A 71,130-nucleotide genomic window follows, 5' to 3' on the forward strand; every position below is an offset into this window, starting at 1 on the left:
CGTTTTTTTTGTCCATTTATTTTGGACCGACAGATCACAATGTTCCACTTCCTTCCTATTCACGTGCACCACTTGAAAGCCATCTTCACCCTCCAACAAACTATTATTTTTCATCTGAAAATCCTTTGCACCCGTGGGCCTAGTCTCCATAAATATTGGATTTTGCCAAACTATTCCATATTGTGCACTTTGACATTCTTCCCCATAACATACGTTAGTAGCCCCACCCAATCCCTTAATTTCATTGAAACTTTTTTCCACACCTGATTCAAAACACTCCCCTCCATTCAAATCTTTTAAATCACCATTGGACCCCTCCAGAAACGCATGTCCCTGAATCTTTTCCAACTTTTCTTCCGTTTCTCTTAAAATTTGAAAAACCTTTAATGTCATTAACTCCTGCACCCCGTAACCAGCATCTTTCAAGTGTTGTAACGCTTCCACCACCGAAAATGGCGCCTCCGCTGCTGCCACCGCATGTTTGCCCGCCGGAACTTCCTCAACCATCTTTATCAGGCCCTGATCTTCCATCCCCATCTCTGATATCTGATCCTCAGAATCTGATGAATCTGCCTTCTTGAGGTTCTTTACTTCCTGTCTCAAGCCCGACCAATCTTGGTATATTGACATCTCTTTCTCTACCATCACTTCACAACATTCTCCATCAATCTTTGGTATATAGAGAATAGTCTTACTAAATGCCATTTAAGAAAAGTAAAGGTAAGTCATTATTTTATTAGGACCTCTAGCATCTCTAGATAACTGATCATTCCTAGTCAAAATAGGAAGTCTAAAATTAGTCTAAGAAAGATTATTCATACATATTGAATAAAAACAATGAAGAAAAGGTAGAATCTAGATAAAAATCTTAGAACCTTATTTTTCCCCTTCTAGCAGATCATTAACAAGGATGGTAAATTTGAAGGTAATAATATACTATATTTGTTCTAAGTCATCCATGTAAATAAGCACAACAACAGCCACCACCAAAGCCAGAATAATAAATAAAAAGGAGTTAAGTTGTATTATGCTAGAGTTCCTCTGATACAAAACAACAAACACACATGATACAAGGAAGCCAACTATTCAAAAGAGCATGCATTTGGACACATAATTAGGGAAACATTTATGAACTTCTGCCAGAAACACGACAAAAGAGGATTCAAGGTTCAAGTTATAAAACAAGCTTTATAATCTAAGCAAAACCCATAAATATAACATTAGAAGAAGCACACAAACCAGAAATTGCAGCGAGGATAGCTTCTGCGGAAGGGTATGTGTTGGCATTTTGATAGCTTGCAATTGCAAAGAAAATAAAATTGGAACTATGGTATGTGTTGTTTTTTTTGTGATAAGCAATTGATCATTAAATTGAATGGAAGTAATACATAAAAAGATAGTAACAAAGTGAAGAAAAAAAAACAGAAAAGCAAACAGAAGAACAACAGTTCTCTGCGCTATCAGCAAACCAGATTAAAAAAAGAGCCATCCTTGACAAGAACAACACACTTACTATACTACCCATTACTAGCCACACAAAAATCCTAAGGTTAATCCAGAAACATAGTCCCCATACCACTCACTGTCCAGTACACGCAACCTTCCCATGGTCTTCAATCAAGTGTCTTGTAAACACAATATGGTATGTGTTGTATGTTTTCAGTTTTTGCCATGTATTTAAGTGCCCGCTCTTGTAATACTGACTTGAGCAAGGCCAATGCAATCAATTTCACTCAATGGGTACTAGTGGATTAAGTGGTCCTATTTATCTTATATTGTACAAATGGTTTAGCCACATATTGCCATACAAGGATGAAATCAAAACAAAGAAAGGGTAGGTACACACAGCAGCAAAATTAGTAGTCAAAATCAATAAATAGAGAAAAGGCTAGCAGCCTCAACATTCAGGGAGGAAACAAAAAGCACTTAAACATCAATGTGTAAGCCAAGACAAGATGACAAATGAAAACAAGTAACAAGGAGACAAAAGACATGCAAAAAAACAAGGAGACAAACCAAAGTGTGTAATTCAAGAGGCAAACCAATGAAACATAGACAGCAACTTATCTTATCGATAATATAATACTGAAACTTACCCAATTGTGCAACAGAACAGAACAGAACAGAACAGAACCTCAGTAATATAATACTACATACATGTACCAACCAAGTTCATCAAATCCTTATAGTTAACCGATAACTAGAAACATGGACACATTACTACATTAGGGTTAGACAAAATACTGTACTGTGCTAACCGCTCCTTCCAAAATACAGCAGCAGTTTGAATGGTTAATCTTGTCTCCGCTTTCACTAATCACAAAAGTTATAGTAATCCATGAGCCATCTAGATTAATCATATCGCCGATTCGGATTGACCAACCCTAGATACAAGAAAAATACAAATGTAGTGAGTAAGTAAGCAAGCCATTAAAATTCTTCAACAATGGATATGTAAGAACTAAAAACCATACACACCGTGCCCCCCCCACAAAAGTAGCCACTAGTGCAGCCGCAGTTGTTGCGTAGAATGAAAAAGTTGCTGATGTTGTCTTCAATAGAAGCTAGGTCAAGACCCATCTTCTTGGCTAACTTCTCATACTTCATCTCCTCCAACCTGATACCCCACATCAGCCCCTCCATCAACTCATTCCTTATCTTCCCAAAGTCTTCATCATTGTCTTTCCTTATCTGGGACAAGTTTTGTAGAATCTCATTGAAGGAAGCTAGTCTGGAGCTGGTCAGCACTTTTGACAACTCAACAATCTCCACTGTCAACTCCTTCTTCCTCGTGAACTTCATGATTATGGTATCTGGACTGGGCGAGCCCCTAGAGGGGCAACGCCCAGCATGTATCCCGCCCTGAGGCGGGGCCCTGGACTTCAGATGGGCCTTGATCTTGGAGGCCCAATTGGCCCAATAGGTAGTACCCAAGCTCTATAAATAGGAGGTAGTTATCAATTGTAAAGGACTTTTGGCTCATTTGATAAAATAACACATGAAATTCAGCATTCTCTCTCTTACTCTCTCTCCCAAGCACAATCTCTCTACCCTTAGGTACTATACCTTCCCTCAATGTTCATTCCCAGAACATTTGGCGCCGTCTGTGGGGAATGTAAATTTTCTACTCCCATTCACGTGGATTGATTGTGCATGAAGTTACTTCTGATTGTGATTAGGCAACTCTCTGGTTTTCCGATTTTGATTCTGTGACTAGTGTTGGTTTTCCGATCGAGTTTGCATCGTTTCTGGTTTAGATGGAGACTCGACGCAGGAGGCAACATCATTCACCAATGCGACAGCGGATTTCGCCGCCTCGGCGGCCTCATCGTGTGGACCTGGATTCTCCGGTGCGAACGGCAGGAGTACAGTCGCCCTCTCATCCTCCATCACCACCACCTCCTCCATCGCCTTCACAGGTGGGATCTCGGGAGCACTCACCAGGGAATTCACCTGCTCCGGAACAACAACCGGCGGTGACGCAGGAGCAATGGCGCCATTTGATGCGCAGCATTGGCAACATCCAGCAGCGGAATGAGCATCTACAGGCTCAGTTAGATTTCTACCGTCGCGAGCAGCGAGATGATGGAAGCAGAGAAGCAGATTCCGTGGCTGAGTTCCGTCCGTTCTCGGAAGATGTCGAGAGTGTGGCGATTCCGGAGAACATGAAAACGTTAGTTCTGGATTCTTACAGCGGAGATTCCGATCCGAAAGATCATTTACTGTATTTTAATACGAAAATGGTGATAATTGCGGCGTCAGATGCGGTGAAGTGCAGGATGTTTCCATCGACGTTCAAATCGACGGCAATGGCGTGGTTCACAACTTTGCCGCGTGGATCGATTTCAAATTTCAGAGACTTCTCATCCAAGTTTCTAGTGCAATTCTCGGCAAATAAGAATCAGCCGGTGACGATCAATGACCTATACAATATTCGCCAGCAGGAAGGGGAGTCACTGAAAGAGTACATGGCAAGGTATAGCGCGGCGTCGGTAAAGGTAGAGGACGAGGAGCCTCGAGCTTGTGCTTTAGCATTTAAAAACGGTTTGCTGCCGGGAGGGTTGAACAGCAAATTGACACGTAAGCCGGCGCGCTCGATGGGAGAGATGCGTGCTCGTGCCAGCACTTATATTCTCGACGAGGAGGACGACGCTTTCAAAAGAAAGCGCGCGAAGTTGGAAAAGGGCGACACGTCGCCCAAGCGCGTGAAAAAAGATAGGAGCGGCGAAGATAAGGGGGATGGCAAACAGCAGAGGCCAGGTGAGGGGAAGTCGGTATTCAAACCGACCAAGGAACAGTTGTATCCACGGCGCGATGATTATGAACAACGTCGGCCTTGGCAATCTAAGTCTCATCGCCAGCAGGAGGAAACTGATATGGTGATGAACACAGATGTATTGGATATGCTCCGAGGGGCAAGCGACGCAAATCTAGTGGATGAGCCGGAGGCCCCAAAGTATCAGCCACGGGACGCCAATCCCAAGAAGTGGTGCGAGTTCCACCGGTCCGCCGGGCATGAAACGGATGACTGTTGGACTTTGCAGCGGGAGATTGATAAGTTGATTCGGGCGGGATATCAAGGAAATCGTCAAGGCCAGTGGCGCAATGGTGGCGATCAAAACAAAGCGCACAAGCGGGAGGAGGAGCGAGCGGACACTAAGGGCAAGAAAAAGCAAGAATCAGCGGCTATCGCCACAAAAGGGGCTGATGACACGTTCGCTCAACACTCAGGACCGCCCGTCGGGACCATCAACACCATCGCCGGGGGATTTGGCGGCGGTGGCGACACTCGTGCAGCGCGTAAGCGCCATGTTCGTGCCGTTAATTCCGTTCATGAGGTCGCTTTTGGATTCGAACACCCTGACATAACAATCTCGATGGCGGACTTTGAGGGGATAAAGCCTCATAAGGACGACCCGATTGTGGTGCAGTTAAGGATGAACAGTTTTAACGTTAGAAGGGTACTCCTGGATCAGGGTAGTTCGGCTGATATTATCTATGGTGATGCATTTGACAAGTTGGGACTAACTAACAATGGTCTAACTCCATACGCGGGAACCTTGGTAGGTTTCGCGGGGGAGCAAGTAATGGTGCGGGGACACATTGATCTAGACACAATATTTGGGGAAGACGAGTGTGCTAGGGTTTTGAAGGTAAGGTATCTGGTTCTCCAGGTGGTAGCATCCTACAATGTCATCATTGGGCGAAATACATTGAATCGCCTTTGTGCTGTAATTTCGACAGCCCACTTAGCGGTCAAGTATCCGCTAAGCAGTGGAAAGGTGGGAAAGCTGAAGGTGGACCAGAAGATGGCGAGGGAGTGTTACAATAATTGCCTTAACTTGTACGGCAAGAAGAGTGCGTTGGTTGGTCATAGATGTTATGAAATCGAAGCTTCGGATGAAAATCTCGATTAGGCGGTGAGCAAATTCTGGCGAGCACGTTTGCTTTGGCGAGCTAGTGTTGTTGGCGATGGAGTTCGACGGCGAGAGAATGTCGTTGGCGTTGGAATCTAGCAAGCGCGTTTTACTCCGGCGCCTGGTGGGCACGTTTTGTTTTGGCCATGGAAGTTTGGCGAGTAAAGCGTTGCTATGGTTAAGATCGCTGGCCAACAAATTTTTCCATTTTTCCAATTCCTTCAAACTTTTCCTTCATCTTTCATTTGATTCCCTTCTCAGTTGTTGTATTTCCTAATTTTCTTATTTTGAAGTTGGTATTAGAAGTTATATTGTCTTCACTGGTTTTGATTCAGACAGAGAGGAGCAAATCGGATCAAAGAGAAAGAGTGGGTGAATTGAGGCACACCATTAAAGTTTTGTGAAACTTGGAAGACTCTTCCATAAGCGGTTTGTTATTGGGTGGGACAAGCTCCTGATGGCGCGATTTAGTTACAAAGTGAAACAAGTTTCACGATGAACTAAATTAGCCCCGGAAAAGCCCACGTAACAACCGGATTCATTGGCGATGTGTGGGGTACAAATTGCCCATTCTACTAAGCACCGCTTTGGTAATCCAACTGGCCATTGGAACCCAAAGCACTTTGAGTCCCGAAATGGGACGATCACACCAAGGGTGGCGACCTACCGCTAGGGTGGTGACCTCATGCCAAAGGGTGGCGACCAAGCGCTATGGGTGGCGACCTGTAAGACTCAGTTTAGACACACAAAAGTCGCCAAAAGGGTGGCGACCTCACGCTAAGGGTGGCGACCTACCGCAAGAGGGTCGCGACCTACCGCAAGAGGATGGCGACCTACCGCTAAAGGGTCGCGACCTACCGCCAAAAATGAGGGTAGCGACCTACCGCAAAATGGTGGCGACCTACCGCAAGAGGGTCGCGACCTACCGCAAGAGGGTTGCGACCTACCGCAAAAAATGAGGGTAGCGACCTACCGCAAAATAGTGGCGAGCAAGTCAAACTAATTTCTTATAAGGCTAAAGCAAGATGGTGATGACGATGCGGCGGCGACTAAAAAATGTATGGCGGAAGCATTCCAACATGATTTACAAAATATCCAACGGCGATATAAAAAGCTATGGCGAAGGGTTGCTTAAACATAGACGAATGGCGGAAAAGTACACTACAAGGTGACAGTAAAAGCTAAAGTAATGTTAAAATTACATTATTCATTGTTTTCTTTCTCCTGTTCTTCTTCTTCCTCTTCTTCTTCAGTCGCTGTCCAGAGGTTTTGGTCAATCAGGGGAGGATCGTCTGGACCAACCAGTCCTGCGGCGGTTATCTCTTTCATTACTCCCATGGCGCTAAAGTCAAAGTTCATGTACAAATGTTGGGCCTGATCTTTGGCGAGGTAGAAACCGCGCTCGCGGTTGTCAAGGGCGATGTCAGCGGCTTGTTCCCTCGCCTCAATGGCTTTGGCCTTCTCCGTCGCCAGCTCGTCCTCTAGACTTTTGATCTTTGCTAGTTGGGAAGCAATCTCAGCATCTTTCGTGGCGAGGGCCTCGGCGTGGGTTTCGGTCGCTTTCTTGATCTCCTCGGACGTAGCCTGCATCACCGCCTCCATGTCAGATTTCGCCAAGGCCAAGGACTCCGCAGACTTTTTCTCTTGCTCCGCCAACGCTTTTTTCACTAACTCCAGCTCAGCGCACAGAACGGCAAGCTCTGACTCCTTAGCAATCAGCGCCTCGCCTCGGGCGATCAAGTCCTTCTCAGCTTGCTCTTTCTCCTTCTTGCAAGCTTGAAGGCTTGCATCAAGCTCATCTGCTTCTTCCTTCATCAGCGCCAGCTGATCCTCCAGCTCGCCGATTTTAATCCCCGCCGTGCCAATCATCTTGTCGGCATAGACTTTGTCTTTTCCTGCCTGCGTCGCTAGTTTGTCGAAACGCTTTTCCCAAGCAGCGGCGGCTTCTTGATGCTTAGCACTTTCGGCCTTCAACCGCTCAGCTTCAACGTTGGCGGCATTGAACTTCTCAAACGTGTGAGCAAAGATGCACCCAGCGCGTAGGAGGCAAGCAAGAGTCTCCTCCTTGGTATCATTCAGGCCCCGACTCAAAACTTCTTTTTCTATGACGTCACGGTTGAGACCAGCAAGTAAGAATTCTGAGGGTTCAATGGCGTTGGGGAGCATATTATAATAGCTTGAAGAACCGACCTCGGGAGCAGGGGCTTGTTCAATTTGAGCCGCTTCAGAGGTAGTGGCAGCGCCAGGACAGGATTTTTCCCCTTGATGAGGCGGGGAAGGCATGGAGCCCGCATCACGTGTTGGGGGCGGGCTAGGAGGCGCCTCTTGGCGAGGGGGAGACTTTGGGGTTTCATTTTCTTTTTCCTTCTCTCCAATAGGAATGTCGGAAGACGCAGCAGCTTTTGTGGCGTTAACGCCGGCGGAGGCGGCTGTGGCGCCAACAGAGGACTCAGCGGCAACAGCAGCGGTCGCACCGGCGGAGGCAGGAGTAGAAGCTGGTACGGCGGTTGGCTCGGTAGCTGCGGCGACGGAGGCTTCAGCGACATTTTTGCCTTTAGGCGCAGCAGCAGTGGTGGGCTGAGCGCCAGGGTTGGATGTGCCGGCGCCGGAGGAGGTTTTGGCCAATCTTCTCCTCTTGGGAGCTTTGGTGCTCTCGGCTTGGTTCTCAGCACCGCCCCGTTTTTTCGCGTCGCCCTCAGTGTTGAATTTTGGGGGAAAAGCGAGCCATTCTCCTCTCGCGGGCCTTCAGGAGCTCGGCGTTCGTGAAATTCATATCTTCTGTAACAATAAAAAAAAATGATCAGTGACAACATAGGAGTCGAGAAAGGAAATGTCAATAATAAAAGTGAGCTATGGGCAACCTAAGTATTTGGGAGTTCTTGAGAGGTCAGCGCCCTCAAGGACTGTTGTGCAGTCAAGGATGGGAAGTGGGGCAAGGAGATCAAGAAAGGCTTTATCGTTGGCGGACAAGGATTCCTCTGAAGGATCGGTGATCCCGTTGGGCTTCTCCGTCCAATAAAGAGGAAAGAGGGCGGTCCCGTCTCTGAGGGTGAATGCCTATGGGTAGGCGGGATGAACCGCCACACGGAAGTACTTTCGTGCGAAGGAGGACTTCGCGTTACTTTTGTGAGGATGCAAACACTTCCGGCCGGCTCGGGCCTTCAAGGAAATCCATCCTTTGTTTTTGATGGACTTGGAGTCGACGTCGTAAAGGTAGAAGAAACTGGTGGGGGATGGGGCGATGCCGACAGCGGCGCTTAGGATTTCAAAACATCGAATGAAAGCCCAGGCGTTAGGGTGGAGTTGACAGGGAGCCGCGTTGATGTCGCGGAGGACGGTTTGGACAAAGGGCGAGAAAGGAAGCCTGATTCCAAGCTCGCTAAACATGTATTCGTACGCAAAGAAGAAATGGGATCTCTTTACGTCGCCGTCTGGCTTGTGAAGCCAGGGGCGATCCCCGGGACTGCAAACCCAGATCCTGAGTTTGGCGTTAAACTCATCGTCATTGGACAAGCCACCTAGGGAGTTCACGAATTGCACAATGGGATCGCTGTCTTGGAAGATGGAAGGTTGATCTATAGCCTCGTGTTTGGGGGCTACTTGGACTGGAAGGGGCAGAGTGGCGTAGGTTTTTAGTCGGTGAGCTGGGATCTCCGGAACCTCTAAACGGAGGCCGCCGGCAGCGGTGGAGTCAGGGTCGCTTTCGGAGGAGGAAGAAGAGTGATTAGGGGAGGTAGGGTTTGAAGCCATTTTTAGAAGACAGTGAAGTGAAAGAAAGGAAAAGATCAGTATGTGTGCGATGTAAAGATAAGGACAGGGGGACTCACCGGAGTAGGATGTGAAGAGTGGGTAGCGGAAAGGGTGATAAGCGACGGCTCCGGAGCGGAAGTGGGCAGAAGGAGTTTGGTAAGCGATTAGGGAAGTGAGAGGGGTCTCGGAAAGGGATGACAGTGGGGAAGAAGGGTTTTTATAGGAGAAGGGGAGAAGCTGGAAGGGTGACGCGTGTTGGACGCGTGTGGAAGGTTGGAAGTCATGATGGTTTTGGGGAGGTGGGTCGCGTGCAAAGGGGAGTTACTGCGCACGATGGGACGGTTATGAAAGGTGAAGTGACGGTTCCGGAGAAAGAGGGAAATTGATGTAACCAACACATCACGTGGGGCAGCCACGTGAGGCAGATTGAAATTTGAAAGGGTTTTAAAATAAGGGAAAGCGCGGAAAGCCTCGCCACTATAAGGATCAAACGCCATCGCCTGACGATTGACACCAACAACGAAGTTCAGTCGCTCGCCGGGGTCACCGCCAGTCAATGCTTGAATGATCGGCACATGACCCATGCCTGCCACCTTTCCCGCCGGCGAGCGATCATACACCTGCTCCAACTTATCACCAATACAAAGTAGTCGTTCTCGCCGCTTGCGGACTTGTGGACTTGCAAGCTCTGTTTGCTCGTCAAGTCAGTGGATTGGGTAACTGAAAATGCTAGTTTCCTTTTGCTCACGCCATGTTGGCGACAATCTCAGCATCTTTTGTGGGTAGATTCCGGTGTACGATAAGACATGTAACAGCATTTAAAAGACACCCTTAGCTCTCGTACCTCGAGCTCGGTGTCTTGTGGACTAGTGGACTGGGCGAGCCCCTAGAGGGGCAACGCCCAGCATGTATCCCGCCCTGAGGCGGGGCCCTGGCCTTCAGATGGGCCTTGATCTCGGAGGCCCAATTGCATTTAAAAGACACCCTTAGCTCTCGTACCTCGAGCTCGGTGTCTTGTGGACTAGTGGACTGGGCGAGCCCCTAGAGGGGCAACGCCCAGCATGTATCCCGCCCTGAGGCGGGGCCCTGGACTTCAGATGGGCCTTGATCTTGGAGGCCCAATTGGCCCAATAGGTAGTACCCAAGCTCTATAAATAGGAGGTAGTTATCAATTGTAAAGGACTTTTGGCTCATTTGATAAAATAACACATGAAATTCAGCATTCTCTCTCTTACTCTCTCTCCCAAGCACAATCTCTCTACCCTTAGGTACTATACCTTCCCTCAATGTTCATTCCCAGAACAGTATCAATGTGGTGAGTCGGCGGCTTCTTGGTGTTCAGGCGGCGCCTGTGTTCCTCCGCCACCATGATACAACCGATGATCTCATCGCCTATAGCATTCCTGGCTTCGAGCAGCTCCAATAAGCGGTTGCGATCAGTGTCCTGCTTCTGCTTCAAACTCAGAGCAGAAGCCTTTATCTGCTCAAGCTTGGAGGCTGGGTTTTGTTCTGGTTCTTCGGATATAGTGTTGAAGGATGCTGGGTTGGAGTTGAAGGAAGGAACAGAGCCGGTGGCAGTTGCATGAAGCTGTTTGACAGCCTCCATGACTTCTCTGAGAAGGGAAGGGGAGGGATGGTTGGAGTTGGGATCGTCGCCGGCGCCGGAGGCGGAGTTGGGGGTGGCAGAGAGGTGGAATGCCATGGCTGAAGAAGAGCAAGAGACAATGGCGCATACGCATTCAGGTAGGGCAATGATACCCTTGTTTTGTAGTGCTACCCTACGGCTAGAGAGTGACAGATCGAGGAAATTGGGCTGGGCTGGGCTTGTCAATAATAGCAACCAGGCCCATTTTTGTTTTTGTTTGCAAGAGCTAGGCACTTTCACTCTCCAATACACGTGTTTCTTCTTTTTACTATGGAGGTAGTGTTGTGAACTTGTGAGTGTATCACAAAATTACAAAGTGTTAAAGAGAATGGCAATGTCTACAAGCAAGGATGCCAAAGACCTTTTCAATGCTCTTTGGTCTGCTTATTCTGCAAGCCCCATAAATCTCAAGGTTCTTCCTCTTGATCCCTCTATTTCTTCATTAGTCTTTACTCTTACGGTTTTACCTAACACCACCTTATGTCCTCCTTCAGATCATTGACCTCTATGTCGGGTTCGCCATTTCCACTGCCATCATTCAGGTACTTCCCGACAATGAGTCAATTGTTGCCACATTTGTCTTTTTAACACTTGTTTAATGATATCTACATGTGAGATTAGCAAATATTGTACCTATGTTATATATATATATATATATATATATATATATATATCAACCTTTGGTGATTGTTGCAGTTCTCAATATGAGAGTGAGATTAGTCTGTACCAATCCTTTTATTTGGATTTGTTTGATGAGGGGTACAGTTGTCAATTTGTTCATTTTGATACTGTATCATTGCTTAGACAATGCCCAAACTTTCTTTCTCCCATATTTTTCTTACATATCCAAACAAGCCAGTTTCCCATTTTTACTCCTAATTAACTCTGTTCTCTATTTATTTTCTCCCTAATTCAATTAGTCCAAACAATGCATATAAGAGATTGCAATAAACATAAACTAGGTGATGCCAAAACCTTAGCTATCCAAGCAAAAAAAAGTATTGTGATAGAGTGGATTGAGAATTAGGAACTCCATAAATTTATAATCTTGCTTTACTGGATATTCTTCAAGTTACTAGTTTGATGAATTCTTACTTTTAATGCTTTGATTAGAACTGTACAAGTGAAATTAGTTTCTTCATGAAGATTCAAGGTTGGTTAGTAGCTAGGTTTATGTTAAATTTACTTGCTCTTGTTTAAACTTCAATTTTTCTTTTTTTTTTCTTTATGACCAGGTAGTTTACATGGCTTTGGTGGGATCATTTCCATTTAATTCCTTCCTTTCAGGAGTACTTTCTTGCATAGGGAGTGCAGTTCTGGCTAGTAAGTGGCAAAGGTCTATACAATTTGCAGGCTAGCTAGTTACACACACACACACACATATATTTCATTCAATACACTACAAGTACTAGGTGCATATGAGTTTAGTTCTGGTTTTTCTTATCATTGTTATCATCCTTTACCTTGAACCAGTTTGTCTCCGGATCCAACTGAATAAAGACAATAAGGAATTCAAGGTAAAAAATCTTTTCTTGTGTAATTTAATCTTTGAGCTGATGCATGCGGGCCAAATTGAAACCTGCAATTACTCATGCAAGTTGCAACTGATATATTTTTAGGTTCATTTACTTTTATATTTCATAATGTATTTCAAAAACCTAGTGAACTTATGGAGTTTCAAATTCTGATGCCTGCATTTTGACTTGACAAAACAAAGCATGAAGAAAACGAGGGGATGTGTTGTCTGCGTATTGTTTTCTTCACGTGATATATTCATACAGTTATTTGGTCTTCCATCATACTGCAGGATCAACCACCTGAGCGTGCTTTTGCAGATTTTGTTCTGAGCAATTTGGTGCTCCATTTGGTGATCATGAACTTCATCGGTTGAATTGGCTTCTGTGTGGCAATGATTTACTTGCTCCATTTGCATGATACCACTTATGAAGATGAAACAATAATACAAGTCACATGTAGGTGTAGGTGTACTGTGGCTGTGGCTCATGAATCAGAATTCATGATGTATTTCTTTTTTTTTGACCAAAAGATTCAGGAACTCAAGCAGCTTATAACTTAAGAAATGCATAAATATCCTTTATCAATCCATCTCTATTCTTTCCTAGTCCAGTAGTCCTCACTTTACATTGCCACCATGGCTTCTTTCAATAACTCCCCCATTGGCTTACTCACCTAGCTCTCCCTAAGCCAATCCTATTTGTTATGGATTCTATATTGTAGTTTGATGAATAAGGTATCACTCAAGGAATGTATGAATGTCAACCTAACCCATATACAGGTAGTTCGCTTCTAATCTATCAATTTTGTACAATATATAAACATGACTACATAATTAAACTTTTCATGATTACTTTTTTTGGAGGTAAAGGACTTAAGTGCGTTTTGTTAAATACTGACTAAATTGGCTCAAGAAACCCTTGTTGAAATGGATTCGACACTGCTGGTGCTGGACTGGAATGACAAAATTGAAATGAACTTTCAAGTGATGGATAAAGTTTTTTGTTGATGATTATAAGATTGAAGGCCCAGCACTTACATAAAAAAATACTAAGGGATAACAAACACTTAAAAGAGTGATACAATCATTGACAAAACAAAAAACAGAGTGATACTATCTGACCCAAAAAGAAAGAGTGATACTACAAGGTTTCACCAGATAAAAACTACAGAACATAGCCTGCACACTCAAAATACATAAAACAAACAGCAATAAAGAAATGTTGCATGAATTAACTCGAGCGTTAAAGTGTTTTGTAGGTATATTTTTACTCCTCGCACCACTAAACTCCACTGTGGACATTGGTACCGTCACTAGAGCGTGAAAACACACTTCATTTTCTCTTTTATCATATTTTAACTTAATTTTCTTTTGATCTCTTTATGCATTTTCTGTCACATCATATATATCATAATATTCTTACACGGCCATCATATAAGAGTAAAATGAGAATTTGTGTTATTTAATGAGGTGTCTTGCCTTTTATAATGGGGCAAAATTCTAAACCTAAATCCTTGTGCAAAAGGATAAAGTGTGTCATTAGCATTGAGTCCCGACGTCCTGAAAATCCTTTAAATTGAGGTTGAGTCACCATAAAAAAGGTGAGTCAAGTGCACATAATACTATTTCCCTTAATTTTCTTGCTAGTAATAGGATAAGAACTTTCAATAAAACATTGATATAGAAATATTAGTCTTTAAGAAAGAAGAGCAGCACAAAGGTATAAGAAAAGCTAAAGTTTTAGTCTTATCTAATACGAAAGCGATTTAACATTTTTTTTTTTTTGATATAAGACATTGAAGACATTGATTGAAGTAGAAAAAATTATTCCGATAATATCCATATGAAATAATTACTGTATATAATTATTTTCTTCGTTAAATAAAATAATTATATACCGCATAGATGAATTTAAGTCGCAATAAATGCAACTTGCGTCAAATACTAGTTAGTGTTTTTTTTTTTTTTTTTTGAAAGTACTAGTTAGTGTTATCCAATTCAACAATTCTGTATCAGTAAATAATACTTATACTTATCGATTTAAAAAAAAAAAGGAAAAGGAAAGAATTTTTATCCGTTCATTCCTGTGCGCCGTTGAACACACGCCACGTGTCTGAGCGGCGGTTACCCTTCAACGATTGGGTCACACAGTGGCATGTGGGCCATAGCGAGAAGAAAGCACGTGCGCGCGCACACTCTCTCTCTCTTTCTTTCTCTCTCTTACGTTCTGTGATCCTGAAATTGATGAAGTAGAAGAAGATGACCGGTTCTCACGCGTACTGTGTGGCACACGCCAACCCTGCTTCTTCTCTCCGCCTCCAAAATAAGACTATGTCTATGTCTATCCTCTCCACACCGCACACCACATTCTTCACACCACCACCTCCTAGGGTTCCTTTCTCCAAACCTCCTCCTTCTTCCTCCATTTCTCTCCGATCCGTAACCGCTCCTTCACGTTCTTCTTCTTCCTCTTGCTCTTGCTCCTGCTCCCTCACCGCCTTCAAGGTTAAATCCAAGGACTCCGTCGTCTCCGCCAGCATGGCCGCCCCTGTCTCCTCCCGCACTTTCCTCAATGCTCAAAACGAACAAGGTACTTCACTCCTTCAACATTTCAGTTACTCTTTTCTAATTCCGAATTTCTCGCGTTCAGGAATTTTCTTGATTTATCAAGTTTTTAGATGCTTACTTCATGTTACTGTTAATTTTAATCCAAGAATTTGCTTGATTTTATTTTGTTTAATTTTTTAATCCGATTCTTGAAATTTGATTTTTGCGTTATCGTGTTTTGATTGTTTATTTGCAGAGCTTCTTTCTGGAATTAGGAAAGAGGTGGAAGCAGGTTCTCTGCCTCCTAGTGTTGCTGCAGGGATGGAAGAAGTGTTCGATAACTATAAAAATGCGGTATGTTATGTGTATATTCACTCGTGTAACTTATCTTGTAGTGCATCCTCCACATGCCTTGTTGATGGAAACGTTTCATTTTATTCATAGTTTAAAATAAGCCAAATCGATGTAATTCGCATAACTTACTATATAAGATTAAGAAGTAAACCATTATTTAATGTTTTCTCTTAACTAAACTATTTCGGAATTCACTATGGAGCTAAACCTCAAAATTAGTGTGCCTTAAGTATGAAATTGTAGTTTTGTTCTGTTGTTGTTTGTCTGCTTCATGCTTTAATGCATGTTTTCATTATAATATTAGTGATTTGGTACTATTTCTATTGCTTTGTTGTTAAAGAATTAGTATTTTTGATTGCAAAATTTTGACAAATTCCAAGATCAAAATATGCTTCTATGCCGTGCCGTGGATGTTTAAATACTTAGATTCTTTTAATGAGAAGTAATGCAGTCATTCACTTTATTGTTCCAGTTCATCTTTTCATTGTTATGGCATCTAAAAGGTTTAAATGATGACTTATATTCCTTTTGCCTGCAATCACGTTTCAGGTTTACAAAAGTGGAGATCCCAAGGCAGACGAGACTATATTGTCAAACATGTCTGTTTTCTTAGACCGCGTATTTTTGGATGTGACAGTAAGTTAGAATTCTGGGGCATGCTTCGATAAGTCTTTCCTTACACACAGAATCTTCTATTTGGAATTTTTGTAGCGTCTTAGTTGCATCTATGCAGTTCTAAGTTCACTTGTTCAATTTAAAGTTGTCAAACGTCATGCTCAAAATATCATTTTGATTTTTAACAGGATCCTTTTGAGTTTCAATCACATCACAAAGCAAAGAGAGAGCCATTTGACTACTACATGTTTGGTCAGAATTATATCCGTCCTTTAGTTGATTTCCAGTGAGTTCACAAGCCACAGCTTCTCCTCTTTCTTCACATTGGCATTGATCGGTTACTTATTTGACATCTGTTGTTGATCGTCTGTGCATATTTAGTCAAGTTTCATGCATGAAGGAACCTTATAGCCTCAGTGCCTTGACCTTGGCATTTATGTTTTCAGTAAATTCATTACTATGATAAACTAAGATGCACGGAGCTTATGAATGAAGGATTTGGATTGGGAAATATAAAAGATACATGCATGGGTGGTCTATAACCCAAATGATTTTGCTTGTTGGGGGGGGGGGGGGCAGTTAACATGCAATATGCATGTAGACACCTTGAGTATGGAAGTCTCTAGATGTTTGACATATGCTGTTGAAGCCAATGGTTTTATTGGGAATGAACATGAATGCAATATGAGGATTCTTATGTTTCTGTCCTTGGTGTACAAAACTACAAATAAGACATATCATGTACAAGTCCTGGGGTTTCTAATTTCCAGAGTTTAGGAAGCCATCTGATCTCTTTGACTCTTGCTTGGGGATTAGTGAAATCCCATCTTGCATAGGGATGTAGTAAGATAACTAAACATTTAGGGTTAAGGAGAAAATTCCGTAAAAATAAAGCAATAAGTGAGTAATTGTATACATGTAAATGGAAGTTAATATTCTCATCAATAAAGTTTCCTGGTGAGGATTATAAACTAAGCCATCTCTATGGTTTATGAAGTATTGGAGACACAGTTCCAGATGCCATCTTTCTAAGATTCAATGTATTTAAATACCTAGAACATTGAGAAAAATGAGGGTTTTATCTAATAGTTAACTAGACTCCTTTTTTGTTGTATCTTAAAAAGAAAGACCTCTTGCTTTTGAATGAATGAAATAATTTATAGATTTGGAACCATGTTGATTACTTCAGCATTTGGCTGATCTCCTGCACTTCCAGAAGTATAATCCTGATATCTAGCAATCTGTGTACCCCATTTACATTCATGGCATTTAACTTCAGAGCCCATTTGTAATCAGCTTGTATAAAAAAATACCAATTCCATTCGGCTGTACCTCATAGCTGTTCTTAAATGTAAAATTTTTGTTGCAGAAATTCTTACGTCGGCAATATATCCGTTTTCATTGAAATGGAAGAGAAACTTAAGCAGGTGCTAATTTCTAACATGCTTACTTTTATACTGTAGGGCTATTTGTTTGCTTGCTGTAAATTATTGTTACTATTTGTAAATAATTTGTTTCCCAACAAGTAAGGGGAAGGGAATAATCGCAACTCTAATATTCTTATCACGTCCAACATAACCAATTATGATTGATATCTCTTTGCTCGAGGTATAACACATCAGGAGCTTTTGTCTGTGACATGTAGAAGTCAATCTTCTTACACTTGAGGACAATGTGCATAGTAACCTTTTTACTATTTGACATACTATCATGCAGATTCAGATTGCGGCATATGAACTTTTCAATAAATCATTATTATATCTAGATCATTCTAGCTGACTCAAATCATGTGACTGTTTTGATTGTTCTAAATTTTCTGTTGCTCTTCAGATCAGTCCCATTATTATAGTATGAATTGGTCTTATTTACGAGCCTGCGTTACTATTTTACCACGAAAACTTAGCATTATAATTTTCTCACAGTCCCAAATGTGCCTGAAATTTGTCTTCTTTGATACTGAGTCAATGTGTGTGATGCTGTGTATATATCTAATTTCCTTCCGTAAGTACTACATGTACATCAGAGACAGAACTCTGGAAAAAATATCTACTGCTTTTCATGAAATGTCAAACTTGACTCTGAATTGTAGGTTTTTATGTGTATATTTGCCCAATGTGAACAATTTCATAAATGTGGGAGAAATTTTTGAAAGGTCAAAAAATTACTGCAGGGACACAATATCATCTTGATGTCAAACCACCAAACTGAAGCAGATCCAGCTATTATTGCACTGCTGATTGAATCACGACTCCCATATATTGCTGAAAACATGGTAAAATTTGCATATTGTCTTCTGATTTTGAAGTAGAGTATGTAGTAGATGAACTGGGATGTGATTGAATACTTCTTTTTGTTCTTTCAGACCTATATAGCAGGAGATAGAGTAATAACTGATGCTCTGTGCAAGCCCTTCAGTATTGGCAGGTTCATTTTATACTTTCAATTTATCATATTTGAAATTTGGGCCTATTTTTTTAGAAGTGAAGTTGACTTTGGAAACCACTTACATTTGTTTTATTTTTGTAGGAATCTCATTTGTGTTTACTCTAAAAAACACATGCTTGATGATCCAGAACTTGTAGAGATGAAAAGAAAGGCAAATACACGCAGTCTGAAGGAAATGGCTTTGCTTTTAAGGTATATCTACTAGTTTATAGCTAAATTAATATCTTCTTTATTGATTCTTAGTTCCAGTTCTGATCATCAATTCATCATGCATCAATTTGAGTGTTTTAGGATACGTAAACAGAGAATATAGAATTCAGACCTTAAAAGGGAAGAGCAAGCAATAGTAGTGGATTAGATAATATCATTTGTATGTAATAGTTATTATTGATTGGTCAAATGTCTACTATCTCGGCGTTCCACTGTTACAAGACTACTTTTTGTTATAGGAGTGGATCACAGATAATTTGGATTGCCCCAAGTGGCGGTAGGGATCGACCTGACCCCGTCAGCGGAGAATGGGCGCCTGTAAGTTTACTTTCTTGTTAAGAAAATTATAAAAGCACACTATAGTTCCAAATTAATCAAACTTTCCATTTCTTAGATCTATCGTAATCGGAAATATGTCTTTTAATGTTGACTGGGTAGCAGAAAAGTGATCTGTATTGGAACTGAGAACGAGAATCCTTTATAAGGGTACATGTTACTGAATGTTATTTCCTTTATATGCTCATAGAGAGGTATGAGGTTGCATGTTTAGAATCAGACAGGTCACAGGAGGGAACCCTATATAATACTCTATTTAAGCAGAATCAGTTGTTTTGAAAGGTTGCTTAGCAAATTTCTTTGATGCTGAAAACAGTTGAAATGTTAACTGAGATCTATGTTTGTGACAATCTTCCAAGCCAAGCATTATTCAATTAGGTAGAGTGGACTTCATGGATCAATCATCACCAATGATCTTTGTAAAAGAAAGAGAGACAAATATTGAGTTCTTCTCTTTTGCTCTGCTGCACCATTTCATGGATCAATCTTTGATGTTTCTATTACCTTGTGATTTGCTTGTCATGAAAAAAGATTTCTGACAATGGTATCCTATGCTTAATGGTTATTTGCTTTCTCTCCTGGTCAAGGACTATGTCAGATCAATGATGATCTCTCTGCCTAATATCTAAATCCAATGTTTTAGTTATGAATCTGTTCTAGTGTGCATCAGAGGAAATTATTGTTCAATACTTTTATTTATTTTGCTAGTAGTTGTATAAAATGATGAACATTGGAACTTTGTAAGAAAGTAACATGTTGTAAATTAACCTATGTGTATAACTTCAGTAGCATATCACAACCAAATCTATGATCTTTCCATACTGATATGAGGCATTCAGGCACCCTTTGATGGTTCTTCAGTAGATAATATGCGAAGGCTTGTTGAACATTCTGGTCCACCAGGTCATATATATCCTTTGGCAATATTGTGCCATGATATAATGCCCCCTCCACTAAAGGTATGATGTTCTTGTCTTGGAGATCCCTTCCTAATAATTTTTACCTTTTATTAAGAAAATGCAATTTGCAGGTTGAAAAAGAAATTGGAGAGAAAAGAGTTATAACCTTTAATGGGGCTGGCTTATCAGTGGCTCCAGAGATGAGCTTTTCTCAAACCACTTCTGCGTGTGAAAATCCTGAAAATGTAAGCTGAATTTGATCACTTGAACTTCCTCTTGCTCTGATTACTAAATTTCTTATTTTTCCATTGACTCTACTTCGACTCTCTTCTGAGAAGTCAGCTATTGTCTTTTTGTTATCCTTGAACTAAGATGTGATGGCTTAAGAACGTGATAAAACATGCCACTGTTCATAAGCCACAACTAAGTACAGATATGGTGCCATTTTGTTTTGTTTTTGATGATGCTGTACGCATAGGTTCCTGGTAAATCTTTGGGCTTATAACTATGAGGAGGGGCCTCTGCACCATTTCAGTGTCTTTTGAATGATAAAATTTAATGCCCCACAAAAAGAATATTAGGGTGAATCTATGAACTACCCTCTAGTTAATCTGAGTATTAGTATTTGCAAATATTTGCAGCTTACAGAAATAATTTGTTGTTTCTTGTCATGTGATAAGTACCAACTCTGAAGCTAAATGATCTATGTAAGCAAAGCCAGTATTGTGTATCCTTGGGTTCTCTGCTCAAATTTACTAATGGTGACTTGCAACAGTCTAAACTTGAAAAATAGCAGAATGTTTTGATACACGATTTCTGTTATGTAGAATATTCTTTACTTCTTCAATTTAAATATTGCAATATGGATTTTTTATGGATTAGGCTAAGGAGGTATATACAAAGGCCTTGTACGAATCTGTGGCTGATCAATATAATGTGCTGAAGTCTGCCGTACATGGCAAAAATGGATTAGAAGCATCAACTCCCGTAGTATCTTTGTCGCAGCCATGGAACTAGTTCCAATCTGAATGTTGTTCATTACACTTTGCTCTGATGATCAGGTACAATTCTAACTATAGATCTAGAAAACTGCAATCCTACTACCATACATTTTATGTTAGAATTGGAAACCTTTCTTATCGTTGGGATCAGATGTCCTTTTAGATGCTGCTGTGCTGTTGATGATTATTAGCGCTGCTTGTTTTCGTTGAGCTATAATTCATTATTTTTTTTTATTATATTCTTGATTTTCAGCTCTGAATACGGATAGTTGTTTAGAATTTTTAATTTGGTCTTGGTGAAAAAATTAGGTTCTATTTGTTGTCATATAGAATTCAACCAACTGATCTTACTGTATACAGGTGCAAATTATGATAAATATTGTGAATAACCTGAGTACATAATTGACTTTTGTATTAGAATGGTCGTTGAATTTCTACCTCTTCATTGTTATACTTTATTCCTGAATTAAACATTTTTTTTGACTTGTATGTATGAAAGATGTAAAGAACTGAAATGATATGGTAAGGTAACTTGTTTGCCACACATATCAACTGATACTGGAGATCTGAAACTTTGGATTGGTCTTGTTGTCTTAGGATGAACAATAGATATAGGAACCATACTGACAACATGTTTGCTTTAGCTTAGGTGACCCTTAGAGCCGTGCAATGGCATGCAAAAGCTACTACTTATGGCTTTTAAAATACTCGATTCTTATGACAGATGCGATTCTTATGCTGGTCAAACAATTTCAACTGATTTGCTTCAAAGGGACTTCCTAAGTGCTTACTATAACACCCAATCGCTTTGATAGAAGACTGCAGTCAAATATATATATTTTGCAGTATTCTTTCTGCGCTTGCTGTTATCAGAGTTGATATCATCAGAAATCTGTTTCAGAAGTTACAAATTCAGCTGCTTACTGTACAGGTCCTTTAGTTCCTTATCATATCTTGTCTGTTGACTAATAAGATACTAAATATAATTTTTTACCTACAATTTTGTGTATCAGGCTCACTTTAGCTAGATGAATAGATCAAAGCTTATTACCATTTGTAATTTTTTGAAGTCAAATTTATTTCGTTATAGATTACTAGCTGTTAATGTTAGAACCTAGTTCAGTATCAATTATTCAGATGTCTGACTGCCAGTGCATAAACTGTTCCAGATGCAAAGGAAGCTTTGCCAAACTTTGCCTGTTTCATTCTCTTCCTGTTTAATTTGAAAACTAATCTGTAAAATAATTTTTAAGACTGGAAAGAGTAAACTAATTTTGGAACGGTTGAACTTTTTTTTTTGCCTTTATGTTTTGTTCTTGTTCAACTTAATCTTTGATTCCGCTGATGATAGCTAGATTATGGAACTATGGGCGTCTGAAAGGCAAACACGTCTTCACATTTTGATAACTTACATGGCATCCTTGTGTTAGGTCGTTCACTCTTTGATTCTACTGTTTTCAATTCATAGTGTAAAAGACAGAGCAAAATACCAATCATTCAAAATAAATGGCCAAGTTATAGCAAAATATTAATGCCGCGGAGATGCTCTGAGTTGACAATAACATGCAGGTAATTGCTATCCTGTACTATAGTCACTGTCCTAAAAGTAAAATTTATGGAGGCCTATTACTCACTATCCGGTTTAGCCTCCATATTTAACATAAGTGTTGAACTCGTGCACAAGAAGAATAAGATGGGAAAATAAAAAGCAAGAAGAATAATAATAAAGAAGAAAAAAAATTCCCTGTCCATATATCAAATGTTAACTTGCCATTCCTTTATATAATTATCGAGGCTGACAACGATTCAATACCAAATCAATAAAATGTGTCGATAAAAAAATTTCACAGTGCATATAAATTAAATTCGTGATGAATTATAAAATAAAATCAATGTAAAAAATAGGCAAATAATACCTTTCTTTTATAACAACTAACTTGCATTTGGAGTAAATCCCACGGAGTTAAATGTGTTATAAAGAAACTTCACAGTGCATATAAATTAAATTCTTGATGAATTATAAAATAAAATCAGTAAAAAAATAGGCAAATAATACCTTTCTTTTATAGCAAATAACTTGCATTTGGAGTAAATCCCACGTAGTTTTTTCATCTCCTACGCAACAAAATGCAGTGCAATAAGATTATCGATCAGATTTCTTTTGACCACTAATTGGGTAACCTCCATACTCACTCCACTCAATGCTTTTAAGTCCATTCTCTTCCGACATATCTAATAGGGAAATCTGTGTATAAGAGGACCCGCAAGATCACTTTTCACATGGTCAAATTAGATAACACACTATTATTAGTGATTGTCTACCAACTTTGTGTCTCATTGGTACGTGTCTTCTTTTGTTGTTATATGGACTATCATTAGCAATTCAAATAGCAACACGTGAATCATATTGGACTCAAGTGTGAGGTGCTGGTCTTCCCTATAATGATGTATGAACCATTAAGTATTTGGTGCTTGCTACCATACCACAAGATTTAGTTTGGGTATGATACATGAGCTGAAGTGGACCAATCAAACAAATCTAAAGTGTAATTAATTAAGCATTTTCTCCTTTTATTTTTTTCTGTGAAATAAATGTTAATAAAAATTACATTCTTTACTTAGTAGTCCTTGGTTAATAAATCAATTGAGAATGACCCTCCTCCTCCTTCATCAAGTTCTTCATCTTCATCATCAAAAAAATTTCCAGAAAATCAAACTCTGCACAATGACAAGCTTTGTTTGGCGAAACCCAGTAAAAACAAAACGATAAAAAACATCCAAAATCGAGATCAGAGCACCACCGCTATCAAGTTTGAAGCTTTGTAACAACCATCGAATTAGAGAATCAAAAACCCCAAAACCCAGAAGGAAGAGGAGGAGGCACCGTCTTAGATCTCTCGGTCGATTTCGAATCTCGATCTACGAAGGATGTGGGTTGAGCGATGGTGGGGATTCAACCCAGATCAGACCAAACCCCAGATCGAGGAGGAGGAACCATCTTAGATCTCTCCATCGTTTTCCAATTTCAATCTGTGAAGGAAGTGGGTCAAGCTCTCTATCTACAAAGGACGTGGGTCGAGCTTTTGGGGTCGAGGTCGATGGGCGGTGGTGAGGATTCAACGTCTGAGTGCGATCTGGAAATTTCACAAAAAAAAAAAAAATTGAAGAAGAAATCATCTGGGTGTCACCGTTTTGGTTCATGCTGCACAAAATGGAAGCGGGGTTTGTGCGTCGTGTAAGTGGCCAACTACGTTTTTGCTTGATATGTGGAAGATGTTATATTATGAAGGGAATGGATACATTAAAGCCTTGGGGTTGTGCAATTCGATCCTTGATGAGTAGGAGATCCTTGAAGCTGAATCAATCCTCTTGAGAGAATGGAGATTTGATATGGTAGGGAGGGCTTGTGGATCTTTTCTCCAAATCTGGATTGTGGAAGATGAAGTGGGGTTTTGATTTTGGTGAGGGAGATGCTAATAAAGAAGATGAAGATGAATTTCTGGGTTAAGATGAAGCTTAATCTCTTTTTCTGAATGTGAAAATTCTAAAACGCACAAAAAAGAAGTTTCATGAAATTGGGTTACCACTTAATGAAATTACAAAATTTTTAAGACCATAACATAATTAATACAAATCTTTTTTTTTGTTTTTCGTTATTTTTTAAAAAGAAAAATAAAGAAGTCAAAGTTTACGGTCAAAACAATTCTTATTGGTCCACATCACTCATGTATGATACAATTGTGGTATGGTAGTATTTACCTTAAGTCTTTTAGTCATTTTGTTTTTCAACCTGCGAGTTAAAGAGGTATAAATTCCAATTTCATTATTGATTGAGTTATGCACGTTTTGCTTTGATGATTTTAATGAAACAGACCCGTCTCCTAAAGTAAACATGTACAATTGTACATCTGGTCTTTATTTTAAAGATCCACTAACTATCGACAACTTTACTACCTTTAGGCAAGTTTACTAGTGTGGTTACTCATTATGGACTATCGCTTTTGACTGCATCTTCCCAACAATTAAAATATATTGACTTGTTTTGTTCTTCATAACTCTTAGGATCCTCATCTAACGTGTAGCCATATATTATTACTTCTTCTATGATTTCATCAAGATCTCCTGTTTCAGCTAAAATGAAGTCCAATATATCCAAAGAACTAGTGTTATTTCGATGAATAAAACACAATTAACTTTCCATATTTATAAATTATAATAACTCTATTTCTTTCTTCCTGCTACTTCTTCACACTACTTGATGTGAGACTTGGATGAGTCATTACTTTCTCTACATTTTTCTTCCTCACACTACTTGATCCAAGACTTAGATGAATATCCACTTTGGCACAACATGTCCTCCCTTCTTTCAAAGTCTCACATTCCTTCACTTTGTCATTAGCTACATCCTTCATCCTTTGGGTTTCGTGAATCCTTCATGAATTTTGACCACGCTTCAAATGATTGGCGTGATGCACTACATTATTTCTCTTCCTCCCTTGATTGGAACCTCGGCTTCTTTTCCTCTCGTGATTAAAACTTTGGCTACAGTATCACTTGACGAAAACCAAAAGATGAAAATTTCATACTTGCGGAAGCACACCCAGAAAAAGCAGAAAAATTATACAGTAGATAAATAAATAAACATCTCATCTACTAACTTAAAATGCAAGGTTCAATTGCACTGTTCATGTGCACCTTTTTTTTTTGGGTGCACATTCCTGATTGTTGGGCCTATTTCTTATTTGGGCTCCTATGGTTCAAAGATAGTTTACTGATTAGGTAGGTTTAGCAGATTTCAACCCTACACCCTCTTCAGACCAAAAAAAATACCATACACCCTCTCTCCCGTCAACATTCCTTAATCCTGAGGAGCTCTTATCTATGCGCTGTGCTATCCTCCCTAAGCCTTTTGAGCTAGATTTTCTGCCATTGTATGATGCTACTAAGCTATTGAGCATATCTATCATCTATTTTCCCTTCTTCAGATCCATAAAGCATGGTGTTTTTGACATCTATAAGACTGCAATGGATATCACCTCATAGGTATTTTTCCTATACCCTATTTCGTCCCGTACTTCCTTTACAGCTGCCTTAATTTGATTTGTAAATTTATCTTTTGGAATTTGAAATGGAACTCGGATTCTGAGATTGTTGCTAACCGTATTCTTCTGATATTCCCACTTTGTGTTCCAGTCCCTTGTCCTGCCCCCAAACCCTTATTTTGGTCCATTTACACGGCCAGTTGTTGCCTATGATCTACTCCATCGGCTACCATATATCAGCTATACTTTTTTTCCAGTTCATTTACAGTTGTCAATTTGTTGTTGTTGTACAACTTGCAGTTCTTGGCTATAAATACAACTAAGTTGTTCTTCTGATGCCCATACGTTTTTCAGTTCATTTTCTTGCTTTGAGTTTGTTGCCTTGATCTGAATGGGAGATATGAGTGGTCGTGTCAACCCCATTAAAATACTCTGTCTAAGAAAGAAATTCCTGAGAATTAGGACTAGGGTTATCCGGATGTGGGAAATTTGCCCTGTGAATGAACCATTGAGTCTATATGCTATTCTCATTGTTCTAATTGATGCTAAGGTTTAGTCCTAATCATATATGTTAATCATATTAGTATATAATTTAGTAATTTATCTTTCTTTGCCTCTTTGTTATGAAACTGTGTTTGTGTGCATTTGTGTTTATTTGGGATTATTGATGATTGAAACCAATTGGAGTCCTGGTATATTGTTCTTTCTCAAACTGTACCGGTAGGAGTTAATTCATTTACCTCCAACCTTGCCCTCATGGTACTATTTAACCTATGTCCTCAATTTGGTTGGTTGTAAATTAGAAACCTCAATTTGGTTGGTTGTACATTAACACCATCATTACTGCTGATTTGTTCAGGGACTCGAAAAAGGGCTAAAAATAGTCCTAATAATTCCAGATTTACACATTTCACTCAACAAGTTCTCAATTTCTTCCTTTTGATAATGTGGATTATTAGTTAGGATCATTCAATATGATTGCATGAGCATGCTCTTTAGTTGGTGCCTCTTGACCATATACATTAATTTGATTAGTATATAATTTTTATTTTATTATCAGTCCTCAGTTGGTATTGTGTGACCTTTAGTCATTGGTCATGTTGGTTGTTGTTAATGATAGAGACAAAAAATTGAGGCAAGTGCTCGGAAGGAAATGATCTCTAAATTCAGGTCCAAGCTGCACGAAGGACATGTCTATAGGATATCTAATTTTACATTTGTGTCCAACAGTGACAACTTCATGGCTTCTGACCATGAATTCAAGCTACTTTCAATGAAAGAACACAGACAATACTTGAGGAATCCCCTGCCATAGAATGTCTTTTCGTTCAAAAATTCTGAGGAAATATTAGCAACTGGTGGTGAATCTGACTACCTAATTGGTATGTGCTTGTCCTACACCTCAATACTCCATTTAAATCGCATTTTTAACTATCCCATTTCCCAATTGTGAATTCTGATCATTTTCTATTTCTAATGATTCAATTGCTTATAGACATGATTGGATTAGTCACCAATGTTTCAAGTGAGAAGCAATATCCTAAAGCTGGCAAAGTAACCAGGATGATTGAGCTTGAGATTACGGATGTTAAACATGTTTCTATATACAATGTTCAATGTTTATTTGCTATCATTGTTGGTGGCTGACTATATGAATTCTTCTCATCCTACTGTAGGGGAGAAATTAATTGTGCTTTCTTTGGCAACTATGTTGACATTGCTGTGGTAGAGGTTCAAACTCCGAGGAAGGTAGTGAATTGAGACCTCCGCGAGTTAGTTTCGATCTAGCTTAATTTCTAATTATTTTTTTTTTTTGTTTAGATGATCAGCCGTGGGAACTTCTCTAAAGTCCAGATTGGAAGCCATGAGTCTATTGGTGATTATTCTGCAAACTTGTCTAAAATAGGACCCAATGCTGTTTTGCTTGATGAAATTTCACCATGAGATGGATCTGGTGTCTCTTCTTCAGTCCCGAGTGTTGGAAGTGAGGGTACTTTTCCCAAGCCTGCTGAGAAGATGAGGCTTAGGTCTGTCAAATTGGAGAAGGAGTAGTAGTTGCAACTGAATAAGTTAGAATAAGTTTTAACAGTCAGCGGCATGCTCAAACGAAGTCTTTTGGTTGTATTTGCAGTAGGTGATGGCTGGCTTAGTTGTTTCATTTCTCTATCTGTATTATGTGTTCCTATAGTAGCAGTTGGTGTTTTTTTGTAAGGTGGGATGTTGCACTCTCAAAGTAGTAGCCACTGATGCTTATGTTGAATATAAAATTTGTCTCTATTCCTTTGCAAATCATCTATTATTTTCAACTGCTATATTATGATTATGATTTTACTATAATGCATCATGTGGTCAGATATTTCAACGTATATTTATTATTTGTTTCCACCCCACCCTTCCTCCTACTCAATTTCTATGTTTTGAAATTAGCATGTTCTCATTCCTGAAGTGTCTCATGGTTCTACAACCAGGTGCAGTGGCTGTTTTAATTCTTGCCCTTTGTCTTTGCTGCACATCAGGTGTTTACCAATCATTGATTAGAACTGTATGTATAAACATATTTACATCATGTAATTTTGGCTCATGCACATGTGCACCTATTATTTAGTTTTTTTTTTACACTGTATGGTTTTTTTTTGAACGTTACATTGTATTGTTAAGGGAAGTAATACTATACCCAATGATCATTATTTTATTTTTTTAATTCTAGAACCACCAAGTGTACAAGCACTAAGATAAATGTTTATTTGAGTTCAAAAAAAGAAGATAAATGTTTATTTTAAATAGAGGTGTAATCTGACCGGATTGATTCAAATTTAGTGTGTTTAAATGACTGAAATAATTAAAAATGATTGGTTTGGATTCACTGCGAGAGTAAGAAATAGGTGTGTTAAATTAATCTTGATAGTAAGTGATAGTGTAACTACATTCTAAACCCTTAGATGAAAAAAAATAATGCTTAACATTTTTATTATTAGATAGGGATGCAACGCTTCTCTTATATTCTGCCCCATTGTATCAGATATTAAAGTGTGTTCTTTTCTTATACACAAATCTCACTAACCAATTAGACTCTGATCAATATCCTATTAATATTGCATAAGCTATGTGTCCTCAGTATTCTTGTGGAGTTTGGATCACTATTGATATTGCATAAGCTATGTGTCCTCAGTGTCCTCAATATCCTATTAATATTGCATAAGCTATGTGTCCTCAGTATTCTTATAGGAATATTTACATGTTATGGATGTTTTTTTAGGATCTGTGTAAATTTGTAATGGGAGGAACAATACTTGGCAAAATTTGATGAAGACAAAATATTGGAGGTAATCAAATTTAGAGCATGGGATTGTCTCAGATGCAGATCAAAGGGATTTCGTTATTCATTTTATGAGAGAATTTAAATCTCTTGACTTGTATTGAAGGAACTTTGCATCACTTACTGTATGTTGCTGTCCATTATGTGCTGAAGGTTCAAGAAAGGATTAGAGAGGGATCTGTCTTTGGCAGATTAAGGAATGTTGTTAGGATTTTCTCTTCTTAGCTCTTCTCTTGACTTTTTCTATTTTTGCCCTCTTTGAGGTGTAGCTTAAGTGGGCAGAAGTACTTATTGGAGGCTGTTTAGTGTTTTTCCTTAGTTCATTAGCTCTAATTATCTATACAATCTGGTTTCCAAACTCTGCTACTACATTCTCTTTAACCTATTTTATATACTGATATTTATTATATAATGTTAATTAACTTTTTAGTAGTAACAATATGGAAATAATATGAAAATTTAGTAATAATATGGAAACTTAGTAGTAATCCATTTGTACATTCCGTGAACGACCTTAAATACGATTCAAAAATCACAGCCTCCACGGGTATAATCCTAGTAAAGTTAATGCAATTTAGCACGATTTGCCTGATCGACAATCTCAACAAATTATTGTATTACTCAACTACATCTTTTTTACACGAATAAAATTGCAAACTCTTATTGTGCAATTTAATACTCCCTCTGTTCATATTTACAAGAATCAAATGGGAGGTACACTTTGAACCTTTTTATAAGAACCAACTTTGAGTTTGTGGTGCATTAATTAATTTTGGACAAGAATGACCTCATTAAAAAAAAAACGTGGATGTGTTTATTTGATGAAGCCGACCCATTCACGAACAGTGTGCTAGTCAGAGAGAGCTGAGCAGAGCACCTCTAAAATGAAATTCGGAAGAACCAACCAATAGCTTTTCCTTTTCTCTCAGCCGCCATACGATTCATTCATTCCACCCACCACCACCGTTCACATCCTCAATCGAACTCACACTCTCACTCGTAAACGGGTGAGTCCTTCTTCTTCTTCTTCTTCTTCTTCATCTAATCTCGCTTTTTCCTCCATCTTCGATCTTACATATTTTATGCCCTAGACGGTGCCGATGATTGATACAGTGTGTGGATCTATATCGAGAATCAATTTTTTATTTTCCGTTATTTTTTGTTGCCGACGATGCTCTGTGTGTGATTAATTGCGAATACTTGAATTATTATATGATTATCCACTGTTGGAATTCAAATTAATTGTCTAGGTTTTGTTGTGTTGGAATTTTAGGAAGAGTTGAATTTTTTACTGTTTCTTCTTTGTGGCTGTTGGTTTGTATAGGTGGTAGCGATGTCGACTCCGGCTAGGAAGAGGCTGATGAGAGATTTTAAGAGGCTGCAACAAGACCCACCTGCAGGAATCAGTGGTGCCCCTCAGGATAACAACATAATGCTCTGGAATGCTGTCATATTTGGGTAAATTGGATGAAGATGCATTGTTCTGTTTGTATTCGATCGCTTTATTTTATTTTAATAATTTCACTTTGTTTAAGTATGGATGGATAAGCAATTTCTGCTTTCTTGTCTGCTTTGTATTGCAGTCCTGATGATACTCCATGGGATGGAGGTGAGTCAGTCCTTTTACTACTACGGCTTCTATTTGAAAACAGTTTTGATTCAGTGTCAATTTGGTTACTCAATATCTTGTGTATTACTTGTATCTGTGATATTACATGAACGTGCTTTAATGGATGATTGTAGAATTATGTTGCAAAGAACATCATACTCATTGTCCTTCCATCCTCTAAAAGATTTTGGGATGCTCTTCATATCTGTCTAGATTAGTTAAAATATAGTGATTTTTATTGAACTTGCATATAGATACTGGTTGGTGCTTTGGTGCTATTTTATGATTTTCTTTCTCTTCTGTTTTTGTTTTCCAATTTTAATTCTAACTATTGATTGTTATATGGTCTTACTTATATTGATGCTCTAACTGTTATGCCTGTTAGAGACTGCATGTACCCTCTTTTGAAAAATATATGTTCTCTCAGACTATCCAGCTAAACTTTATTGTACTTTATTTTCGCAAAAAAATTAGGTGCTCACGGTCAAGTAGTTTTTATGTACATATTTGGATGTCATTTTCTTTTCTGTATTTAATTATATGTATTTTCATAACTTCATGTCTACATATTGAGTTATTCAGGTACGTTTAAGTTGACTCTCCAATTTACTGAGGACTATCCTAACAAGCCACCCACTGTGAGATTTGTCTCTAGAATGTTTCACCCAAACAGTAAGTTTTACGCGGAAAACATTGACCTTCTTATACATTAGTTAGCTATCTTGCTATTAATGTCTTTTTCTGCTCTGGGCAGTTTATGCGGATGGAAGTATCTGTTTGGACATATTGCAAAATCAGTGGAGTCCTATATATGATGTAGCTGCTATTCTCACTTCTATCCAGGTATCTTCTTGTAATCAATAACATCATAAGGTTATTAAACCATGAATTGCTAATTTTTTACCTGTGAGTCATAATCCTTAACAAATAGTAAGATTTAGAGACACAATGAAGCGTAGATTGATATATTATGTATCATACAGATGATGCATATTGCTCAATGTAATAATTTTTAACTACTGAGTTGACTGAATAACTTGGCCAGAAGTCTCACAAAACAATATCACAAGTCAGAACAAATGCAGAGCAATCCTAGCCAAATAACATGCACATAGAGTGAGCGCTGTGAAACCTTTTTAGCAGAATGGAAACTGAGCTATTCAAAAGCCAATTAGGGTGCATGGAGTGAGTTAGAGTGCATGACTGTGATACTCCTGTGTCAGAATCATGAAAACAGAGCATTGGAATTGTCAGATAGGATATGTTTAGTAACATTATCTAGATCCTAAACAGAGTTTATTTGACTTTTCAATTTCTTTTGAGAATTAGTGAAAGAATCAAGAAAGAAAAATTAAAGTAGGCCTTGTTTGCTTTAGAACATGTTTCTTGTTTTGACTTTTAATTATAAATGCACTTGTGTTTTACTTCCTATTTTCAAATGTTTGTATACAAAACAGTGAAAACAACGTGCTATTGTTTCCACTGTTTCCCATAGAACCAATTCTAATCTTTGAAAACAGAAAATAAAGTAAAAAACTAGATCCTCCTGTTTTGAAGACTCCTTTCTCAAATAATTATTTTGCTTATAAAGACCACACTAAGTCAAATACATGAGAGAATTTTGTTTTAGTATTCCAGATACATATATATATATATATATGAACTCATTAGGCACTGGGAATTGAAGCTGGTATGAATTGTGCTAATAGGCTACAAGCCTATGATGCACATATATATATATATATATATATATATCAGTTGTTTGCCCGTCTATTGTTATTATGGTTCTAGCATATTAAATATCTATAATATGTTATGCACCATGCTTCAATGTTGCCCTGTATTGGGATCATGGTGTCAGTGGGCCTTATTGCAAGAGTATGGTCCTGTGCTGGGAACTTGGTGCCAATCTTCCCTTTTTCCAAGAGTATGGCATGGGCCATTTACTTAAGAATGGGATGACATTGAGCATCATTTTTTGCCACTCTGATATAACCTGAAATATCTTAGCTACTAGGGTGGTTGGGGTGTAGAGAATTTTACTATGCATGGCTGAAATGTCATATTTATGTAGAGTATTTTCATGGCATTTTTTAAAAATTGATCTATCCCTGCTCTGTAGTTGTTATTGTTAGTATGCTCTAAAAAGTAATTATTTCTTCTTGGCAGTCATTGCTTTGTGACCCCAACCCAAATTCTCCTGCAAACTCGGAAGCAGCTCGAATGTTCAGTGAGAACAAGCGTGAGTACAATCGAAGAGTGCGGGAAATTGTGGAGCAGAGTTGGACAGCTGACTAAAGCTCATCTTTATATGCTTGTGGGACTTTGAAGGTGTGAATTAGGTTGCATTGCTACCTATAAGAATCATAAATCATAATGCAAACTTCTGAATTCTATGTCATGTATTCCTTCTTTTGAATGTTAGGGTCTTCTTGTCTTCAATTCATGGTAGCTTATGCATCGTCCATGTATCATGTAATATAAAATTCCTGTCAACTTGCATCAGATTGTTGTTAACATGGTTCAATGTATAAGTTATAGTCTTCTGAATTTGCTCTGATCAGAAAGATTTATTAACTACCTTCAATAACTTGATATCAATCTGAATCATTGTGTCCAATAACTTCAACCCTTGATGGTCAATTTGTCCTTTAATTAGGGGACACTCCATCCACTTGACCTTGACGGGATTTAAACCTTGCAATCGAAGTATGGAATGGTCTTGATTTCGGTTGGAGAACTTAGTTACAAAGTGGAACCATGGACCATATCAGAAGATCTTCTACTAATTTATTAATCTCCTTGAATCTATGATTTTGAATATCTGTATTGACCTCATCAAGCACAATTCCCTCAAGTATACTCACTGTGCCATCTAACTCAGTGGATGACTTCAGAATAGAATGAGGAAAATTTAGTTTAGTGGTTGGAACAATAGTTGATATCACATTTTCCTTTAAAATTTTATTTTCTTAATCCTCATGTAATTATACTTTTGGCTAAGGTTGGCTGGCCTAATCTAGTAGCCCTCTGCCGACAGTTAAAGAACAACCCTTTCAAAAAGCGAGTTATATCTCTATGAATAAAGCTTTTTTTCTTGGCTCAGTTAAGTATCAAATCCTTGCTTATCAAAAAAAAAAGTATCAAATCCTTATTAGCATGCTTAAAAGAAATATATTATTTTCTCTTATGCTCATATAGCTAAGAGAATGTGAGTGACCCATATGAACAACTTCCACAGTATAACTGCCAATGTTTAAGGGAACCCAACATCTCTACCCAATATGTGGGCATATCTCATGTACCCAGCTACCTAATAAGGTTGAGGGCGCAGTGCGGAGCCTAATACCCACTTAGACATACTTTACTAGTAGAAATAACATTCATAGAACTAACAGCATCAATAGCATACATGTCTGCAGATGTTGATTCAATTCCAAGCATTCTATGATGAAAGGGAAGGTAACATACACCTCAAAACAGCCAGATTTCGCATGTAGTCTTTGCTAGACGTAAGCTTTTGGGGCTTTACCATTTCTTCATCAATGTCAACTAAGTGTAAGGGTGTTGACAATCCTCCATTGATGTATGGGTACTAATTTATTGTGTTTTGATCGGAATTCATAACCTGACCATTATTAACCCTTCTTTGATTTCATGTTAACATAAGTTACGCCAATCATTAAATACTAGTTTTTAAAATTTTAAATTAAACAAATGTTACTAGCAAACCCTTTTTCTTAATGCAAGTAAGGCAATGTTAAACAGCATCCTTCCCAGGAGAAGAACAACATCCAAGGAGTCTGATTGGCAAGTAACACGCTTCACACCAAAGTCCTATGTCAAACCCATGAAAAAATAGCTAGCAATTCCATATGCAAAATATCTGAATGACCAAACTAACCAAAGAATCCCCTCATCCAAATGTCATTTCAATCCCAGAAGCACCCTCTGAAGCCAGCTCTCTTAAGCAATATTAAGCAACATCTCGGAGCAAGAGGAGACCACTCCCATTTTGCTGACACCGCAGAAGACAATGCTACAATTTTGATTATACTAAATGTTGCTATACGAAACACATCAAACGGTAGTTATTTCCTACTATCCTTATGATTTCCGCCAAATAACATAGTTAAGGTTGTCACATCAACATTTTTTGCAATTTTCTTTAACATATTGCATTGTTGTAAGACCATTTACTAAAAGATCATATAATCGCATAAAAATGAGAAGAAATAAAAATACTCACTGAAGATACAGATTTATGTTAGAAACTATTGTCTCCACAAATATTATAACAACTATTGACAAACCATAATATATTCAATACAGAGCTTGATTAACAACTAAAAATTAGGACACAAGCACACAACATGCTAAGTGATTAAAACTTAAAAGACAAGAAAGCAGCCTTTGACAGCAAACTGAGAACAATTTTCATATGTACTCCTATTGGGAAGCAAACTCCACGCACACAATATTGTAGACAAAGTTTGATGATGACGAAAACTCAGAACTGCAAGCTCAAAAGCTTTGTTTATATGACTTCTGTCAAACCAACTTCATCACTAGTCTCAAAGGCCTACAACAAAGTAGCAATATATCATCAACCATGTATTCTTACACAGCAACAACTTTGTAGAGACTACATATGAATTCATAATAAGCCACTTACCATATTTTATTTGTTTCGCTGCACATTATCTTCAGCACTTGTAGGACTGAACAGAACTGGGAGGGAAAATAATCACAGTTAAACTAACCGAGCTAAAATAGATCATCAGTCTCATAACATGAAGCAAATATGGCTGCACCCATACCTTCTTCAATTTCAGAGTTCTTTCCCTTTTTCTTGACCTCGCCCTTCTCCTTATTAGTTTCTTGCTTATTAGTCTTCTCTAACTTTTTAGTGGCCCTGCGATTCACGCGATCAGAAGCAAGTCTTGAATTTGCAGAGTTCATTCTGAGACTTCCTCTCAACCTGGAACTAGGATTACTCTTTTGGCAAGCCTCCTTCTTGGTTGACTCAATCGCTTCTGGACTAAGTTGAGTAGAGTCAGTGTCTAAGCACTTGGGTTTCAGTTTTTCATCAGCCATGGTAGAAGAAGAGCAGCAGTGCACTTCATCATCAGAGGATTGCGTTCCCTCTTCTGGAACCTGTGAAATGCTCTCAGAAACTTGTGTCAACACTATATTTTCTGCAATGTTGTAGCTTTCAAGGAGTTCTTTCACTGGTTCTCCAAGTTCAGCAAGCTGATGTCGGCTCACATAAGATTTGAGCTCATCTTGGAGTTTCAGGAAAGGCTATGTAGTTGATATTGAACAAGAAAACATTTAACAGAAAAAATAAAAGTTAAATTTATTGGCAAAGAAATGAGGACAAGTTAATAGAAGTGGTTTTGGGATAAGCTATTAGGAGTAGGTTTTGTAAGGAGTTGAGTGATTTGAGAAAATAACTGTGGATCCAAACACGCTATGAATAAGTCTATTTGAACTAACAATTGTTAACAAGGAGAGACAACTAATAGCATGTTTGGATCAGCTTATTTTCCTCGAAACTCTACTAAATGAAGAATTTCCAAACATGAATACAGCAAACAAAAAAGAATCGGTTGTGCTTGTTTATTGCCTATTGATATATGGTGCTACCTCACATCCTGCCTCCAAAGCAAGCTTGAAGAATCCAAGTGAAATGGAGTGTTTGGCAGCAGATTCAGATAGCTTGATCTGGTTTAACCAGTATGAAGCTGAAGATATGAGATTGAACTTCATCCGACTTGAAGTTCTGAAAATTTCAGAAACAGGTGTTTGGCTTCTGCTTGGAGGCCCTTGGCCATTACCAGACCTCCTTGTTCTAGTCTCGGAGGTCGGGGTTATGCTTCCAACCATCTTCAGGCTCGGAGTAGTAGATCCTTTGGTGGAAATGGAGAGCCTTCTCGGTGGCTTAGCACTAGAAGACCTGTCCTTGCCAGAGAAATCAAGGACACCAACACTTCTACTTACACTTGTCCCTCTGAAAATGAAAATAAAATTTTGTTGAACATTTATATACCCTGCTTCAATTTGACACACGATAATAACAAAAGCCGCTTATTTCATGTTGTTTTAGGAGGAGACAGTGTAAACAGCAAAGCAATTAAAAAGACAAACACAAACACGTGCTAAAACATGAACCTTCAAATCAGAATGTTTAAAGCTTGAACCGTCAGAGGATACCAAAATTGCAACATATCCGCACAAAGCAGAAAGCAAAGATTCCCAATATTTCATGCATGCAGTAATTGAAATGGCATAAAAAGAGTAAGAAAGGAAAGGACCTCTTAGATTGAGGAGAAATGGAGCGATTGGGTGCATCTGGGTTGTGTTCCTTGGATTTAGCGGCGGAACGCAGCGCGTACCTCTGGAGCTTGGGTCTCGCAGTTGCAGAGGGAGGGAGAGTAGCAGAAACACCAGCAGCAGAAGAAGAAGGCACTTCTTCCATGGTATGGTATGGTTGTGAATTTTGGTGAGATTGATTGAAAGGTGATTTCTGTTACTTTGTATGTAAATGTAATGTAACTGCTCTTGCAGTTTCAAAGGGACTGGGGAGCGGGAAAATACGAAACAAAGTGGAAATTAAAAAAGGCAAGAGAACCAACCGCTTTCTAGTTGGTTGGTTTTTGGATACTTGCCTTGTCGCCCCACTCTTATTATTCTTCATGTAATTTTACTGGAGATAAAATGATACTAAAATGCTGGTTTGCTTTGGTATGTTGTATAATACTAGTGTTTTTTTTACCCGCGCGTTGCATGGATAATTTGTCTATTGTATATTCGTGTTGCATAAAAGGTAATGTTTTTGTGTTTTAGATATATAACAATACATAAATATATAATTATTGTTTAAATTATTAAAAATACACTTGAGTTATAGAAAAATGAATTATTTTTTTAACTCGTACAAATTTTCATTTTTCATGTAACATGTTCCTCCACGTGACATCTCGTAACTCTAATTTGTTAGCACTAATAAACTTAGGTCATAATTTTATAGTATATATGTATTAATATTTTGTATTCCTCATACTTTTCTTACTATCAAATTATTATAGTTATATACATATATAAATATACAATCTAAAATTTTTGAAAACAATACAAAAATTAATTATATTAAATTTTTTCTATTAAAATAATATCAATTAATTAGTTTAGAATATAATGATTGTATAAAAAAAGTATAATGATACTTTTTATATAAAACAAAATCTCACGTAGATAGCATTATAGTAGTTTAAAATTAAAACATACAAATAACAATAGCTTTTAGATTTCAGAGCAGCAGCCTTAGATGCAAATCATCTAACTAAATGGATTCTCATTTATCAGAGAAATAAAGAAGTTAATTGTATAGAGAAATCCTTGGGGTTTTACAAAATCTCACGTTACATATACATAAAGAAATCTCTAAAATTAAAAAGAAGATTTTACAACGATAGTTTTTATATCAAACAAAATCTCACGTTATATATACATAAAGAAATCTCTATGGTTAAAAATAAGATTTTAAAATTAATAATGGTTGCAATTAGGGGTGTTCATAACCGAACCAATCCAAACAAAACCAACAAACCGATCCAAAAAAATCGAAATCCAATCAAACCGAAAACCGAACGGATTGAAAATTGAAAAAACCGAAATTATTTATTGGATCGGATCGGATTTCGGATTTGATTTCCAAAACCGAACCAATCCAATCCAAACCGAACATTCACAAATATGTATACTTTTAGTTATACATATATCATTCCATTTACACTTACATAGAACATATTTATTGTTTATATATTGATTATATCACACATGCTTATTTATAAAATTACGTTTTAATAAAAAAAGTTCAAGTAATTATTTGGACTATATACATGCATCAAAGTAAACAATTATAATCATAATTAAAAATTTGTTACTATATTATAATTTATGAATGTTAATGTTATAAATTATGTATCATATATTATATATTTTTAAAATTTATACAACACAATTTCAAAATATAAAAAAGTGAAGCAAAAACCGAATAATCCAATCCAATCCAAACCGCTATAGATTGGATCGGATTGGTTCGGATTTGAATTTAGTAAAAAATCTATTGGATGACAAAATCATAAAACCGATGAGATCGGATCGGATGATTTTTCTCCTCAAAACCGATCCAATCCAATCCGCGAACACCCCTAGTTGCAATCACATTAATAGTGGTTGATTTGGTGGAGTAATATCCTTTCACCCTCCATAAATGTACATCAAACCTTATAGGTAGTAACCTATAAGCTCTAGTCCGCGGCTAATGAGAAACTCTACCAAATTCACCTAGCAACCATCAAATCTTTGCGTGTCCATGGTAGCTCTGTGGACCCTCAGCACCGGATCATCTCCATTTTCCTGGAATTAACATTAAATAAAAATAAGACAAATTAAGAAAAAATCAAGAAATAAACAACATAAATCCTAATCAAATCTAAAATTTAAAAAGGTAATAATTAAAGATAGATAAAAACTATCAAAATCTAGAAAATCACAATAAAAACTTATAAAATCATAAATTCAATAAAAATCCGAAAATTCAATAAAGACACCATAAAAATTGATTAATACTCTCAAAATAAATTAAAAAGAAAATAAAAGACCCAAGATAAAATCAAGAAATAAACAACCTAAATCCTAATCAAATCTAAAATTTAAAAAGGTACTAATTAAAGATAGATAAAAACTACCAAAATCTAGCAAATCACAATAAAAACTCATAAAAATCCTGAATTAAATAAAAATACGAAAATTCAATAAAAATACGAAAAAAATTAATTAACACTCTTAAGGGAATATGTAACTTTAGGGTTTAGAACTTATGAAAGGTGCTAGTGGACTGGCGGTGTGTTTTTCACGGGCTGAACAACTTGATGTTTTTTTTGTTACTTACGGGCTTTTGGATAATTAATGTATTTTGAGTAAAATACACTCACCCCCCTCAAGGTTTGTGAGAATAACACTTAACTTCATTCTTATCCAAAATATACACTCCACCCCAATAATAATCTCATAATTACACTTAGCTCAATTCTTCTCTGAAATCTTCACTCCACCACACCCCTTTAACACCATGCAAAAGATGCTAACGGAATATTCCTTTAACTCAAATTAATTAATTAAAATATAAATGATAAATAAATTACATTATCCTCTAACCAAATAATAAGAGTAAAATACACTCACCCCCCTCAAGATTTGTGAGAATAACACTTAACTCTATTCTTATCCAAAATATGCACTCCACCCCAATAATAATCTCACAATTACACTTAACTCAATTCTTCTCTAAATTCTACACTCCACCCCACCCCCTTTAACACCATCCAAAAGAGGCTAACAAAATATTCTTTTAACTCAAAATTAATTAATTTAAATATAAATACATTACATTATCTTCTAACTAAATAATAAATATACTTTTTTTTAAAAAAAAAAAAGTAGCACGAGATAATCATTGCTCATTCAAGTAAAAAAATCCTTGTTATTTGGAGGGCAGCACAAATGATTTACAATAAAGCATGTTCTGGCCTTCTTGGTGTAATTCCAAATTCATAGAACTAGAACATTTCTTAAACGAGAACAACTTCTGTTTTACTTCTTCCGGATCTGAGTTACGTAGCTTCCAGCTAAGTTTGAGATCATCCTCTTCAAGGCAACAACATTTTCCATCACAAATTTAGCAAAACTTAACTCAATGTGAGAACCATCAAAACTCAAAAACTTTACCACTAAGTTTACTAAAAAATTTGTCAATAAGTTTACTAAACTTTCAAAATACAATTGTGTTATGACGATATGTGATTACCTTAGTTATTAGGTTGTATGAGCACTAAAACACATGGCATTTTAAGTTCTAAAATATAAGTTGTTTAAGGTTATACATGTAAGATCAAGGTTTGATCAGTGGTTGCATCTCTATGTTTTGATGATTACAATTAAGGTTTGTGATGATGAACAATTGTGGTACCCTAACGTTTGTCTTTTTAAGATGTGACAAACAGGTTCTGAATCTGACCCAAGCCTATTCGTTCAGAAGAAGAAGAACCAAGGGTTACTAAAAAGAGAGCTCTTTAACCTACCATGTTCGTTCTGAACAGTGGCAAATACTTCAGAAGCTCTGAAGATAGAAGCTCTCAAGAAGCTCTGAAGAACTTAAGTCAGAAGTTCTGAAGACCAGATGTTCCAGTGGAACGGTCCAGAAGCAGAAGACTCAAGTTCTGAAGACTTGCAAGAAGTTGGTTCTGAAGACCCGAGCTATTCTAGCTCTGACGATCAGAAGTTCTGAGGAACGTGTTCAGAAGCAGAAGTTGCAAGGTCAGAAGAATCCAAGCTTCAATCTGACGATGATCAGAAGCTTCACCAACGTTCATCTGAAGCTCCTTGATCACAAGTCAACTGGTGAAAGGACAGGTCGCTATCACAGTACAACGTCGTACATGTCTCAGTCTGTCCGCCACCTACCTTGTACAGCCTAGCAGTCTGATATCACAGAATTGCCACTCCAACGGATAAAACCCTAGCAACGGCTACATCACAAGTCTTGAAGTATATAAAGGCTGAAGAAAAAAGAAAGAAGTTGAGAAACTTTGCTGAAAACATTCAACATATACGAACCAATCTCTTAGCATTATTTCTTCACTGTTCTTAAACATCTGAGTTTACTATCAGCTTGTTAGAAGCAATTTTTGTAAACCCGAAACCTTTTACATCACATTGTAAAGTTCCTTAAGAAACCAAGGTTGGTCGGATCTTGAGAGGACTGAATCAAGGCTGATTCAGTGTTTAGCTAGTCTTAAGAGGATCGGTAGATCAGCTTCTTAAGAGGATACTAGTGAGAAAATCAGTGTATTGTTAGTCACTTAGCAGGTTGCAAAGTGCAGTTGTAACTCTCATTAATTTTAGTGGATTGCCTTCATCAGAAGAAGGAAGAAATCACCTTCACAGGTGGACTGGATTAGCTTGAGCTTTTATCTCAAGTGAACCAGGATAAAATACTTGCGTGCTTTACTTCCTATCATTCAGCACTTAGTTTTTATCTTTGAGTTTTTGAAAAAGCTTAAAAGTATACCCGTGATTCAAAAACTCTATTCAAACCCCCCCCCTTTCTAGTGTTTTTCGCACCTTCAATACACAGGTATTAGAACTCATCATTTGATAAATATTTTGACTGAAATACTCCATATTTAAATTTGAGTTATATTAGAGAGAGAAATATTTTGACCATAATAAACATCAAGTTTAATTATTATTTTTCATTTGGAGGTATTTAAAATATTTTATAAATATTTAGAATATTTACAAAATTATAGTACAATTATTATTTGAGTAAAATACACTCACCCCCCTCAAGGTTTGTGAGAATAACACTTAACTCCATTCTTATCCAAAATATACACTCCACCCCAATAATAATCTCATAATTACACCTAGCTCAATTCTTCTCTGAAATCTTCACTCCACCCCACCCCTTTAACACCATCCAAAAGATGCTAACGGAATATTCCTTTAACTCAAATTAATTAATTAAAATGTAAATGATAAATAAATTACATTATCCTCTAACTAAATAATAATTGTACTATAATTTTGTAAATATTCTAAATATTTATAAAATATTTTAAATACCTCCAAATGAAAAATAATAATTAAACTTGATGTTTATTATGGTCAAAATATTTCTCTCTCTAATATAACTCAAATTTAAATATGGAGTATTTCAGTCAAAATATTTATCAAATGATGAGTTCTAATACCTGTGTATAACCTTAAACAACTTATATTTTAGAACTTAAAATGCCATGTGTTTAAGTGCTCATACAACCTAATAACTAAGGTAATCACATATCGTCATAACACAATTATATTTTGAAAGTTTAGTAAACTTATTGACAAATTTTTTTAGTAAACTTAGTGGTAAAGTTTTTGAGTTTTGATGGTTCTCACATTGAGTTAAGTTTTGCTAAATTTGTGATGGAAAATGTTGTTGCCTTGAAGAGGATGATCTCAAACTTAGCTGGAAGCTACGTAACTCAGATCCGGAAGAAGTAAAACAGAAGTTGTTCTCGTTTAAGAAATGTTCTAGTTCTATGAATTTGGAATTACACCAAAAAGGCCAGAACATGCTTTATTGTAAATCATTTGTGCTGCCCTCCAAATAACAAGGATTTTTTTACTTGAATGAGCAATGATTATCTCGTGCTACTTTTTTTTTTAAAAAAAAAGTATATTTATTATTTAGTTAGAAGATAATGTAATGTATTTATATTTAAATTAATTAATTTTGAGTTAAAAGAATATTTTGTTAGCCTCTTTTGGATGGTGTTAAAGGGGGTGGGGTGGAGTGTAGAATTTAGAGAAGAATTGAGTTAAGTGTAATTGTGAGATTATTATTGGGGTGGAGTGCATATTTTGGATAAGAATGGAGTTAAGTGTTATTCTCACAAATCTTGAGGGGGGTGAGTGTATTTTACTCAAAATCTAGAACATTAACTACATTTCTTAATCATCGTGAAACATGTTTTTTTTGCTTATATATATGATTAGAGGATGTAGGTTATAAAGAACGAATCGAGATTGGGGGGAAAAGAGAGATGAGAGATGGGCAATAAATGAGGCAATTGAAAATACCTGATGAGGGGAGATAGAGAGATTGAAGTGAGATTGAGAAAAGAAGAAGGAGAAACAATAAAAATATGTAGAAAAAAAGAGAAGAGGACACCCGTCCTTTTTTGGAGGGAAGGTTTGTGGTGTTGCCACTTAGGATTTCCCCTTTGAAATTCAACCAATGAAAAAGTAAAATGCATGAGAAAATTACACCTAAGCAATCATGTCTTATAACCAATCTTGCTTTAATAAAGTTATAGATTATAGGCTATGAAATTTTTTTTTTGGGCAGAAAATAAAATGGAAGTCCCAAATGGATATATATTTAATAATTCACAGTAAACAAAATGCCTAAACAAAACAATATACCAGAATACTATTAGATACACAATAATCTGGGTGTAGATAGATTTGTAACAGTAAACAATCCAGTTGTTGTGGGAATATAGCTATACAATACCAAAAAATCTCTCACTTCTACCTATTTTCAAATGCCTAACTCATTATATCTGCTCAACCCTATAGAGTTTGAAGGGCTTCTGCCTATGTTTAAATGCCTAAGTCATCATATCAAGGGAGCTACACACATCCTTCATGGAGGGTCTTTGGTCCGGATAGAAGCTCATACATGTTACTGTAAGTGTCAGACATTGATCCATCTGATCTACCACTGCTGAATCATTGGTATAGAACAATTCCGGAAGAGGCAACTCAAAATCTTGCCCTTCATAACACAGCTGCAGAGCCTTATGCAGGTTGGTAAGATTAGCACCATCCATCACACGTTCAGTAATGAGTTCAAAGAGGACATGTCCAACAAATAAACTAATATCATTCTATTAATAAAATAGAAACCTTACGAACAGAAAATGTCACAACAAATATCATTCATATAGCAAAGTTTTTTTTAAACCAAAAATCATATCATCAGTTGTTGTGGGAATATAGCTATACAATACCAAAAAATCTCTCACTTCTACCTATGTTCAAATGCCTAACTCATTATATCTGCTCAACCCTATAGAGTTTGAAGGGCTTCTGCCTATGTTTAAATGCCTAAGTCATCATATCAAGGGAGCTACACACATCCTTCATGGAGGGTCTTTGGTCCGGATAGAAGCTCATACATGCTACTGCAAGTGTCCGACATTGATTCATCTGATCTACCACTGCTGAATCATCGGTATAGAACAATTCCGGCAGAGGCAACTCAAAATCTTGCCCTTCATAACACAACTGCAGAGCCTTATGCAGGTTGGTAAGATTAGCACCATCCATCACGCGTTCAGTAATGAGTTCAAAGAGGACATGTCCAACAAATAAACTAATATCATTCTATTAATAAAATAGAAACCTTACGAACAGAAAAGGTCACAACAAATATCATTCATATAGCAAAGTTTTTTTTAAACCAAAAATCATATCATCAGGGACCTTAGAATCCAATCTCTTTGTAGGACAACAATTCAAAACATGTGCACCCAGGGGCACAGCCAAGGCCCGGCAAGGCTGGGCATGTGCCCAGGCTCCTAGCCCGAAAAAATAAATTTAACTTGGGCCATAGGCCCTGTTTTGAGAAAAAATGAGTTATGATATGGGCAAAAGAAAAGAGGCTGTGTGAGCCCTCAACTCATCGGTTTCCCACGTGCTAGTGCCTTGTCTTTAGTATAGTGGGAACCACTAGGAAGTCGTGTGGGACCAGCTTTGATTGTAGTTTATTTTATTGTTTTCCATCCTAGTTTTTTTATACTGTTTTCTCCCGTTGTGGGCGAGGCTCTTTGGGCCCTTCTTGAATCAACAATCACTTAATATTGACCAAAATAATTAAGAGATTGTCATGGGCATGCTATTTTTAATTTTTATGGCGGGTTTGTATTGCTTATAGGTGGACAACTTTATTCTTAATATACACACTGATTTTCCCTTTCAAAATAAAAAAATAATTCATTGATAGTGACATTGGATTATCAATTTTTACCCATGAATGATTATTTGTCCTTAAAAAAACTATATGTCTTATTATTATATATTGTCTTGTGTTTTCTGTGTGGTTGGAACTCCTCCCATATTCAATTTCAATTATCTCATTATTAACTTTTGATCATTAAATTTTAAAGATGATGAGGTTTTTTGTTGATAAAGCAACTATTGAGAATGTGAATGTCGAACATTTAGTGTAATGAAGTCTAAAAAATGGCATTTGCCTCGTGATTTTATATAGTATATTGTTATATGTTCCATTTCTCTTCTTTCAATAGAGTTAACTTATGTGAATTACAAATTTGTTTTTTCTTATCTCGTATTGTCTTCTTGGACGTGTCATATGTGGATGGAATGGAAATTGAGTAAGCTATACATTTGTTTGCAAAATGACAAGTCTTTTTTATTTTAATTTATGACTATTTATATATTGTATCACGTGTAGATTTGCACTTTTAAAATTTGCCCAGGCTTCATAAAATTCATGGATTCGCCACTGTGTGCCCCAGTACACACTGCCTCTCCCAAGAAACTGTGTGGTAGTTCCTTGCTTTTTAACATGCTTCTGACCATGTTCAGCAAGGTTCTATTTCTTCTTTCTGCTATTCCATTGTGCTCGGGTGTGTAAGGTGCAGTCACTTCATGCACTATCCCTTGACCCCTGCGGAAGGCTTCAAAATCACCTGAAGTGAACTCTCCTCCACCATCAGTTCTGAGAATTTTAATGCTTTTACCATGCTGTTTCTCCACCAGATTCTTGAAGGTTTTTAAAACTTGTAAAAACTTTACTTTTGCCCTTAATCAAATAACCCCACAGCTTCCTGCTCAAGTCATCCACAAAAGTCACAAGTACTTGTTCCCTCCCAGTGATGGAACATCAAAGTACACAATGTGCAGAAGCTCATTGGCCCTTGAAGGAGTGTATGAACTGAATCAAGATCTTGGTTGTTTACTTATCAAGAAATTGTCATACACCTTTTTAGGAACCTGAATTGAAGGCAACTAAAGAACCATCTCTCTAGACCTTAGTAGGCTTAAGTCTTTGAAATTTAAGTGACCTAGTCTTATGTGTCATAGCCAGGAATCATCAGACAAGACTTCAGCAGACAAACATTGTGCTTCAACAACATCCAAATTCACTTGATAGGTCTTATTTCGTGCCAATTGTTTTCTCAATATCAGCTCTTCGAGGGATCAAAGATTTCTAGAAATTGTTCTTTTGTTCCCAATGAGAACCCCTTCTCAATCAACTGACCCAAACTTATCAAATTCGTTGTCATGCTAGGAACAAATAACACGTCAGAAATCAGGGCACTCATACCATCTTTCTTTCTCACCAAGACATCACCAGTTCCCTTAGCTTGAACAAATCTATTATCAGCAAATCCCACCCTACTTTTCTTCTCATTACAGTTTTTAAACCAATCACGATGTCCAATAATATGATTAGAACGCCCAGAGTCTAGATACCATTTTCCATCACTACTAGACTGATAATCAGTAACCATCATAAGCAAAAGAGGGCTATCATCGGTTTTTACCTCACTTTCCTCCTTTGCCATATGTGCCTCGTCATGAGATTTGCCACGGTGATCACTCTGGTTCTGACTTAGAGGAACTTTGCACTCAATTGAAAAATGGCCAATCTTGCCACAGTTGAAACACTTGATCTTCTTTCTATCAATTTTCTTCTTGCCCCAACACCATTGATTATAGCCTCATCTTCTTGAGCTTTCACCCTGATCTTGATCAGATTTTTCTTGATCTGAATACTAAGAACCTCTATTATTTCCAGTCTTGCAGTCTTTACCGCGACCACGACCTCTATGTACACCTTTGTTGTTGTACCCACCCTTCTTTGAGGTTTGGGCCTGCAATGCCTGATCAACAGGCTTCTCTGTGGACCTCTCCATTAGCCTCTACTCATGTGCTTTGAGGGATCCTTGTAATTCCTCAACTTTCAAGTCTTCTAGCTTCTTTGATTCTTCAATTGCCACCACAATGTGGTCAAAATTTGGGGTTAGGGTTTGCAATATTTTCTCCACAATTGTCTGATCAGAGATCTTTTCACTGTAAGCCTTCATTGCATGTGTATGAGTGATAATCCAATTGAAGAATTGGGCAGTTCTTTCATTTGATTCCATCTGCATCAACTCGTACTGACGTCGCATCGTCTGCAATCGCACCTTCTTCAATTGTTAAGCACCTTCATTGCATTTCACCAAGATTTGCCATGCCTCTAGTGAATATTTTGCCGCAACAGTCTTCTCAAAATGAGCGTCATTGACACATTGATGAAGGATGCACATTGCCTTGCAGTCTTTCCGCTTATTCTCCTTGTGTGTCACTCTCTGCGCTTCCGTAGCCCCTTCAGTGAGACCTGGGAAGCCATTCTCAACAACTTCACTAACTTCTTGATACCCCATTAATGCTTGCATCTGCACGCTCCATTAGTTCCAATATTTTCCCGTGAGAAGAGGACTATTGGTTGTGAAATTTGCACCAGATTGTGCCATGGTCGATGATCAATTTTCCTTTTGGTGCGAGAAATAGAGAGGCTATGGATACCACTATGTTGGAGTAAAAACACAATATGCACACAATAGAGAAAGAAAGCAGAATAGCGAGTGAGGGAGAAAAGGAATTGGGGGAAATTGTTTTTTGTTTATTCAGTACAAAATTCTATCTTTAGAAGAGAGTATATAGCTATTTATAATAGCCCTCTACAACTAACTCTCTAATACTATTTAACAATACTAAACAGACTTAACAAACCTCTAATTTTGAATTACTTCTAACAGTTCCTACAAATCGAACAAAATATCTAGAACAATACTTGAAATAAATCGACTCAGCCCAATATTTAAGAAAATATGACCCCCTAAAATTGTTGTGAAAACAATAGTAAAAAAAATCAAATCCCCTCGTTGACACCTTTGGTCAAATTAAACATATCCATGAAATTAATAACATATGTTGCGTTTATGAGAATGAAAGCATTGTCGTCTTAGAGTTGCACAATGTCCATACAGCAAAGTTAACACAAGTATTAGGTCTTAAGTATTAGCATCAATTCCATAATTTCCATAATAAAAACTAAAAACCTACCCATTGCCTCCTGCTTCCACCTAATTCCCACTCTTCCTTGCCACTTCACTGTCACCATTCTCTATTTCAACACGGCTTCTCCTTCATTTACAATCGCCTCCTCAACTCCCATGACCTCTAAACTTTTCAGATCTTGTTCAAGCTTCTTGACTTCAACATTGGCTTCGACCATCTTCTCATAACCCCTTCCCAAACATTGACTTATGAATAGAAAAAGTCACAGCAAATATTATTCATATAGCAAAGTTAACATAAGCAATAGATCTTCAGTATTAACATCAATTCCATAATAAAAACTAAAAAACCTACCCATTGCCTCTGCTTCCACCTAATCTCACTCTTCCCTGCCACCTCATTATCACCATTCTCTGTTTCAACACTACCCCCTCCTTCATTTACAACAGCCTCCTCACCTCCCCCCTCTAAACTTTCCAGATCTTGTTCAAACTTTTTTCCGATGTACCAAACACAAAGTAAAATTAAGATTTAAAATTGAAAAAAGATAACAATCTTTAGTATGAACGAATTTGAATTTGTAATTCAATTTCATTATAGATAACTATGCATTGAATATTTATTTTTATTCATGAAAATTGTTAAAAAATGTAATGGAATACATGATTGTGTTTTGAAAGATATTCATGATTTCATTAAAATAAATTGTTGGGTTAATATTATTGTACAATTTTTAAAAAAATTCAAAGTGGTTAAGAATATTAAATTTTTAATAAATTATAAAAATAGGTATGGTCAAACTGACATAAAATATGTGCATGATTTCATAAAAGACGATATTATTATTTTACTAATAACAAAATATTAAGGCACCGCCTCTCATCAGCCTTCCATATCATCACTAATTTCATCTTCTTGGTTCTTATAATTTTCCAAACCTTAAAAACGAAATTTAAAGAAAGGAAAATTTGATTTTAAGGTATATTAGAAAATTTAAATTTTCCTATTCCCTAAAAAACATAGAAAAGTAAAAGTAGACAGTGTGTAAATTAAAATTTTCCCATTCAAGGTGGATGAAAGTAAATCAACAAACACGAAATGTACAAAACAAAAAATTAGATCAAGAAAAACATATAAGTCAAGGTAAAATCTTGGAAGTATTAAATATGGTAAAGTACTGACGATATCAAAAAGCGAATTACTATAATCCACTTATTGTTATTCCGTCAAAATATTAAAAAATGTCGCATTTTCCATGGGTTTGTGAGCATCTAAAATAGTACAAAGCCAACAAAAGATCAAACGGGTGGATGACCAAAAGGGTTGACGGAGCATAACGTTGGGGTAATGAAATACTATTTTTAAAGTAAAGGGACCCCATTTGCAGATTTGAGAAATCTAGGGGACCAAAATTGCTAATAAGCCTTTTTTTCATTTATAGAAATTTTATAATAAATGGAAATTTATATAAAAAATAACGAAAAAGAATTTAATTATTTGAAATGAAGTGATTATATAGACTAATTGCATCTTGAAGTATACACTTAAATCCCAAACTCTTTTTCCCAAATCTTTTCATCAGAAAATTTAAATTTTACACAATCATCCTATTGAATTCCATCACATCATAAAATATGACTATTGAATTCCACCACCACTACCACTACAACCACCCTCCACCACCACAGCCTCCACCACTACCACCACCGTCACTACCGCCACCACCGTCGCCGGCACCACCATCGTCGTCGGCACCACCACCACCACCACTATTGCTGCTACCACAACCACCCTCCACCACTACCGCCGCTGTAAGGCCCAAGTTTTAACGCTTTGGATAAGTGAATAAAATAAATAAGTTATTTGATTAAGATAAATTTGGGAAGGAAAGAGGTTCAGGAAAAGTCCAAGAATGTATCGAAAAACCGAAAGAGTTATAGCACGACTAACATACGCTTAATCCTAGGTCGAAGGTATTAGTGAATAGTTAATTTACGCTTTAGGACACGATGGAAACTAATTCCAAAAATCCTCAGAGAAATGTTAGAACTTCTCTTTTCCGTCCTTAAACAACCATTTCGATGCGAAATCCTGGAATGTACGAACGTCAAATTCCAATTCTCGGAAGTTTGCCGAAACGGAATCCCTGATAGTTCGGAAAACCTAAGATCGACAGACGATGAAGACTTTTTCTATCCGGAAACTCAAACGAAGATTCCACCCGCGTTCTCCTACATCTCTCATCATTCCTAATCTTTCTTCAGAAGGAAGTTTTCTCATCCGACGATCACTGCAAAAAGTAGATTTTCGGGATAAACCGACTTACACCGACTTATGCCGATTTTGGATCTTTTGGTTTAATTCCAAGAATTCTATTTTGAGTTCTGGAATTCTGTCGCCAGAACCTATCTTAGAATGCGCAGAGGAACGCGCAGGAAAAATCGGAATCGCAAAAAAATCATTTTTCCGTTTTTTCCAAAACCTATAAATAGTTGAAAAATTAGATTTTTTTCACAAAACCCATTTTCCCCACCCCCCAAAGCCGCGAGTTTCTAGAGAGAGAGAGAGATCCGGATCTTCGTCGATTCTTGCCCGTTTGCTTCACCGTTCGTCACTAATCGAAGACCTCGAGGTAGGTAATCTATACTCTCCTTCGAATCGTCGTTTCTGTCCATTTCTCCTGCGACTTTCTGAGTTCAAAATTTTGAGGTTTTTGAAAAACTGTTCAAATCAGTTGATTTCAGCGTCTAAACTTCTTCCCTGCATGCTCCTGAGCGTGTTCTGCGGATTAGATTTTGTCAAATGTCGACGAAATGCCGCCGGGATCAATTTCTACCCTAAATACCCATTTTTCGCCAAAGTCGCAACCTTTACGCTCTAATCTATCGACTTGGCTTAGTGCTAGTAGGATTTGTCGTCATAAACGTCGTTGTGGACGTCCCCATCCAATTTGTTTTTCAAAAATCCAATTTTGAAATTCTGAGCTAAAAATAATGACCAAACTACCCCTATATCAGTTTTCGATCCGAAAATTTTTCCGAGCCTAGAACCGTCTTAGTTACGGCTTATGTTAACCTAGGAACCAAGTTTGATCGAAGAAAAATCGACCCTCCCAATTAAGGAAAGTGGCCGAGAGCTATATCAAGGGGGGAGGAGAATCCGATTTTTCGAAAACTTGTCTTAACGCGTTAGATTGTCGTACCACGGAGGTAGTAGTGTACTGTGTAACCCTAGGACTCTTTGATTGCTGAGTTTCTGACTCTTGGTGTTGATTTCTGTGATTTTTGCTTAAGGTTCGTTTGAGGAGATTCCAAGAAACCAAGGAGAAGAGCTTGAAGAACATTTGGAGGAGGAAGCTGGAAGACCCACCGGTGAGGGCTACTCTCTGAATTACTAGATAATGCTTTAGGTGTCGATGAAATTCGACTTGATTTATGTGTTATGCACCTAATTGCTAAATGTCTGAAATGATTTCTGAGGCTTCGGCCGAACTTGTTGAGTACTTGATGCCATGATATTGTGTGCTAAATGATTCACATGCTATGTGCTACATGGTTAACTTAGGATGTGTTGGAATATGCTGTTTATGTCTTTTGGTTGAGCTGTTTCAATGATGCTATTCCACTTGTACCTGAGATTCTGAAAAGTGAGGATTACGGGCAGGTCATGCCGAATTTTTATGAGATTTTGAGAGAGTTTTAAAAGGACGAACGGAGTTCGGACCTTGTCATGCTCCAATGGATCGAGACCTTCTCAGGGAATTACTTGGGTTTATGGGAACTTTGAACTCATAGGGAATACGATAAGACTAAAAAGAGCTATTTTTATAAAGAAATTCATAAGATATTAAACAACCTCTAAACCTTTAAATAAAGATAACAATCTCGGATGCAAGCTTTGGATTGAAGTTTAGTTTTGGAAAATGAGAAGTGTCGTCGGATCCAAGTGTTGGGAAGATTTCGAGTTTTGGGTATGTTGATACTCATTCGCTCTGGGAGCAGTTTGTTTAGCCATCCAAGGGATGAGCCGAGAAGCTTCACGGAGGCGTGAGACCTCGTGAACAGCATGATACTTCATTGAAGCGTGAGACTTCGTGCAAGTGTGTAAATTCACTGAGGCGTGAGACCTTGTGAAAGCATAAAACTTCACTGAAGCGTGAGACTTTGTGAATGTGTGAGACTCCACAGAAGCGTGAGACTTCGTGAGAGCATTGATGACTCGAAGAGTTGTCGTGAGTGGTTGCACTCTTTTGTTTATGATTAATTGTATTTTGTCGCAGAATCGACATTTACCTTAGGGTATTCTTTTAGAGACTTTAAGTTAATCTAGAACACGTGGCGACGTGTCAGGTGAGGTCGGAGACGTTGTTTGGCTAATCACTTGCATTCATGCACTCATTTTGAGGTTAATACACGGCGTGATACCGGACCTCGGTGGATTCCAAAATGGTCATAAGACCCGGATTTCCATATTTAGGACACTACGGTGGTCCTCAGTAGCAGACGGAATGGCAGACCTACGGGTTCACTGCTGATCTGACTACTTTTGTGTGGTGTAAGAGACACGCGAGCAGGAAGGTACCCACCGTGGCTGGTGTTAGGGCCGTCTCGTTGATGTCCATCCTTCTTCCGGAATGCATTTTGTTACCCAGCATTGCATTTCATGCAACATACATGCTAACTTAGTTGCTGAGTGTGATTGGTAACTGTTTATCCTATTTTTGAGGCATGCTACTTGTTTTTATGGCTCTTTATATTTATTGTGATACATGCAACCCTAGGAAGCTATCCCAAAACTTATAAGCCTGAGAGGCTAGTATTTATTATCCTATAATTATATCTGGTTTTATTAATTATATAATTCTTTGGAGTTGACCCTCGCGTCTGCTGTGTGTGTTTGGGCGGACTACGCCATTTGTCAGATGAGTATGGGGGATTGGTTTACCATGGTCAGCCCGTCAGGGGGGACCAGGTACGAGATGCTTGACCAAGACGACCCAGGTGCATGGGTGGTCGATCCCGAGGGCCACCGTGCGACCTACACCGGTCGGATCATGGAGGACCGTGTCGATCGATTCGGACGCTTGACGGAGGGAGTGATGAGGAGGCACATAGTGAGCTTCAACCTGCCTCCAGGAGTACACTGTGGACCCGGCTTGGGAGTACCTCCACCGCCACCATCTCCTTCAGATGATGAGGACCCTTCTGAGGAGTTGCCAGTAGGTGGGGCTTCGACGGAGTCTAGTCCGTCTACTGCTGCTGCTGTCGTTGCGGATCTCGTTCCGGGCCCCGAGCCCGAGAGTCCAGTGCGGGAGCGCATTAGGGTGGACAGAGAGGGCAGTGTTGAGTACGTCGACCTAGTCGTCCTGGATGCAGATTCGGATGACGACCGCGCTAGCATGTAGGATCGAGTGCTAGTGTGGGCTCCTCGGGTAGGGATAGTGTAGGAGTTGTGTCGATGCTCTGACCGTCATGCTTCCGTTTTGGGGACAGGGTAGTTTTCCTACCGGTAGCTTTTGTGTGGTTTCCTATGGAGATCACAGAGAGCTGGTTGGATTTAGGGGGTCTTTTCTTAGGCCGCTGGGCCAACTTGCTCTCAGTTTTTGTAGGTTAGTGTTGCGGACACAGTATCTTCATCTTGGTCTGTACATATTGCCTTCGGGCGTTACTCTTTTCTGTCACCCGACACGAGGCATGTATATATAGTTGTATAGTAGTTCCTTTTATCTTCTGTTGGGGAGTTTTATTGCTTTTTGTCTTTAGTTATATTGTCGAAAAAAAATAATTCACGTTTTTCCGCTTAAAGTATTTTCTTTTGGTTACTAAAGTGACGCCACCGAAATCGGGGTGTTACATTTGTGGTATCAGAGCTTAGTCGAGTCTTTCGGGAGTCTTTGGGGAATAGGTCTTCTGTGCTAGGTTGTGTGACTCTGCAAAGAGTAAAAATTGATTGTCTGCCAAGCGATTTTTCGCTTAGAATTGTTTGAAGTTATTGCTTAATCATATTGTATAGTTATTTTGGATGCTATCTTATGATGAGCACTAACTGTTTGTTAATTTAGCAGAACATGGTGAACGCTAACCAACTAGCTGAGATGATGGCCACTATGGCCCAAGCTGTGACTGCACAGGCAAACGATAATGCTATGAGGCGTGCTGCTGAGGAGGCACGTGATCAGCACCAACGCCAGAGGGAAGTGACAATGGATCAGAACAGAGGCCTGAATGATTTTAGGAGACAGGATCCACCTAAGTTCTCGGGGGGTACGGACCCGGACAAAGCGGATCTCTGGATCCAGGAGATTGAAAAGATCTTCGGTGTATTGCAGACTGCTGAGGGGGCCAAGGTGGGAATGGCAACCTTTCTACTGTTGGGTGATGCTGAGTACTGGTGGAGAGGCGCCAGAGGAATGATGGAAGCAAACAACCTGGAAGTGAACTGGACTTCGTTTCGTGCTGCTTTTCTGGAAAAGTATTTTCCAGATAGTGCGCGGGACGAGCGTGAGTCGCAATTCCTGACACTTCGTCAGGGTAGCATGTCCATCCCGGAATATGCTGCCAAGCTGGAATCGCTGGCCAAGCACTTTCGATTCTTCCGCAATGGGGTCGATGAACCCTACATGTGCAAGCGCTTTGTGAATGGGCTGAGGCCTGATATTGAAGACTCGGTGAAACCGTTGGGGATCACTCGTTTTCAGACTTTGGTTGAGAAAGCCACTGAGGTGGAGATAATGAAGAACAGGAGACTGAACCGTGTTGGGACAGGAGGGCCGATGAGGTCGGGCTCTCAAAATTTTCAAGGCAGAGGGAGATTTCAGAGTAGGAAGCCGTATCAACGTCCTGCAGGTAGAGGAATTGCTTCAGGATCTTATAGGCCCATGGTGGGTACTGCTGGAGGTTCTGGAGGTCAGACTGTGAACAGGGAGATGACCTGTTACAGTTGTGGGCAGCCTGGGCACTATGCCAATACTTGTACTGACATGAGGCCCAAATGCTTTAACTGTAACAAGTTGGGGCATACTGCTGCTCAATGCAGAGCACCTAAGACAGAACCAGCTGTAAACACTGCTCGTGGGAAGCGTCCTGCTGCCAAGGCAAGAGTCTACACCATGGATGGTGAAGAAGCTGAAGATGTTGATGGTCTGATCAGGGGAGATTGCGAGATTGACGGTAATCTCCTAACTGTACTTTTTGATTCCGGAGCAACGCACTCTTTTATCTCTAGGGAATGTGCTACTAGATTAAAACTTCCCGTTACTGCTTTGAGTTTCGATCTTATAGTTACCACACCTGCCAAAACTCTGCTTGCCAATACTGCATGCATGTATTGCCCAGTAACCTATAGGGATAAAGTTTACCATGCTAACCTAGTGTGCCTAACTCTCAAGAACCTAGATGTTATCCTAGGGATGGACTGGTTGTCTCACTACCATTGTCTTCTGGACTGTAGCCGAAAGAGAGTGGTATTTCCTGACTCGGACCTTTCCGAGTATCTATCCGCCAATCATATTAATGTCTCTCTGAATGAAGGATCTCAAGAGTATTCAGTTTTGTTGAGCTTGGAGAGTAAAGGAAATTCGGAAGTGAGTAATATTCCAGTTGTGAGGGACTTCGCGGATGTTTTTCCTGTCGATGTACCTGGTTTGCCGCCTGTACGCGACATTGAGTTTGCTATTGACATCGTACCGGGAACAGGACCGATTTCGATTGCACCATATCGGATGGCACCTGCGGAATTGGTGGAGTTGAAGTCTCAACTTGAGGATCTTCTGTCGAAAGGATTCATCCGACCAAGCGTTTCACCTTGGGGAGCACCCGTCTTATTGGTGAAGAAGAAGGATGGGAAATCTAGACTTTGTGTCGACTATCGACAACTGAACAAAGTAACCGTCAAGAATAGGTATCCGCTACCCAGAATTGATGATTTGATGGATCAACTACGAGGAGCTGCGATATTCTCAAAGATAGACCTGAAGTCGGGTTACCATCAAATTAGAGTAAAGACTGAGGATATCCAGAAGACGGCATTCCGGACTCGTTATGGACACTATGAGTATCTAGTGATGCCATTTGGGGTGACAAACGCACCTGCTATCTTCATGGATTACATGAACAGGACATTCCATCCGTTCTTGGATCGATTCGTCGTGGTGTTTATCGACGACATTCTGATCTACTCAAAGAACGCTGAAGATCATGAAGGGCACTTGCGTCAGGTTTTACAAGTGTTGAGAGAGACAAAGTTGTACGCCAACCCTTCTAAGTGTGAATTTTGGCTCGAAGAGGTAAAATTCTTGGGCCATGTGATTTCTAAAGAAGGTATAGCTGTGGATCCAGCAAAGGTAGAGACGGTGTTGTCATGGGAACGGCCAAAGACCGTGACTGAGATTAGGAGTTTTGTCGGTTTGGCGGGATACTATCGTCGCTTCATTGAGAATTTCGCCAAGATCGTTGGACCCTTGACTCAACTCACGAGAAAGGATCAACCTTTTGCATGGACCGAAGCGTGCGAAACTAGTTTTCAGACAATGAAGGAACGTTTGACGACGTCACCTGTACTCGTCTTACCGCAACCAGAGGAACCGTATGAAGTGTACTGTGATGCTTCGCATCAAGGTTTGGGATGTGTGCTGATGCAGCATCGGAAAGTGGTGGCTTATGCTTCACGACAACTGAAGACTCATGAGAAGAACTATCCGACTCATGACTTAGAACTTGCTGCCATTGTGTTTTCGTTGAAGATCTGGAGACATCACTTATATGGATGCAATTTCACCATATTTAGCGATCACAAGAGCTTGAAGTACTTGTTTGACCAGAAGGAGTTGAACATGAGACAACGACGTTGGATGGAGTTTCTCAAGGATTACGATTTTACCTTACAATACCATCCTGGAAAAGCTAATGTTGTTGCTGATGCATTGAGCAGGAAAATGCATATCTCGTCAATGATGGTGAAGGAGCTACAACTGCTGGAACAATTCCGAGATTTGAGTTTGGACGTAAGATTATCCGAGGGAGAACTGAGGTTCGGGATGATCAGGATTACCAATGGATTGATGGAAGAAATCCGAGACCAACAGTTACAAGATGAATTTTTACTCGGAAAAAGGAATTTGGTAATTCAGGGTAAGGACCCGGAATTCAAGGTAGGAAGTGACAATATCCTACGGTGTAAGGGTAGAGTTTGCGTACCCAACAACCCTGACCTAAGGAGGTTGATACTGGACGAAGGTCACAAAAGTAAGCTGAGCATTCACCCTGGAATGAAAAAGATGCACCAGGACTTGAAGGTGAATTTTTGGTGGCCAGGAATGAAAAGACAAGTGGCAGAATATGTAGCTGCATGTTTGACCTGTCAAAAGGCGAAGGTGGAACATCAGAAATCTGCGGGTATGCTACAAAGCTTGGATGTACCTCAATGGAAATGGGATAGCATATCGATGGATTTTGTCGTGGCATTACCAAGAACTCAAAGAGGATATGACTCGATTTGGGTAATCGTGGATCGACTGACTAAGTCGGCTCATTTCATACCGGTGAGAACTACGTACAACGTGGATAAGCTATCAGAGATTTATATAGCCGAGATTGTGCGACTTCATGGAGTGCCAACAAGTATCGTTTCCGATAGAGACCCGAAGTTTACTTCACATCTGTGGGGAGCACTTCATGAGGCTTTGGGAACGAGGCTGAGATTAAGCTCTGCTTATCATCCACAGACTGATGGGCAAACTGAGAGAACTATCCAATCATTGGAGGATTTGCTACGAGCTTGCGTGTTAGACAATAAGGGCAGTTGGGACACCCTATTGCCACTGATTGAATTCACATATAACAACAGTTTTCATACGACCATAGGTATGGCACCGTATGAGGCATTGTATGGCCGCAAGTGTAGAACACCTTTATGTTGGTATCAAGATGGAGAGAATTTGTTAGTAGGACCGGAACTTCTGCAACAGACAACTGAGAAGATTAAACAGATCAGGGAAAAGATGAAGGCTTCTCAGAGTAGACAGAAGAGCTATGCAGATCAAAGGCGCAGAACCCTGGAATTTGAAGAAGGGGATCATGTGTTTTTGCGAGTTACCCAGACTACAGGAGTTGGTCGAGCAATCAAGTCAAGAAAGCTGACGCCAAAGTTCATTGGACCTTATCAGATTACTCGTCGTGTAGGACCGGTAGCTTATCAGATCGCACTACCGCCTTTTCTATCAAACGTTCACGATGTATTCCATGTGTCACAACTGCGGAAGTATATTGCTGATCCGATGCACGTCATCGAGCTGGATGACATTGAGTTGAAGGATAACTTGTCTTTCGAGACACCGCCAATCAGCATTGGTGACACAAGGGTAAAGCAGTTGAGGGGTAAAGAGATCGAGTTAGTGAAGGTTATTTGGAACAAGGACACCGGTGATGCAACGTGGGAGCTGAAGGAAAAGATCAAGGAACAGTATCCAGAACTTTTTACTGACCCTTAAGTTTCGAGGGCGAAACTTTCTTTTTGGAGGGTAGTAATGTAAGGCCCAAGTTTTAACGCTTTGGATAAGTGAATAAAATAAATAAGTTATTTGATTAAGATAAATTTGGGAAGGAAAGAGGTTCAGGAAAAGTCCAAGAATGTATCGAAAAACCGAAAGAGTTATAGCACGACTAACATACGCTTAATCCTAGGTCGAAGGTATTAGTGAATAGTTAATTTACGCTTTAGGACACGATGGAAACTAATTCCAAAAATCCTCAGAGAAATGTTAGAACTTCTCTTTTCCGTCCTTAAACAACCATTTCGATGCGAAATCCTGGAATGTACGAACGTCAAATTCCAATTCTCGGAAGTTTGCCGAAACGGAATCCCTGATAGTTCGGAAAACCTAAGATCGACAGACGATGAAGACTTTTTCTATCCGGAAACTCAAACGAAGATTCCACCCGCGTTCTCCTACATCTCTCATCATTCCTAATCTTTCTTCAGAAGGAAGTTTTCTCATCCGACGATCACTGCAAAAAGTAGATTTTCGGGATAAACCGACTTACACCGACTTATGCCGATTTTGGATCTTTTGGTTTAATTCCAAGAATTCTATTTTGAGTTCTGGAATTCTGTCGCCAGAACCTATCTTAGAATGCGCAGAGGAACGCGCAGGAAAAATCGGAATCGCAAAAAAATCATTTTTCCGTTTTTTCCAAAACCTATAAATAGTTGAAAAATTAGATTTTTTTCACAAAACCCATTTTCCCCACCCCCCAAAGCCGCGAGTTTCTAGAGAGAGAGAGAGATCCGGATCTTCGTCGATTCTTGCCCGTTTGCTTCACCGTTCGTCACTAATCGAAGACCTCGAGGTAGGTAATCTATACTCTCCTTCGAATCGTCGTTTCTGTCCATTTCTCCTGCGACTTTCTGAGTTCAAAATTTTGAGGTTTTTGAAAAACTGTTCAAATCAGTTGATTTCAGCGTCTAAACTTCTTCCCTGCATGCTCCTGAGCGTGTTCTGCGGATTAGATTTTGTCAAATGTCGACGAAATGCCGCCGGGATCAATTTCTACCCTAAATACCCATTTTTCGCCAAAGTCGCAACCTTTACGCTCTAATCTATCGACTTGGCTTAGTGCTAGTAGGATTTGTCGTCATAAACGTCGTTGTGGACGTCCCCATCCAATTTGTTTTTCAAAAATCCAATTTTGAAATTCTGAGCTAAAAATAATGACCAAACTACCCCTATATCAGTTTTCGATCCGAAAATTTTTCCGAGCCTAGAACCGTCTTAGTTACGGCTTATGTTAACCTAGGAACCAAGTTTGATCGAAGAAAAATCGACCCTCCCAATTAAGGAAAGTGGCCGAGAGCTATATCAAGGGGGGAGGAGAATCCGATTTTTCGAAAACTTGTCTTAACGCGTTAGATTGTCGTACCACGGAGGTAGTAGTGTACTGTGTAACCCTAGGACTCTTTGATTGCTGAGTTTCTGACTCTTGGTGTTGATTTCTGTGATTTTTGCTTAAGGTTCGTTTGAGGAGATTCCAAGAAACCAAGGAGAAGAGCTTGAAGAACATTTGGAGGAGGAAGCTGGAAGACCCACCGGTGAGGGCTACTCTCTGAATTACTAGATAATGCTTTAGGTGTCGATGAAATTCGACTTGATTTATGTGTTATGCACCTAATTGCTAAATGTCTGAAATGATTTCTGAGGCTTCGGCCGAACTTGTTGAGTACTTGATGCCATGATATTGTGTGCTAAATGATTCACATGCTATGTGCTACATGGTTAACTTAGGATGTGTTGGAATATGCTGTTTATGTCTTTTGGTTGAGCTGTTTCAATGATGCTATTCCACTTGTACCTGAGATTCTGAAAAGTGAGGATTACGGGCAGGTCATGCCGAATTTTTATGAGATTTTGAGAGAGTTTTAAAAGGACGAACGGAGTTCGGACCTTGTCATGCTCCAATGGATCGAGACCTTCTCAGGGAATTACTTGGGTTTATGGGAACTTTGAACTCATAGGGAATACGATAAGACTAAAAAGAGCTATTTTTATAAAGAAATTCATAAGATATTAAACAACCTCTAAACCTTTAAATAAAGATAACAATCTCGGATGCAAGCTTTGGATTGAAGTTTAGTTTTGGAAAATGAGAAGTGTCGTCGGATCCAAGTGTTGGGAAGATTTCGAGTTTTGGGTATGTTGATACTCATTCGCTCTGGGAGCAGTTTGTTTAGCCATCCAAGGGATGAGCCGAGAAGCTTCACGGAGGCGTGAGACCTCGTGAACAGCATGATACTTCATTGAAGCGTGAGACTTCGTGCAAGTGTGTAAATTCACTGAGGCGTGAGACCTTGTGAAAGCATAAAACTTCACTGAAGCGTGAGACTTTGTGAATGTGTGAGACTCCACAGAAGCGTGAGACTTCGTGAGAGCATTGATGACTCGAAGAGTTGTCGTGAGTGGTTGCACTCTTTTGTTTATGATTAATTGTATTTTGTCGCAGAATCGACATTTACCTTAGGGTATTCTTTTAGAGACTTTAAGTTAATCTAGAACACGTGGCGACGTGTCGGGTGAGGTCGGAGACGTTGTTTGGCTAATCACTTGCATTCATGCACTCATTTTGAGGTTAATACACGGCGTGATACCGGACCTCGGTGGATTCCAAAATGGTCATAAGACCCGGATTTCCATATTTAGGACACTACGGTGGTCCTCAGTAGCAGACGGAATGGCAGACCTACGGGTTCACTGCTGATCTGACTACTTTTGTGTGGTGTAAGAGACACGCGAGCAGGAAGGTACCCACCGTGGCTGGTGTTAGGGCCGTCTCGTTGATGTCCATCCTTCTTCCGGAATGCATTTTGTTACCCAGCATTGCATTTCATGCAACATACATGCTAACTTAGTTGCTGAGTGTGATTGGTAACTGTTTATCCTATTTTTGAGGCATGCTACTTGTTTTTATGGCTCTTTATATTTATTGTGATACATGCAACCCTAGGAAGCTATCCCAAAACTTATAAGCCTGAGAGGCTAGTATTTATTATCCTATAATTATATCTGGTTTTATTAATTATATAATTCTTTGGAGTTGACCCTCGCGTCTGCTGTGTGTGTTTGGGCGGACTACGCCATTTGTCAGATGAGTATGGGGGATTGGTTTACCATGGTCAGCCCGTCAGGGGGGACCAGGTACGAGATGCTTGACCAAGACGACCCAGGTGCATGGGTGGTCGATCCCGAGGGCCACCGTGCGACCTACACCGGTCGGATCATGGAGGACCGTGTCGATCGATTCGGACGCTTGACGGAGGGAGTGATGAGGAGGCACATAGTGAGCTTCAACCTGCCTCCAGGAGTACACTGTGGACCCGGCTTGGGAGTACCTCCACCGCCACCATCTCCTTCAGATGATGAGGACCCTTCTGAGGAGTTGCCAGTAGGTGGGGCTTCGACGGAGTCTAGTCCGTCTACTGCTGCTGCTGTCGTTGCGGATCTCGTTCCGGGCCCCGAGCCCGAGAGTCCAGTGCGGGAGCGCATTAGGGTGGACAGAGAGGGCAGTGTTGAGTACGTCGACCTAGTCGTCCTGGATGCAGATTCGGATGACGACCGCGCTAGCATGTAGGATCGAGTGCTAGTGTGGGCTCCTCGGGTAGGGATAGTGTAGGAGTTGTGTCGATGCTCTGACCGTCATGCTTCCGTTTTGGGGACAGGGTAGTTTTCCTACCGGTAGCTTTTGTGTGGTTTCCTATGGAGATCACAGAGAGCTGGTTGGATTTAGGGGGTCTTTTCTTAGGCCGCTGGGCCAACTTGCTCTCAGTTTTTGTAGGTTAGTGTTGCGGACACAGTATCTTCATCTTGGTCTGTACATATTGCCTTCGGGCGTTACTCTTTTCTGTCACCCGACACGAGGCATGTATATATAGTTGTATAGTAGTTCCTTTTATCTTCTGTTGGGGAGTTTTATTGCTTTTTGTCTTTAGTTATATTGTCGAAAAAAAATAATTCACGTTTTTCCGCTTAAAGTATTTTCTTTTGGTTACTAAAGTGACGCCACCGAAATCGGGGTGTTACAGCCGCCACCGTCGCCGACACCACCACCACTACCATCGTCGACGCCACCACAACCACCCTCCACCACCACCGCCTCCACCACTACCGCCGCCACCGTCACCACCACCACGGCCGCCACCACCACCATCACGCTCTAGCCATCGTTATTGCCACTACCACCACCCTCTACCACCACCACCACCACCACCCTCCACCATCACCGCCGCCACTACTGCATCCACTACCACCACCGTTGCCGCCACCACCACCACCACTGCCGCCGCCTCCACCCTCCACCACCACCGCCACCGTCACCGTCGCCACCAACACCACCATCTACCACCACTGTCACTGCCACTGCCGCCGTCGCCACCACCATCCACCACCCCTGCCCCCATCATCACATTTCAATACCACCACTACCACATCACCAGTGTGGCCACCAAATTATACAGTGTATGACCAAACGCTGTATAATATTAAAATTTTATCAGGCCTTATCCTATCAGGCCTAATACAATCAGGCCTTATACTATCAGGCCTTATACTATACATCGTACCAAACGGGCCCTTATACTCGTAGAGACTCCGCACACGGACATCGAGCCTATAAATTTAAATACAAGTTCCCGTTATTTATGTAACATATTAAATCAACAAATAATAATAAATGAAGATATTATTATTTATTTAACATAGGTTGAGATACGCTGTGTTATAAGGAGGGTGGGGTCGGTTGCACGACAGTAAATCTCCTACATCCTCCGTGTTTGTCTTCGTTGAACGCTCGATCAACACCATTCTCGCCACCACGCAAAATCCACTCCACCAACCACCACGCGCTTCATCCTCGACCCATCACTCATCAAAACCATTTCTCCCCGCGCGTGATTCCCACGTCAAGACACAGAGCGTAAGATCCACTCCGCAATTACTTCCGAATAAAGATAAAAGAAACAGAACACTTGGTTTTGAAGTAACTGCACTGGAGACTTACCATACCCACCCACTGTTTCCTCCTTCGTGCGCTCGAGTGTACCACGACCTCTCATATCCACCCTTCGATCAAACAAACTCCTTAAAGTCACCTCATCGAACGGTGAAAACAAGAGTTACACTTGAGCATGAAACACTGAAACGCACCTCGTGATTCCCCACCAAATTATCCAACCTTTTTTTTTCTTTTTTTCTTTTTCAATATTCACTCTTCCATACAGCTAGCACAGTTTACAGAGAGCAACAAACAAAGCAACCACAAAATTTATGAACCTTTAGATCACTCTCTCTCATACACTCTCTCTCTCTCTCTGTTTCATGGTACACAATCTTCTCTTCTCTACTCTTGTTCACTCCAGTGCATATATTTCTCTTCTTTCTCTGAAAAATTCAAAGGAACAATTCAACATTGCTATTTTGATTTTGTAATCTCATCATGGTGTGGTTCTGGTTCACAGGGATGGTAGATTTGAGGTCAAGAGCTTCCGCATTGGTCGCCTAATTCTCAGATCTAGCCTCATATCACCTGGTTAGCACCAATTTCATACACTGATGAAGCAGTGTTCTGTGTCTGCTTCTTCATCTTCCTTGTTTTAGATCTTGTCGGTTCTAGGGTTTCTTTGTTCATAAACATGTGTTCCATTTTGAATTACGTGTTTTAGCTGTGTGTTACATAACATTCTCAGGTGTTACGCATTTCTCCTAATATAATTGTTATTTTTTGTAAATTCCTTGTGCTCCTGTTTCTTCATGATTACTGCTAATTGTGGTTTTTTAATTTTTTTTTTTGGGTAAAAATTCATGCATAATTCTCAGGGTGATTGAGAGATCAAGTGTAATTAAACTAATTACCTTGTAATTTGTTTCATGATTTTGTTTCTGAACGCTATTATTGTCATTTGTCGGTGACATATACAACTTTTTTTTCTCCTTTGTAGAGGTGTTACAGTGGAGTGGGGGTTAGGAAAAAGTCAACAAGTAAAGGTCCATCATAATAAAAAGGATATATGATGCTGTTTTTTGGAGCTTTATTATTGTACAAGGAAAAAGATGTTATTAATTGCACATGATGTCTGTGTCTATTCACTGTTGATAGTTGATTACTCATTATTTCACTTAAATTTGGCTGATGAGCTGTTATTAATTGTACATGATGTCTGTCTTTGTTGATAGTTGGTTACTCATCATTTCAACTAAATTTGGCTGATGGGGTTGGTGTACATTTCACCCTTAGTTGTTGATAACTTGATCTTTAGTGGGAAAATAATGATTTTCTATTGCTAGTTACATATTCATTGTGGTTTTTTCCCCCTGATGAGAAGTAAAATATTTATCCTTGTGGACAAAAGCTGATGTCTGTTCCACCCAGAAAATTTTGCTGAACAGGAATGGAGTTGCTATTATACAAATAATTTTCTGTGCAATTAAATTGAAGGAGATGCCACAACCAAGATACACTACACTTTGTCATGTGAAGCACTATTTTTATTTGAAGTTATATGTTATCTTTCATATGTTTCATAAGGTATTGAGGAACAGGTCACAGCATATTTTTTAGTTGTACCTACTAAAGCTAACCTAATTCGGTGATGTTGTTAAGCAGGCATCTTGCATGGTTTCAGGATTAACTGCCATTCTTTTTTCCTTTTGGTTGTGTGGTTTAATTCCATGCCTAATTACAAATGTGAAACAATATAAACAATAAAATTTTAGAGATTAGTTTCCTTTTTTCTGTTACAGGACCTGGTCTCACAATGGGCAAATCACCAGGAAAATGGATCAAAACTGTACTATTTGGGAAAAAATCAACCAGATCAAATATTTCAAAAGGAAGAGAGGTAATACTTTGATAGTTAAGGCAACATCTCAACTCTGTTTAGTGTTCATATGAAATGAATGATGAATGCATTCCCGAATATCCTTTGAAACTACATCATCTGTAGCATGACATAAATATTCAACCTTGCTTTATCATTTAAATTTGACCTTGAATCCCACCATCAGAACCCTTCATCTAATTTGTAGTGGATAGAGAGAGAATGAAAACACCTTCTGTTCTCCAACAAGCACTACATTCTGCTCTGGTGCTGTTATATGAGCCTAAACTCTTGCTTCATTCAGTGCACTGACCCTATCTGCTAGTAATTAAAATTGGCTGTTAATATTAAGTATAAGTGTTAAACTTATTACTCTCGAGTCTCAACACATCAGAAAACATTTTGATATGATCTTTGCCTTATGTAGTGAAACTCCTGATTTATTTCACTATAATTCTTATGTAGAAACTTGCTATTAGAAAAGAAGGAGTAGTTAACTCCAAGGTGTCAGAAACGGGTTTGGCTTTAGAGCCAACCTCCAATGCGATCACAAGTCATGAAGAAGACCTGGAGCTGGAGAACAAAGAAGTAGATAATATTTTACCTGGAAACCAAGAAATTGAATCTGTTCATCAAGATGCACCACTTGATCCAGAGAAAAAAAGGCAGGATGAAGCGGCTACGAAGGCACAGGCTGCCTTCAGGGGTTATTTGGTAAGCGACTTATGGTTTTATAGATACTTTACTAATTATAGTGTTAGTGCCTTTTAGTCTGAAAAACAATTAGAAATTTTGAACTGTAGACCATAAAAAGGCATGTATACTGCAAAAGCATAGTAAATATGTGGAGTTGATTTTTTTATTTTGATTGTAAATTTAATTATGATAACTTCTGACTTGAAGGCTTTGATGGATCAAGAAACACAGAAGTTTAGAAGATTTAGTCATTATAATTTAGAACAAAGCTTGAAGCTTAATGCAGTATTTAGTTTGAGTCCTAATTCCTAAATGCCATCCCCTTCTTCCTGTCAACCACTCTCCCCTATTTGTTTACTAAAAAAATATGGGGTCATAATATATTAAATTGATTAGAGTCTCGACATGTTTATTTATCATGAGCAGCTGTCAAGTAATTGTGTTCCCTACATTAAAGAAGCTAATTATTTCTTTCTTGTTGAAATTAGTTTGGAATTTTTTTTTTGATGGAGATCAACTCTGCCTGTGGTTCACACAGTCTGATGAATTTCAGCAATAAATTTGTTTCTGTCTTAAGTTCTTCACTGCCTCTGTCTTTGATAAATGAATAATTCTTAAACTTTCGGGAACTATTTTTCTGGAGCTTTGATTGTAAAGGTTCTTACTAATTGTAATATTTGAATTTTGAACCCTATTTGATATTATGCCTCATCTAACAAAAGTGTCTTTTATGAAGGCTCGGAGAGCATTTAGGGCTCTAAAAGGCATAATAAGGTTGCAAGCACTTATTCGTGGGCACTTGGTTAGGAGACAAGCTGTTAGTACATTATGCTGTATGTATGGAATTGTCAAGTTACAAGCACTTGCCCGTGGTGGCAGAGTTAGACAGTCTGAGGTTGGATTTGAAATTAATGAAAAGTGTAATGTTTTGAAGCCTCAGGTAATTTTTCAAGAATTGAATTCTCTGTAAATTATCATCAATTTGCCATATTAATAATGCTATTTATGTGTAGTTGATTACCTTCATCAAACTATTCCTCATTTCCTCTGATTAACTATGTGCACAGGGGAGGGGGAGGAGGGTTTAGTGTTAAATGGTCTATCTTTGATCTTAAGTATAACAGGGCATTATGGGTGTGTTTGATTTATGCTACTGACCCCGCATAGTTGAAAAAGAACTTGGTTGTTGTATCTCGGGCAAGTTAGAGCTAAATGGTTCTATCAAACGGGAGAATTTTGCTGATAAAAAAAAATCAAACGGGAGAATTCTTGCTGAGCTGTCTGTACATTTAAAATAAGGACCTGCTATGCAAATAAATATGTTAATTTTGAATCATGTACTATTTCAATAGTTAGGGTGGTCTCTTGTCATCCAACAGTTTTTCATCTTAATCAAAAGAAGTTAGTGCATCATACAAGCTGCTGGGGATTATATTCTATGATTTAATTGTAGACCACTTATTCTATATGATGAAATATTGGTATGAGTAGGGAATCTGTATTTATCCAACAATTGGTGAAATTTCTAATGAGTTCCTCTTGGTTGTTTGGTAGTGCACTAGTCTGGTATTATTACACTTAGATAGCTTCAACTTTATGAGTGTAATAGCATAGCACAAGTTAGTTATGAGAAAGGGAGTGGGAGACTGCGTGTATAATACTTTTTAAATAGAGCTTCTGCTAATGATTTTTCTTCTCAATTTCTGTGCCTTAGGATGGCCAGCTTGTCAATCCAATTGCTGTATCCACAGAAATTATGAAGCTATCAGCAAATACTTTCATCCGTAAGGTAACTTACATTAGCACTTGTATGTGATTGTTTATCACTTTATTGCTTATACATGGCTACTTTTTCCGGATAGGTTTTATTGTAGAACTACTGTAATTTTTGAAATATAAAATTTTAGAATTTGAATCCCATAGCTGAGAAAGCAGCATGTGAAAGACAGTACAACACCGCTGCTAAATTCCCTTAATAGGGATCAAATTCCTGTAATATTGTAATTTTTTGCTACACTAACACATTTTGTTTCATCAGGTAATGGTATCTTTATTTGTTAATACTTATCTATCATATACAAGATGATTGCATTATACCTTTAATTTTTTACTTGAAAATTATGAAGACCTGACCTACTGGATTTCAAATACAGGCTTAATATCTTAGATCTAGTTCTTTATATTGTGGCACCACAGGGCTAGGCACTTTTTCCCCTCCCCTAAATTACTCTAGCAATCTCTGTTTTGATAGGAAGATGAGTTAAATAGGCCATCTATTTTGTTCATGGAAGTGTATAATTAGCCATTGGAGCCACAAACATGAAGTTGAGCCTAAAAGTGGTTATGTGTTGCCCACCATTCCTATTTTCCCTGATATAAGGAATTCATTATAATTTTATTTTATATGACCCTCCATTATTTGAAATAAGAGGAACCAAAGGTCCTGCTTCTGCCTGTATCAGGCTGGGGCTCATAGTTTTGAAGTTAATGCATTTTATAAAGGTTTTGATGGCTTGTGGATATCAGGTATGCCAACACAACAAGAAATACTACAGTATTATTTCAAAGGCAGCTTATTTCACCTCTCAATAGATTGGAAAAGAAGAACATCAAGATGTGTGGTTTTTTAAATATTCTTAGTTAAAGCACCTTATGGAGAAAGCCCAAATTAAATAAATTAAATCAGTCAAGAAAATTGTAAAAAATAACCAGTTATTGTTACCAAATAGTGCAAGTTTTGAAATCTGATTGCATAGGCAGATATTTATTACTCTCTCTTTTCCTTCTTAAGTGTTGATTTAGGTATTATGATTGACACCCTGATTAATAACTGCAAGTAATGTCCTCGTTTATATTAATTTTTAATTTTTTTTTTAGAATGCATGTTATATTTTAATGTGTTATCTCTTCACTTAGTACTGTCTTGAATTTCTAAAACAACCGATAAATAAGAACAAATTTTTTTTCTAAAATCATGTTTATAGTGCTGCATCAATTATGTGGAGCATGTACGTCTGTTTCAATTTGTCTTTTAAATGTTAGTTAACTTGGGTATGTGAAAATGTCGGTTATTGCTTCAGCTTCTTGCTTCATCAACTACTATAATGGCCCTGCGTTTGCAATATGTTGGTGGGGATCCAAATTCAGTTCTAAGTTGGTTGGAGCGCTGGTCAGCATCTCACTTCTGGACACCAATTCCCCAACCTAAGAAAATTCGGGATGCTAAGCCTCAGAGGAAGCAGGGTGGTACTTCTGTGGGAGATGCTCAAATGAGCAAGTCAAAACGTACTCACAGAAAGCTTCCTACTGCGAATTTTGACTCGGTCCCAGTGCAAGCAAATCCTGAAGTTGAGAAACCAAAACGCAACATGAGGAAAGTTCCAAGCCAACCCTCGGATCCTGCGCAAGAAAATCCACAAAATGAGTCAGTCCCAGTGCAAGCAAATCCTGAAGTTGAGAAACCAAAACGCAACATGAGGAAAGTTCCAAGCCAACCCTCGGATCCTGCGCAAGAAAATCCACAAAATGAGTCAGTCCCAGTGCAAGCAAATCCTGAAGTTGAGAAACCAAAACGCAACATGAGGAAAGTTCCAAGCCAACCCTTGGATCCTGCGCAAGAAAATCCACAAAATGAGCTTGAAAAGGTTAAACGAAGCTTGAGAAAGGTTCATAACCCAGTTGTTGAGAATGCTGTTCAGTCAGAAGTTGAATCTGAGACTCCAAAGCTGCATTTGGAAAAGGAAACAGTTATCTCAGGTGTTGGTGTTTCAGAACATGGGGCCATTAGTTCAAATGAGAAAATCATGAATGAAGCAACATTAACCATTTCCAGTGTGCCAGATGTGGGAATTACTCCTAGACAGTCAGTTAGTAAGGAGGTTTCTGACACTCCTAGCAGTTATCAAGTGACGAAGGAATCAAAGCCCTTGACAGAGATTAAAAGCAAAGATATAAACATTTCTGATGATGAAATAAAGAATGCACCCATAGATTTACCGGATACAATGTCTAAAGATGAAAGTTCTCACTTAACAAATGGAGATCACAAGGAAGATCCTGCAGCAGGCAGTGAAAACCAGAAACCAACCCGAAAAGCCTCACCTGTAGCAAAGCAGGAACGTGCAGAGAATGGTTTACAGAACAGTCCAACAATACCGAGTTATATGGCTGCAACTGAATCTGCAAAGGCAAAGTTGAGGGCACAAGGATCCCCAAGAGTTGGACAAGATGGAAGTGAGAAAAACAACCAAACCCGGCGACATTCTCTGCCATCTTCAACTCACAGCAAAATCAGTTCGCATTCACCTAGGACACAGAGACCAATTCAAGCAGGTGGCAAAGGGGGGCCCAAGAGTGAGAAAACCGTATCAGCTTCTAGAGATGCAAATGGTATGGTATAATTCTTCTTATATCGTGCTTTGAATAATTCACCAAAAGAATATTGGTTTGTAAGTATCTCTTGGTAAAATAACTCTTATTAACTGATTTGTCATGAAAGAGTCACGTCTCCTTTCTGTAGTGGGACACATGTTAGCTTAATCATACCAAACAAGTATAGTAAGGTGCTGCATCATTAAGGTATAAGATCATTTGTCTCCAAATTGTGTCTTGTTTTCTGTTTCAATCAATAAAATTGTGACACATCAATTAAAAAGCATG

At 38.8% G+C, this 71,130-nt stretch overlaps 5 protein-coding genes and 1 long non-coding RNA gene across 7 annotated transcripts in view; 5 read left to right on the forward strand and 1 right to left on the reverse strand.

Annotated features, from left to right (window-relative positions):
• Window positions 1-11,134: 11,134 nt before the first annotated feature.
• LOC130715930 (dolichyl-diphosphooligosaccharide--protein glycosyltransferase subunit DAD1-like) lies at window positions 11,135-13,060 on the forward strand. Its single transcript, XM_057566085.1, has 5 exons — window positions 11,135-11,224; window positions 11,307-11,354; window positions 12,048-12,135; window positions 12,286-12,329; window positions 12,620-13,060. The coding sequence occupies exons 1-5, from the start codon at window positions 11,141-11,143 to the stop codon at window positions 12,701-12,703; spliced, it is 348 nt and encodes a 115-aa protein (XP_057422068.1). The 5' UTR covers window positions 11,135-11,140; the 3' UTR covers window positions 12,704-13,060.
• Window positions 13,061-14,557: 1,497 nt separating this feature from the next.
• LOC130711528 (glycerol-3-phosphate acyltransferase, chloroplastic) lies at window positions 14,558-21,926 on the forward strand. Its single transcript, XM_057561197.1, has 13 exons — window positions 14,558-14,918; window positions 15,132-15,229; window positions 15,779-15,865; window positions 16,033-16,130; window positions 17,214-17,271; window positions 18,015-18,116; window positions 18,207-18,268; window positions 18,371-18,481; window positions 18,739-18,817; window positions 19,675-19,794; window positions 19,866-19,979; window positions 20,617-20,795; window positions 21,460-21,926. The coding sequence occupies exons 1-12, from the start codon at window positions 14,588-14,590 to the stop codon at window positions 20,749-20,751; spliced, it is 1,395 nt and encodes a 464-aa protein (XP_057417180.1). The 5' UTR covers window positions 14,558-14,587; the 3' UTR covers window positions 20,752-20,795; window positions 21,460-21,926.
• A 4,971-nt stretch (window positions 21,927-26,897) lies between these two features.
• LOC130714570 (uncharacterized) lies at window positions 26,898-28,066 on the forward strand. The gene is made up of 2 exons (XR_009011340.1): window positions 26,898-27,526; window positions 27,599-28,066. It is a non-coding gene; the product is annotated as an uncharacterized LOC130714570 (long non-coding RNA).
• A 1,857-nt stretch (window positions 28,067-29,923) lies between these two features.
• LOC130713605 (ubiquitin-conjugating enzyme E2 2-like) lies at window positions 29,924-33,252 on the forward strand. The gene is made up of 6 exons (XM_057563381.1): window positions 29,924-30,100; window positions 30,418-30,551; window positions 30,677-30,702; window positions 31,285-31,374; window positions 31,457-31,545; window positions 32,872-33,252. The coding sequence occupies exons 2-6, from the start codon at window positions 30,427-30,429 to the stop codon at window positions 32,998-33,000; spliced, it is 459 nt and encodes a 152-aa protein (XP_057419364.1). The 5' UTR covers window positions 29,924-30,100; window positions 30,418-30,426; the 3' UTR covers window positions 33,001-33,252.
• Window positions 33,253-34,965: 1,713 nt separating this feature from the next.
• Window positions 34,966-37,336, reverse strand: LOC130714218 (uncharacterized). 2 transcript variants are annotated; one of them, XM_057564113.1, is made up of 5 exons: window positions 37,020-37,336; window positions 36,352-36,715; window positions 35,523-36,006; window positions 35,378-35,433; window positions 34,966-35,284 (listed from the first exon to the last, which is right to left on the reverse strand). In XM_057564113.1, the coding sequence occupies exons 1-4, from the start codon at window positions 37,181-37,183 to the stop codon at window positions 35,384-35,386; spliced, it is 1,062 nt and encodes a 353-aa protein (XP_057420096.1). In that variant the 5' UTR covers window positions 37,184-37,336; the 3' UTR covers window positions 34,966-35,284; window positions 35,378-35,383. The 2 variants fall into 2 exon arrangements, with proteins under 2 accessions (XP_057420096.1, XP_057420095.1); XM_057564112.1 differs by lacking the exons at window positions 34,966-35,284; window positions 35,378-35,433 and having other exon boundaries at window positions 35,440-36,006.
• A 26,819-nt stretch (window positions 37,337-64,155) lies between these two features.
• LOC130710205 (protein IQ-DOMAIN 31) overlaps window positions 64,156-71,130 on the forward strand; it is a 7,604-nt gene continuing 629 nt past the window's right edge. Inside the window, exons 1-7 of the mRNA XM_057559388.1 lie at window positions 64,156-64,279; window positions 64,417-64,487; window positions 65,699-65,796; window positions 66,241-66,489; window positions 67,208-67,411; window positions 68,186-68,260; window positions 69,552-70,860. Of these exons, the coding sequence (XP_057415371.1) occupies window positions 65,713-65,796; window positions 66,241-66,489; window positions 67,208-67,411; window positions 68,186-68,260; window positions 69,552-70,860 (1,921 nt within the window). The 5' untranslated portion in view covers window positions 64,156-64,279; window positions 64,417-64,487; window positions 65,699-65,712. The remainder of the gene's footprint in view (window positions 64,280-64,416; window positions 64,488-65,698; window positions 65,797-66,240; window positions 66,490-67,207; window positions 67,412-68,185; window positions 68,261-69,551; window positions 70,861-71,130) is intronic.

This window comes from Lotus japonicus, chromosome 4, assembly GCF_012489685.1.
Source record: "Lotus japonicus ecotype B-129 chromosome 4, LjGifu_v1.2".
NCBI lineage: Eukaryota > Viridiplantae > Streptophyta > Magnoliopsida > Fabales > Fabaceae > Lotus > Lotus japonicus.

Excerpts from the sequence above, each read along its gene's own strand:
- LOC130715930 (XM_057566085.1), top strand. The coding sequence starts at position 11,141 with ATGGCAATGTCTACAAGCAAGGATGCCAAAGACCTTTTCAATGCTCTT. Across the intron at positions 11,355-12,047 it reads TTTCCACTGCCATCATTCAG|GTAGTTTACATGGCTTTGGT; the intron begins GTACTTCCCGAC and ends CTTTATGACCAG. Across the intron at positions 12,136-12,285 it reads AGGGAGTGCAGTTCTGGCTA|TTTGTCTCCGGATCCAACTG; the intron begins GTAAGTGGCAAA and ends ACCTTGAACCAG.
- LOC130713605 (XM_057563381.1), top strand. The coding sequence starts at position 30,427 with ATGTCGACTCCGGCTAGGAAGAGGCTGATGAGAGATTTTAAGAGGCTG. Across the intron at positions 30,703-31,284 it reads TGATACTCCATGGGATGGAG|GTACGTTTAAGTTGACTCTC; the intron begins GTGAGTCAGTCC and ends TGAGTTATTCAG. Across the intron at positions 31,546-32,871 it reads CTATTCTCACTTCTATCCAG|TCATTGCTTTGTGACCCCAA; the intron begins GTATCTTCTTGT and ends TCTTCTTGGCAG.
- LOC130711528 (XM_057561197.1), top strand. The coding sequence starts at position 14,588 with ATGACCGGTTCTCACGCGTACTGTGTGGCACACGCCAACCCTGCTTCT. Across the intron at positions 15,230-15,778 it reads TCGATAACTATAAAAATGCG|GTTTACAAAAGTGGAGATCC; the intron begins GTATGTTATGTG and ends ATCACGTTTCAG. Across the intron at positions 15,866-16,032 it reads GCGTATTTTTGGATGTGACA|GATCCTTTTGAGTTTCAATC; the intron begins GTAAGTTAGAAT and ends GATTTTTAACAG.
- LOC130714218 (XM_057564112.1), bottom strand. The coding sequence starts at position 37,183 with ATGGAAGAAGTGCCTTCTTCTTCTGCTGCTGGTGTTTCTGCTACTCTC. Across the intron at positions 36,716-37,019 it reads ATTTCTCCTCAATCTAAGAG|AGGGACAAGTGTAAGTAGAA; the intron begins GTCCTTTCCTTT and ends TTTCATTTTCAG. Across the intron at positions 36,007-36,351 it reads CTTTGGAGGCAGGATGTGAG|CCTTTCCTGAAACTCCAAGA; the intron begins GTAGCACCATAT and ends TCAACTACATAG.